Source organism: Mya arenaria, chromosome 2 (genome assembly GCF_026914265.1).
Source record: "Mya arenaria isolate MELC-2E11 chromosome 2, ASM2691426v1".
NCBI lineage: Eukaryota > Metazoa > Mollusca > Bivalvia > Myida > Myidae > Mya > Mya arenaria.
Genome location: NC_069123.1, coordinates 38754725 through 38815672, shown reverse-complemented (window position 1 = coordinate 38815672; position 60948 = coordinate 38754725). Strand labels below are relative to the sequence as shown.

At 34.0% G+C, this 60948-nt stretch overlaps 1 protein-coding gene across 1 annotated transcript; it reads left to right on the top strand.

Moving 5' to 3' along the window:
• The first annotated feature begins 12597 nt into the window (after window positions 1–12597).
• On the top strand, window positions 12598–18251 carry LOC128224103 (kyphoscoliosis peptidase-like). Its single transcript, XM_052933774.1, has 6 exons — window positions 12598–12900; window positions 13100–13246; window positions 13559–13690; window positions 13920–14035; window positions 14361–14480; window positions 16597–18251. Exons 1-6 carry the CDS (start codon window positions 12787–12789, stop codon window positions 17927–17929), a joined length of 1962 nt encoding a protein of 653 aa, XP_052789734.1. The 5' UTR covers window positions 12598–12786; the 3' UTR covers window positions 17930–18251.
• The last annotated feature ends 42697 nt before the right edge of the window (window positions 18252–60948 follow it).

Sequence of the window (60948 nt, the reverse complement as noted above, 5' to 3'; positions counted from 1 at the left end):
CTTGTAAACACTATAGAGATAACATTTTCAGCCCAAATATACTGGAAATTTGCCAGAAAGGTTTCGCTGATTTCTAGCTAGAGTTTTAAAGATGGGTTAACTAGGGTCAAAATCTAGGTCACACAGCCCAGATATGGAAAAACCTTGTTAACACGCTACAGGTAACAGTTTCAGCCTTAATATCCTGTAAATTTGTCAAAGGTTATTTCGATCGTTTCTAGCTCAAGTTTGAATATGGGTCATCTTGGTTCAAAATCTAGGTCACTGAGCCTAAATATGGAAAAACCATGTTAACACTTTACAGGTAACGTTTTCAACCCAAATATTCTGGAAATTTGTCAAAGGTTGTTGCGATGATTTCTAGCTCAATTTCGAATATGGGTCATCTGGGTTCAAAATCTAGGTCACAGAGCCAAAATATGGAAATACCTTGTTAACAATCTAGAGAGTACATTTTCAGCCCAAATATCCTGGAAATTTGTGAGAAAGGTTGATTCGATGGTTTCTAGCTCAAGTTCGAATATGTATCACCTGGGTTCAAAATCTAGGTCACATAGCACAAATATGGGAAAACCTTGTTAACACACTAGAGGTAACATTTTCAACCCGAATATCCTGGAAATTTGTCAGAAAGGTTGATTTGATGATTTCTTGATCAACTTCGAATATTGGTCATCTGAGTTCAAAATCTAGGTCACACAGCCCAAATATGAAAAAACCTTGTAAACACTCTACAGGTAACAATTTCAACCTAAATATTCTGGAAATTTGTTAGAAAGGTTGTTTCAATGATTTCTAGCTCAAGTTCGAATAACACTCTACAGGTAACGTTTTCAACCTAAATATTCTGGAAATTTGTCAGAAAGGTTGTTTCGATGATTTCTAGGATATTTGGGCTATAGGTCATCTGGGTTCAAAATCTAGGTCACAGAGCCCAAATATGGAAATACCTTGTAAACAATCTATAGAGGTAACATTTTCAGCCCAAATATCCTTGAAAATTGCCAGAAAGGTTGTTTTGCTGTTTTCTAGCTCAAGTTTGAATATGGGTTATCTAGGGTACAAAACTAGGTCACTGAGCCCAAATATGGAAAAACATGTAAATACTCTATAGAGGTAACATTTTCAGCCCAAATATCCTGGAAATTTGCCAGAATGGTTGTTTCGCTGATTTCTAGCTGAAGTTTGAATATGGGTTATCTAGGGTAAAAAACTAGGTCACTGAGCTCAAATATGGAAAAACCTTGTTAACACTCTACAGGTAACATTTTCAGCCTTAATATCATGGAAATTTGTCAGAAAGGTTGTTTCAATGATATCTAGCTCAAGTTCGAACATGGGTCATCTGGGTTAAAAATCTAGGTCACAGAGCCCTAATATCAAAAAACCTTGTTAACGATCTAGAGTACATTTTCAACCCAAATATCCTGGACATTTGTGGGAAAGGTTGATTCGATGGTTTCTAGCTCAAGTTCGAATATGTGTCATCTGGGGTCAAAATCTAGGTCACGTACAGAGCCCAAATATTGAAAACCCCTGTTTACAATCTAGAGAGTACATTTTCAATCCAAATATCCTGGAAATTTGTGAGAAATGTTGATTCGATGGTTTCTTACCTTCAGGTGAAAAACGATATGTTGGCGGTGACCTTAAGCTTTAAAATGGTTTCTGCTCAATAACTAAAGAACGCTTGTACCCAGTAAATTTATACTTGGTATGCTAGATTGTCATGACTAGAAGATGACTTCGATTGCTTTTGAGACCAGTAGGTCAACGGTCAAGGTCACCTTGACCTTGATGTGAAGAAACGGCTTCCGCTAAATAACTAAAGATCCTTTGGGTCCAGGAACCTAATACTTGATATGCTAGTTGTTCATGACTAGAAGATGTCTCCTTCTGATCTTGAGATCAGAATGTCAAGGTTACCTTCAGGTGACCTCAAACTTAAAAATGGTTTCTGCTCAATAACTAAAGAACGCTTGTACCCAGGAAATTCATACTTAGTATGCTAGTTGGTCATGACTAGTAGGTGACCCCTATTGATTTTAAGATCAGTAGGTCAAAGGTCAAGGTCGCAGTAGATGTTCATTATTTAATACGGGTTAATAAACCAATCTTCACTGTTGGATCATCTCAAGTCCAAAATTACAAATTTCATGTCAATCATTTATTTTTTTCTCAGTTACGACCACAATACAGGGGAGACGTGCGCTTTAAAAAAATCTCTAGTTGAGCTAGGGTTGACATACTGTGACCAAACTTGATATGTAGGAAGAGTTTATTTAGGACTTCCATGTGATGCTGTTTGGTGCCCCTAGGATCAAGGTCTCTGTTACTAAAAACAGAAGAAAGCAGTTGAAATCTTCTGCCAGTCATTAAAGAAACTGGTTTTGTTACATCGGGGTTTTGAGGAGTAAGGAGGCTTTACTACTCGCCTTGGTGAAAGTTTTAGGGCAAATTGGCATCTTACACACAGTGGTTCAGGACCATCATATTATGAGGTTACATAACTCCATATTATCCTTAAATACAAATTATGGTCTCTTGTTTCAGGGCATATTGCGTATGGTTAAAGTCTAGGATTTTCACTAATTACTTGTTACTTAGTTGTTTACGACCATCACAGAATCAGATAACATAACTCCAGAGTTACCCTGAATACAAATTGAATACTTGATTGACTTTTTATTAACCAGGTGTTCACAAAGTTATTCTAGTTATGAGAATGATGTACGCCGTTGTTCAGGTAGGTGGCATCAAATTTACGTATGGGAATGATCAACATATGTTGACGAGACTTTGTTTATAGGATGCGATTAGGGAGACCTTTCATAGGTTTGCAATTGAGGCACCTAGGGTCAGGGTCACTGTTATTAAAAATAGAAAAAAAACGGTTAAAACTTAATAACTTTACTCCTGGTTGACATTTCTTGGCTCAACTAAGTATTTAGGAAGAGTTTATGGAGAATTTTCTTGGAATTGTATTTGGGACCCCTGGGGTCAAGGTCACTATTACTAAAATTGGAACTTTCGAAACTGAATATCTTAAAGTTGACATATGTTGACTTAACACAGTGTTTAGGAAAAGTTTATAGATACCTTTCATGGGATTGTGTTTGGGGGTCAAGGCCACTGTTGCTAACAAGAGCGGTCACAGACAGCTATATCCCCCGCCTCATGGGGGCATTTTTTGTAACGAAAGCCAATTAATGGTAAGGGTAGTTTCTCAGGCACAAAAGAAATGCGTAAAATTAAGAAAGGGCAATAACTCTTTCAAAAAAGGTCAAATTGCAAAAGCCTGACAATATGCGCTGCGACACTATATAGTCATCAATCTGTAAAAGTTTGGTAGATATTGCATGAAAAACGTAAGAGGAGTTGCGAAGAAACTAATTTTAAATGTAAAAAAGGGCAATAACTCTTTCAAAAATGGCCGTATCGCGAAAGCCCGACAATATGAGCTGCGTCACTATACAGTCATCAATCTGTGAAAGTTTGGTAGAAATCGCATAAAAAAGAGGTGTTGCGAATAAACCAATTTTAATTATATAGGAAGATTTTATGGAGACCTCTCATGGATAGGATTTGGGGTCTGCTCAAGATCATGATCAAGGTCACTGTTACGCAAAGTAGAAGAGTGGTTTGCACTGAATTACGTTGAAGTTGACATATGCAACCAAACTATATAGAGATCTTTCATTTGATTGTATTTCGGGCTCGAGTGTCATGGTCCTGGTCAAGGTCCCTGTTACTAAAAATAGACCAACGTCTGTTGCAACCAAGTTTGGTATGTAGGAAGAGTTTATGGAGACCTCTCATGGGACTGCATTTGGGGCCCGTAGGATATCGGTCACTGTTACTTACAAAAGATAACCGCTTGGTACTGATTAACTTATTAGGGTCGACACATTGTGACCAAACTTAGTATGTAAGTGTTTATAGATGCTTAACATATGGTTGCATTTGGGGCCACTAGGGTGAAGGTCAAGGTCACTGTTAACAAACATGAAAAAAAGTTTAAACTGAATCTCGAAACGAAGACTGAAGTTTTTCTGTCAATTATTGAAAACCTGGTTTGTTTGCATTGTGGCGTTCTTTGTGATTATAATTGATGCTTTTGAAAGGCACATATTTCACCATAATTGTATTTATTTCTAGGACAAAAAGGCAGTAAGTTGAGTCCTACGACAACTTTATTCACATTGTCTTTGTTTAGGAGAAGTGCTGTGCGCAAAAAGGCATCACATTGAGTATATATTTAGAGTTTTTGTCCTTGGATTGTTTTAACCAGGTTTCAACATTGTGAAACCTTATTCTGCCCGCCCGCCCATACAATGACGTATGACATTCTAATAACTTTATTTAGGGTTGACATATCTTAACCACGCTTGGTATATATGACAAGTTAACGGATACCTTTCATGAAATTGCGTTTAGGACCGTTAGTTTGAAGGTCTCTGTTAAAAAAAATAGTGAGTGCTGAATAATTTTAGTTACGGTTAAAATATCTTGACCATAGTGGGGCGGCTAAACATAAAATCATGCACTTTGGGTTAAAAGCATGACACTTTGCACACATATAAAACATCCCCTACTGATTATTTTTAGATATGGACCCAAGCCAGCAGCGCCCCCTGGTGACCGTGGCAACCATTTCTTCAAATGATTTTATCTTTGCAATAATACGTCATAGACTCATGTTCTTGGTGTCCAAATATACATATTTTAGGTCAAGGAAGCCATTGCGAAAACCAAAAAAGGATATATAAAGTATTTGTTTTCTAGAACTAAATCTTATATCATTTAAAATGCTCATTTTCGACAACATCATTGACGAATATTAAACGATCACGATCCTGGTATATAGGAAATCTATAACATATACTGGACCCAAAATTGTATAATATATGTTTTTTGCCAGAAATCTTTCTTACTAAACGATTATCTCCCAATGTGTGACATAAGGCTCCAACGGCATTCCCTCATGGTCCTATTTGAACCATTCCATGTTTCTGTTCTAAAACACTCCATGTCGTATGGCTCTGCCCCCACTGTTTTTTGATATGTTGTTTAACCCTTGACCTTTCTTTGGCCATTCAAATAGTGTCTGTCTCATGATCAGACCAGATCCTGTTGTCACTAAATTCAAAGGACCAGTCAAGCTAGACTCTTATTGCAGCAGTTGCACCATTAAAGGCCAATTTTTGGTTGGAGAAACTATGGGGACTGCTCAGTTAACAGGAGCTGACCAAAGAAGAGTTTGTATCATGGTCTGCATACCATACAACAGGATCAAACAGCTCCTAGTACAGTTGATGCTCTCATGTCCCTGTTCCCGGAATTCGTACATTCGGGTAACAAAGTAACACTCGATGAATGATGTTAAGGCTGCAATAGAATACCTCAACACTGGTCAAAATTCAGTATTAGAAATGGATCAACCAGTGTTTGTAATAGCACAATCAATACAGTGCAACACATGGAGAAGGTGAATATCTTATCATGTTTGGTGGACTACACATTGAGATGACAGCATTCAATGTCGACTATTTTCGTCAGAATTGATGGAAGTGGTTATGCAACTGCCATCTTAATGCCGGGAATGCAGAGTCGATGACTCCCTATTGAAAGCCATACATTTAACCAGGACAAAGCATGCATAACAGATAACGAAATGTACAAAGAAATTATGCAAGCGAGAGATAACTTATTGATTTTCAAAGGCTGGTGTGACAAGATGATAGCAGAGGAATCACAGTTTAAATATTGGTCCATTGTGCTTGAAATGGAACTTTGTATATATCAGATCATCGAATCAATCATGACAGGAAATGTTCTTAGCTACTGCGTGCACTGTTCATCGCATGGGTATTCAGCTTTGACCATATCAATTATGCTAGATGGCTCTAATGCATATCAGAGACATGTACTCTCTGTCAGAAATGCACCCTGTCATCTACGAAGAGCTTGTCACAGGAGAACTAATTGCACACAAAACAAAATGTCCGTTATTTGCCATGGCACTTAATCAAGCACATGCAACCTGTGATATGAAAGGCCATGGCTGGACTGTCGGCTTGACTCACAATCCATTTACACTACAACGCTGGATGGTTGTAGGCCCCGAAACATTAAAAATGGTTTGAAGATGGCACCATTTATGGTCCAACTAAACACTATGAACTACAGCTTTTCAATCTCATTTGCCAGAAATAAAGATATTACCCTTAAAAATAGTGTGTTAAATCTATGAACATTATGTATAAATATGAATCTTTTGAATCGGAAGTACATTGTTATCTCCAAGAGAGGTTGATACTTTTAAAATTGAAGATGCCCATCATTAATCATCCGGAACGTACGTGCATTGTTTACAAATGGTCAGGTGAAAAATCATTCTTCATGTTTGGGCCGTTGTTGTTGTTTTAATTTTATTTCAAACTATAAATTGTTCTTCCAAATACGTCCCCTTTATCGTAATTGATCTTTATGTACTATACCATTGCCTTTCTTGATATATAAATGATATTGAACTAGACCATATCAAACAAACAAAAAAGTTGAGAACTAAAGAAATATTTACCGTCTTGGCTTATAACAAGGGGTGTGTTTTTGAAACCATGATAATAAAAAAACGAATAATCTTAACAATTATATAACTCGTTTTATATACAGATAGAGAGTTAATGGTCCAGAAACAAGAAACAATTAAATGGAAAGTTCCCCTCTATAATTAAGATGTCATTGAGTTTTGGCAACATCTCTACCATTGTCATTGAGCTGTCTGAATTTTCGCTTAAATAAACGACAGTTTGGGTTAACTCATCCCGCATCATAAGGTTACTCGAAATTTTACCATATGAAACTGTTTATTAATGGCTTTTGTCTCAACCTTATCCTTGTATCAACATTCGACTCGTCTCAACCACACGTCAGAAACTCACACATGTCTCATATTTATACATGTCTCAACTTTACACTCCTCTCAATTTTACACTTGCTTTAACCTCTAAACGTGTCAACCCCACGGTGGCATCAACCTCACACTTGTTTAAACTCTCCCTTACCTCAAAAGCGCACTTGTCTCAACCTCACTTTTGCCTCGACCTTTCACTTGTCTCAACCTCATTTTTGCCTCACCCTTTCATCTGTCTCAACCTTACTCTGGTCTCAAACTTTCATTTGTCTCAATCACACACTTGCCTCAACCTCTCACTCGTCTCAACCTCACTCTTGCCTCAACCTTTTACTTGTCTCGACCTTTCACTTGTCTCAATCACACACTTGTCTCAACCTCTCACTTGACTCAATCACACACTTGCCTCAACCTCACGCTCGTCTCAACGTCACTCTTGCCTCGACCTGTCACTCGTCTCAACGTCACTCTTGCCTTAACCTCGATTAATAAATTAGTTTTACACATGTCTCAATCTTAATCGTCACAAACTCACAGTTGTCTCACCCTTACACCTGACTCATTACAACGCATGTCTAAATGAGGTGTTTACTATACTTTCTCAAGTGTAAATTTCCCTAAAGGAACGACAACAGAACATGTTTGATTGTGATTTTTTATTATGATTTTCATATGTTGAAGTTGATATATCATTATTCATTCATTGTCCGTATATCTCTGATTCACTGTAAAATGTCAACTTGTCAAATCATGCCATTTTATTGTTGATGATGCTATGTTATGTGAGTACACTTGTATTGCTGAGCTTCTGTTGTATGCGCGAGGACTGGGGCCTTCAAAAACAATGTCTATTGGATCTAGATGTAAACATTAATCACTAGGCCACACCAAATAAATACAAACCACATTACTTTGTTTAATAACTCACTTAATGAACGCCAAAGGCAAAGCTCGAAAATGCGGACGACAAAACAAACTAGAGCTATCACTGAGTTAATACATCCGGACGCCGTCCACTTAGAAAACATGTAGTATTGCTATCTAAAACTGACAATGTTGTACAATATAGAGTTTTGGTTCTTGTACACTTTTCTTCATCACAATGTGCCTAACTATTGTAGACAAGGTAATTACATTTCATCTAGTAGTTTTTAAGTTATACTATGGACAAAAAAGAAAAAAAGGACAATAACACAATAGTTATAGTTCCTGTACATCTCATTACCTCTTATTGTGCTTTAGTTTATAAACAGTTGTATTAGATTCCATCAAGAATTTAAAGTTAAACACTGGCCAAGATCAAGTAATAAAGGCAAAACTATTGTTAGCAATTGGCTAATGTTTTGATATGGTTCTTATTCACTGCACTTCCACTCTTTGTGCTTGAACGAGGTATAAAGTTGTTATAAATCATATCACGTAGTTTTCAAGTCATGCTGCGGACAAGGAAAATGTAAGGGTAATAACTCTATAATTTACTAAAATAAATAGATGTTTTTTTCTCTTTGTGCTTAACCATTAAATGAAGTTTCAATATATTTCATTATGTTGTTTTCAAGTTACCGACCGACAATCTTCGTTTGTTAGGTGCATAACTCAAAAGTCTGTTGGAATATGACAATTGTGTGTGACGCTCATGGTGGGCATTTGTGCAAGGTTATTAAAAGCAAACAATGCATGGCCATGCAAATGCCCAAATGTCTCGAAACAAAAGAAATTTTACCAATGGCCCTTTGAATGTGACATTGACCTTTGACCTGCAGACTCGATTTTGCACACGGCTTGACGCCTTTTAATCGCAAACAATTGTCAACTTTTGTTTAATAAAACCCATTTTAGGTCAAGTTACAGCCTGGGGAGGCAAATCTAGGAATTTTAACCAAAATGCATATTCATATGTCCTTGACCTTTGATAAGCATACAGTCATCTTAAACGTTCATTGTGAGCATTTGTGCAAAGTGGGTTTACACTGCCACATTGCATAACCTTGTAATAAAACTGAAAACAAAGAAGTCCGCCATTAACATTGACTTAATGACATGGGTCTTGCAAGTAACACGCCGCCTTTTCATGGTGAACATTTGAGCATAGGTTTTTGTGCATTTGTAAAATAACCCCAAAGCACGGTCAAGTAACACGATTTAAAAAGTATACAGCAAGGAATGTAGACCAATGACCATGACAACCCAAAATCGGATGAACATACTGAGCCACGCAACACACCGAATTGTCATTGGAACAACTGTGTCGAGTTCAATGCAAATGCGATCGACAAAAAAGTAAATACAGTATAATCGCTAGCGGCATTCACGACCTCGGCCATTTTGCATAAGAATAAAACTTATAAAAGGATAAGTAACGTAGTTAACATTTCTGAACATAATAAAATACAAACAAATAAAAGATAATCGTACAAGACTTTAAAACATATTGACTCTTTATTCACACTAGCAATGAGCTGATAAACTATCGCACCTGATGACTTTTCTAAAGACGTCAGCATCCACATCCGCTATTTCTACGACGGCGGCTTCCGGGAGTGAGCCACAGAACATGGTGTAGAACACCGGTGAGCGGCTTGCTAGCATGAACCGGTGACACCTCACTTCCTGGTTGTCCTTCCACGTCAGAAATGTGACGTCACATAAAACGTCATCATCTAGCAAATGTACGTTCGTGACAGCGAACAAATAGTCATGTTGCCAGGCGTCAGTCATAATTGGCAGCTCTGATTTCTACAATTAAAGTACAGTACGTTTATAGGTTGTTGCTTCATATTTTGTTTTTAACAAGAACTGTTACGGAGACACTGCGCTCGACTTTTCCACCGCTTTTAAGTTTAAGGATTGCATAGTATTGGTGAAAAATGCTTACTATAAAATTAGATCACATGTTAATAATATGCAATATATGCAATAATAGAATGAACTTACTTGATTGTTTAAGTACGCTGAATGTTTGAGACCTTGTATTAAGTTTCAATGCAATGCATAAAGTACATCCTGATAAATTGACTTATATATGTTTACCTGCATAATTTTAACCAATATTTCTAAGTCAAATAACAAATGGCCGAAATTTATATGATATGCAAAAAAGGGTTATCAAACTTCATCAATCGCGTAGGCTGGATTGTTGGGAGCTCTTAAATAAATTTTCAATGCATTTGTCAAGTAGCTGCTGAGAGATTGACATAGGCACGCTTACATGTAAAACCTAAACTGGAATTTCTATGTCGAATAAGAAAGGGCCATAATTTACATAAACATATATATATATATATATATATATATATATATATATATATATATATATATATATACATATATATATATATATATATATATATATATATATATATATATATATAAATATATATATATACTTATCTTGCTTCAAAATTTAAGTAGGTTGATAGTTGGAAATACCTGTCTAAAGTATCATTGCAATACATGAAGTTTTTGCTGATACATTGACTAAATTTAATTACATCAACGAGACTGTCAAAAATACGATAATGGGCCATTCTTTGCAATATAATAAAAGTACGTTTGTTAGTTGAGTACTTTTGTACAAGTCTAAATGCCATACATCACATAGTTGTTAGGATACTAAACTATACCTGTTTACATGCAAAACCTTAACCATAATTTTTAAGTCGATTGATAATGGGGAATTATTTGCATTTTGTGCCAGGAAGAGTCCCTAACTTAATAAAGTAGCTTGGACAGTTGTGACCAAATGGCTAAAGTTTCGATGTAATACCTTATGTATTTGCTGTAATATGTGGTTACATGCAAAGCCTTAACCAGAATTTCTAATACGAATTATAAAGGCTCATAATTTGCATTACATTAAAAAGAAAGTGAACTTACTTGATTATGTAAGTAGGTTGGTTGATTTAGTACCGTTGTATAAAGTCTCAATGATAAACATATAGCTGTTGTAGTTTAAAGTACAGTTCGTTTTAATGTTGTTGATACTGCAATGTCAAGTCAATGTGAATAATGCACGTGTCAATTGTAACCACGCCCCCCAGGTCCGGGGATTAGCGGGGACGTTGACTTTCGGTCACGCCAACCCCGGCTAAAATCCCCGCCCTGCGGGTACGAGCAGATGGTAAAATCCCCGCCAAATGCCCACACTTCTCAGGAACCACAGTAAAGGCCCTTTCCCCGCTTTATTTAAAGCGAAGACATAACCACGGCATTCAACCGGCACTGCGGGCCACCTAAAAGGTAAAAACACGGCCCATTTCCCCGGCTATCCCCGGTGTACCCCCGGACCGGGCGGGGGCGTGGTTACAATTGACTGGTGCATAAGAGCATCACATTTTTTCGGATATGAGAAACATATATACTTATTTAAAGCGTTTATACAATTTGGAAACATAGCTAACCTTTGCATTGAGCTCGAAATAATTAAGGCAACTTTGATAGTAAGGGAAGTAACTTAAATGATAATTCGATAACAAGGGGGAGCAACTATACAGATCCTACTTTTGATACTGTTAACACTAAAGCTTGTGACAAAATCTTGCTCCAATGATTAAATATATTCACTGTTTAAATAAAGGCTTAATAAACATTATTATAGTGGGATATAATTGTTCGATTTTAAGCAATGTGTATAGTGACCAATCTCTTGCTGCAATGATACATTATCTTCACTTTAAAAAAGCTTAATTCACATACTTATTTAAAGTGGGATATAATTGTTTGATTTTATGCTTACATTTATTACAAGTACTTGTTCTGTGAGGATTGCCACTTCTGTGGCTACAGAAAGCTGACGACTCGGAAATACGTCGTTCCCCATAAAACTCGCGTTTTCTATTAGTGCTGAAAAGCTTATATCTCTTATATACCATCATACAAACCATATCATACGATACAATGTGTTTGTACTGGGCCTTTATCATTTCCGAGCACACCAGTTGTTCATGCAGGTGAAATCATCAATACAAGTCCGAGCAGTAATCGACTTAATTGCGGCTGTAGATGCTAAAGAGGATACAAGCATGATCTGGTGTGTTCTCACTAGGTTGTGACCACAGGTGCTCATCTCATTGCCTGGATACAGTAATATATTTTTTTAATACTTTAAAAATAAAATAAAAATAAAATAAAAAAAATGAATGCACTTGAATCAAGTTATACAGCAATATAGAGAAACGGGGTGGTGAAGAGATGACTATACTATTTTATTGAGAGCATTCGTTCATGCTTTCTCATGTGACTTTATGAGAATAAATGAGATTATGCAATAGAAGATTTTACCATTACCAAATATTTGGGGGCCTTAATTTTAAAGTTAAGATATACATGTATTAAAAAAAACTAAATAAACCAAGACCTTATTGTGCAAATTCCAACAATTAAAAATATTCACCAATGAACAATGGGACATTAAGAACAATCTATGGATCGATGTTACCGACCAGAAAACTTTTGATTCAATATAATACACCGAACTTTTGATTGAATTATAATAATCGTGAATTTCAATATCCTATTGAAAATCGATCACTGATATAGGTTTTATTGTTTTATTATGTAGTTGAACTCGTTTGGGTATTAACTTACTGATTAACAATCAGATAGTGTAAATACTAGTAGTGGAATTAAGCACACATAAACAATTAGGTCTGGCGGGCATGAATGAGTACTAAACACATTTATTCGATCCAAGTTTAGATTAATTCATTAGTGATTATAAAAATAAACCAGTAAATGTTTCTCAAAAACTTTATTTGGAATACATGTTTATATGTATGTATTAGGAATTGATTTACCATTTTTATTAGATTATTTTTGTAATACGGACGATTTGATAACTAAGACGTTAACTGGTCCACGTTTGTTACGCAATGTCTCGGAAAGCTAAGGAGGTAGATGGGGAAAATAGAGCTAAAGCTCTAGCTTACAGAGATGAGGAGGGCAATATCCGGTTGTACGAGCCGGGACAGGAGCCAACAATATGGGTAAGTCTCGTTACACATTATATAAAAAAAGAAATCCACATTTATTTGATTTTATGCATTTGTTGAAATTTGAGTTGAGTAGTATTTTTCAATTCGTGAAGGCAATTCGACTGACAATAAATGAAAATAAACACTCACAGAAACTTATTCTTTCACTGAACAAATCATTTCCGTATGATTTTTTTATTCATTTCTCTAGAAAAAGGTGGAACTTCCAACAACCAGTAATGACTCACTAGATAGACCGTCTTCGTTAGATTCTCAATCAGAACAAGGCTCCAGTTGTACAGAACATGGAGAAACATATACCCCCACAAAACCACGAACAACGTCCACAAACCAGCAGGTTTTGCATAACGAAATATTGCCTTTGTCGCTATGATATAATTAGTTCATAATTTTATATATATTCATTTACAATTACCTGCTTTGCTAGTGGTTATTTATAATACTAATTGTATTAATTTCTTTATAATATTGAAGTCCTCAGATTTTTTCTCCTACGTTTAGATTTTTGGTTTATTGCACATCAAACTCACATCAGCGATGCTACTTTAAATACAGTATGTATTGTTTTATATTTTTTGCGGCATATCAAAACTCGCTTTTCCATTCATTTTACATTGTTTTTGAACACAATGGCTTTTCTATGTTTTAGGGTTTCACTTTCGATGATGATCTGGTACTTCCGGTTTCTCCTGTACCGAAAGTGAAAGCACCCCGGAAACGTAGACATGAGATGATGCCGCATGACATGACTTTCAAAGAAATTGACCAACACGCAATCAGGGTACAATAATAATTAAGAATTCTTATTTCACCTCTTTTGGGTCCTGATGATTTTATTTGGTGGTTTGTATATATACTCTCTTTTATGCATTATCTTTAAATACAATAACGAACGAAACAAAAACGCGTTTATTTTCGGTCAGATAAAAAATACAATGCCTGAAACATACAACCTAGCGTACATATGATAGGGAATATATCAGTTTTTAATTAGACTGTTCCGATTCCAGGCACCTCCCGTAACCAAGGACAATTTGAAGACGCTTGTTGAGTATCTTGTTTCTATGACGACCACGTCCATAGAAAGGGCACGCGCTTTCTACATCTGGATCACTCATAATATCAAGTAAAAAAAATCAATCTTTATGTGTGGCCATTCTTATATTTTTATGTTTCAGTAATTATGCAATGGAGACACAGTGTGAAGACTTTGCAATTCTTCAATAGCACAGCGACCAAAGGCTAGCAGACACTGAATGATTGACCGGCAAACTCACAAGACAAAATAAAAAGATTTTGATAATGTCAAAATATCGTTATAAGTACATGTTTGGGTATTCGCCTTGTGAATGACATTTGCCTTTTATATGAAAAATAGTTTTATCATGAGAGAATGCAGAAAGTTTGAGCTTTATACATAATCTTAATATTATATATGATTCATATTGTAGTTACGACACGTCCGGTTACTTCAACCGCGCGCCACTGAAGCCAACAGATCCGGCGTCCGTGTTAGTCAACCGTCTCACCACCTGTGAAGGCTACTGCCGTCTCTTTGAAGCATTCTGCAGGTTTGTTTCATCTGATATTAAGTAGTATTTGAACAAAGTGCCCCTAACAAATTGCTTTATTCTATTCAATGTGCCCATTACCAATTGCTTTATTCTATTCAATGTGCCCATTACCAATTGCTTTATTTTATTCAATGTGCCCATTACCAATTGCTTTATTCTATTCAATGTACCCATTACCAATTGCTTTATTCTATTCAATGTGCCCATTACCAATTGCTTTATTTTATTCAATGTGCCCATTACCAATTGCTTTATTTTATTCAATGTACCCATTACCAATTGCTTTATTTTATTCAATGTGCCCATTACCAATTGCTTTATTTTATTCAATGTGCCCATTACCAATTGCTTTATTTTATTCAATGTGCTCATTACCAATTGCTTTATTCTATTCAATGTACCCATTACCAATTGCTTTATTCTATTCAATGTACCCATTACCAATTGCTCTATTCTATTAAATGTGCCCATTACAAATGCTCATTTATATTTAATGAGTCCGTAACAAATTGCTCTATTATATTCAAAGTGTCCATTACAATTTGCTCTTTTTTATTCAAAGTGCCCGTTACAATTTGCTCTATTCTATTAAATGTGTCCGTAACAAATTGTTCTATTCTATTTAAAGTGCCCATTACAAATTGCTCTATTCTATTCAGAGTGCCCATTACAAATTGCTCTATTCTATTCAGAGTGCCCATTACAAATTGCTCTATTCTATTCAAAGTACCCATTGAAAATTGTTATATTCTGTTCAAAGTGGCCATTACAAATTGCTCTATTCTATTCAGAGTGCCCATTGCAAATTGTTATATTCTGTTCAAAGTGGCCATTACAAATTGCTCTATTCTATTCAGAGTGCCCATTGCAAATTGCTCTATTCAATTAAAAGTGTCCATTACAAATTGCTCTATTTTATTCAATATTTCCATTACAAATTGCTCTATTCTATTCAATGTGTCCATAACAAACTGTTCTATTCTATTCAAAGTGCCCATTAGAAATTGCTCTTTTCTATTCAAAGTGCCCATTACAAATTTCTCTATTCTTTTCAGAGTGCCCATTACAAATTGCTCTATTCAATTAAAAGTGTCCATTACAAATTGCTCTATTTTATTCAATATTTCCATTACAAATTGCTCTATTCTATTCAATGTGTCCATAACAAACTGTTCTATTCTATTCAAAGTGCCCATTAGAAATTGCTCTTTTCTATTCAAAGTGCCCATTACAAATTTCTCTATTCTTTTCAGAGTGCCCATTACAAATTGCTCTATTCTATTCAATGTGCCCATTACAAACTGGTCTATTCTATTCAAAGTGTCCATTACAAATTGCTCTATTCTATTTAATGTGCTCATTACAAATTTATCTAATATATTCAAAGTGTCCATTACAAATTGCTCTATTCTATGCACTGCCCATAACTAATTGCTCTAGTGTATTATATGTGTCCGTAACAAAATGTTCCATTCTTTTCAAAGTGCCTACTACAAATTGCTCTATTCTATTTAAAGTGTCCATTACAAATTGCTCTATTCTATTGATGTGTCCGTAACAAATTGCTGTATTCTATTCAAAGTTCCCACTTCAAATTGCTCTATTCTATTCGATGTGTCCATTACAAATTGTTCTATTCTATTCAATATGTCCATAACAAATTGCTCTATTCTATTCAAAGTACCCATTACAAACTGGTCTATTCTATTCAAAGTGCCTACTACAGATTGCTCTATTCTGTTCAAAGTGCTCATTACAAATTGCTCTATTATATTTAATGTGTCCGTAACAAATTGCTCTAATCTAATCAATGTGCCCACTAAAAATTGCTCTATTCTATTCAATTTCCCTTTACAAAATGCTCTATTTCGTTTAATGTGCCCATTACAAATCGCTATATTCCATTCAATGTGCTCACTGCAACTTGCTTTATTATATACAAACAAGAACTAAATACATAGACTAAAAGCAATTAATTACAAGTGTGCCTCTTTTGAAAGGTTTGGTCTCTAAATTAACCATGCAGTATTCGAACTGTTTACGTATTTTACATCCTTTTCACGACCGTTCTGACAATAATTTTCCAAATAAAAATCTGTGTTTTCTTTTCCAGCGAAGTTAATATTCCTGTAAAAATCATTTGCGGATATGCAAAGGCTTATGGTTGTCAACCCGGTGAAGACGTCGCACAAAACAGCCATAACGCACATGCATGGAATGCCATATACCTGGATTCCGATTGGTTCCTCGTTGATGTCACGTGGGGAGCTGGCTTTGTGAAGTCGAAAGAGAGGAAGTACATTGCACGATTTAATAATGCATACTTTTTAACTGACCCGGAGGTTTTTGTGACTGACCATTTTCCTTGCGCAGTAACGAGCTATCAAACGTATGAGAGTGGAAATGAATGGCAGCTCTTGGAAAAGGCACTTTCAATGGAGGAATTCTGCAGTCAAGTTAATTTTGACCAACATGGAAAAGAATGGTATATCAGCGCGATGTCACACCAAAGGTGTATAGTTTATAACATTGAGTACGAAATAGACCTGAAGTTCGAAGACACATATGAAGAATTAAGAGACTTCATTGGGTTTCTTTATGAAAATGAGAGAAAAATAGACAACTTCGTTTATACATTTAAGCCAACCGAAAAGCAATTCAATGTTCATGTGTGTATGCCACATGTTGGCGTCTTCAGATTACAACTATATGGCCGCCGCATGAAGGATGGTCCTAACGCGGATTTCCAACCAATTGTGAAATACATTTTGCAATGTACAAAATCATTTGAAGAACCGATACCATATCCAACCCATCATTCCTTATACGGTCCGATGAAGGATTTAGAAAACTATGGTGTTGAGAACGTTGACGACAAAGTTTACCATGAAGCGGAAAATGGAGAGATCATATTTTCCTTAAAACCAGCTCAACTATTTGATATTTTCCCTCGTTTGCATTTTCATGATCACACTATTGATCTAAAAGCATTCTGTTTCGTGGACTATTCAGATTGCGGTCAATTCATAAATGTTATTGTGCGTATGAGATACGAGGGTCATTATAAGTTGATCTTATTTGGAAAGAAAGAGAAATCTTTAAATTATTCACCATTCGCAACCTACTTAATCAAATGCACGAAGGCTTGCAAAGACGGGATATTTCCCGATACCCATGAATATGCTTTGAAGTACAAATGTTGTATTCTTGAGCCTCTAGGCATGCATCTTCCTCCAAAATCTGATGTCTTCTTTTGTATAAAATCATTGTGTTTGAAGTCTGTAAGGTATGGCAAAAATGTTTTTACACAAAGCAATGACGGCAGTTTCGAATTCACAATTCGGACTCCCTCGGAGGATTTGAAAGTTGTTATTGATGGATGTGGCAGTGATGGGGTCTTCCACTCCTTGTATTCATACACAACCGTTATACCCGTTGACTTCTAAAAGAACTTCAACAAGACGTATTATTTCAAAGTAAGAGCATTCCTGTAGTTGAACACATTTTGGTTTGATTTGTGATATGTTAAGGAGAAGCTTAGGTGGGATTTAAAGGAAACCAGTCACAAACTCGTATGCTTAAGCTGTAACCATGTGTGCTTTTGAATTGAGCGGTTTAATTCTTCGCCGAATGTATATAAAGAATTCAATGGGACGACTCAGAAGCCAAACGTTTCAAGAAGACCCTGTATGCAAGAATTAGTCTTACACTTAATTTATAAATGTTTTATTCTGCAAAGAGTAGATGATCATATTTCATGCAGGATAATAAAGTGTGCTCAAATGTTTGGTACTGTCTTGTGCTGCCCTTTATGTATTAAGAATCCGTGTCGTATGTACTATTAGGAACTTGATGTTTACTCAAATCAGTTTATTTTTTTTCTTGAAAATTGGTCCTAGTACATTTTTATGTAATTATTATCATGCAGCATATATATTACGTTTGTTTAGAAAATGATTGTTGTCATACCAAAGTTACCATACCTAAGACTATGGTTTGAATTAATGCAAAGGGAACTACGCCATTCTGATTTGACACGCCTAGCAGTTACAATCTGACTTGTCAAATAACACACATATCAAATATTAAAAAGACATTCTACACAAGTTATACAAGACAGTCAAAACAAATGGGTCACTCTTATCAACGATCGTATCTATTAATCACCTTCTCAGGTCAGTTGCCCTTGTCAGTAACATACACGAACAACTATAACAGTGGGGGACCTTTTCAACAATCCGTTTTTACAATCACATTTTCGACACTGGGTACCATTATTGAAACAGAATCTACGAATAGAGACGTAAGACAGAGAACATTTTGAATTGCATCACATTTTGGATTACCATAGTCACGGGCTAAAATATTGGCTCTAACGATACTGTGTTGGACGTTGGTTGATTAGATGGCCTCAGTATGTTGTGAAATTTGTTCGCCGGTCCCCTGATTAGATGGCTCCAGTAGTTTGTAATAGTTGACCCCCGGTGACTCTGATAAGATGGCCACATTATTTTGTGATATTTGTTCCCCGATACCCTTGATTAGATGGCCTCAGTAGTTTTTGATATTTTCCCCGGTGCACCTGATTAGATGGTCTCAGTAGCTTGTAATTTTTGTTCGCCGGTACCCTGATAAGATGGCCAAAGTAGTTTGCTATATTTATTCCATGTTCTCCTAATTAAATGGCCTCAGTAGTTCGTGATATTTGTTCCCTGGTACCCTGATTAGATGGCCTCTGTAGTTTGTGATATTTGTTTACTCGGTCCCCAGATTAGATGGCCTCAGTAGTTTGTGATATTTGTTTACTCGGTCCCCAGATTAGATGGCCTCAGTAGTTTGCCATATTTATTCACCGGTCCCCTGATTAGATGGCCGCAGTAGTTTGCGATATTTGTTCTCCGGTCCCCTGATTAGATGGCCTCAATAGTTTGTGATATTTGTTCTCTGATCCCGTGATAAGATGGCCTCAGTAGTTTGCGATATTTGTTCTCCGGTCCCCTGATACGATGGCCTCAGTACTTTGTGATATTTGTTTCCGGATCACCTTATAGATGGCCTCAGTAGTTTGATATATTTCGTTCCCGGTCCCCTGATTAGATGGTCTCAATAGTTTTCGATATCTGTTCCCCGGTCCGCTGATAAGATGGCCTCAGTAGTTTGTGATATTTGTTCTCCGGTCCCCTGATTATATGTCGTCCGTAGTGTGTGATATTTGTTCACCGGTCCCCTGATTAGATGGCCTTTGTAGTTTGTTCTATTTTTCCCAGGTCCCCTGATTAGATGTCCTCTGAAGTGTGTGATATTTGTTAACCGGTCCCCTGATTAGATGTCCTTTGTAGTTTGTTCTATTTGTTCCCAGGTCTCCTGATTAGATGTCCTCTGAAGTGTGTGATATTTGTTAACCGTTCCCCTGATTAGATGGCCTTTGTAGTTTGATCTATTTGTTCCCAGGTCTACTGATTATATTTCCTCAGTAGTTTGCGATATTTGTTCTCCGGTCCCCTGATTAGATGGTCTCAATAGTCTGCGATATTTGTTCTCCGGTCCCCTGATTATATGGCCTCATTAGTTTGTGATATCTGTTCCCTGATCCCGTGATAAGATGGCCTCAGTAGTTTGCGATATTTGTTTCGGGATCACCTTATAGATGGCCTCAGTAGTTTGAGATATTTCGTTCCCGGTCCCCTGATTAGATGGCCTCAGTAGTTTTCGATATCTGTTCCCCGGTCCCCTGATACGATGGCCTCAGTAGTTTGTGATATTTGTTCCCCGGTCCCCTGATTAGATGTCCTCTGAAGTGTGTGATATTTGTTAACCGGTCCCCTGATTAGATGGCCTTTGTAGTTTGTTCTATTTGTTCCCAGGTCTCCTGATTATATTTCCGCAGTAGTTTGCGATATTTGTTTTCCGGTCCCCTGATTAGATGGCCTCAATAGTTTGCTATATTTGTTCTCCGGTCCCCTGATTAGATGGCCTCATTAGTTTGTGATATTTGTTCCCTGATCCCGTGGTAAGATTGTCTCAGTAGTTTGCAATATTTGTTCTCCGGTCCCCTGATTAGATGGCCTCAGTAGTTTGTGATATTTGTTAACTCGGTCACCAGATAAGATGGCCTTAGTAGTTTGCCATATTTCTTCACCGGTCCCCTGATTAGATTGCCTCAGTAGTTTGTGATATTTGTTCCCCGGTCCCCTGATTATATGTCCTCTGAAGTGTGTGATATTTGTTCACCGGTCCCCTGATTAGATGGCCTCCGTAGTTTGTAATATTTGTTCACCGGTCCCCTGATTATATGTCCTCTGTAGTTTGTAATATTTGTTCCCCGGTCCCCTGATTATATGTCCTCTGAAGTGTGTGATATTTGTTCACCGGTCCCCTGATTAGATGGCCTACGTAGTTTGTGATATTTGTTCTCCGTTCCCCTGATTAGATGACCTCAATAATTTGCGATATTTGTTCTCCGGTCCCCTGATAAGATGGTCTCATTAGTTTGTGCTATTTGTTCCCGGACCCCCTGATAATATGTCCTCCGTAGTTTGCGATATCTGTTCCGCGGTCCCCTGATCAGATGGCCTCAGTAGTTTGTTATTCTTGTTCTCCGGTTCCCTGATTAGATGGCGTCAGTAATTTGTGATATTTCTTCCCCGGTCCCCTGATTACAAGGCCTCAGATGTCGTTATATTTGTTTCTCGCTCCCCTAAATAGGTGGCCTCAGTAGTTCGTGATATTTTTCCTAAGTCCCCTGATTAGATGGCCTCAGTAGTTAGTGAGATTTGTTCCTCGGTCCCCTGATTACAAGGCCTCAGTGATTCGCGATAATTCTTACCCGGTACCCGGTTCCTCAACGAAGAAAAAGTATTGCAGAATTTACTTTCTGTTCATTGCAATTCAGATGTCGCGTTTACTGTCTGGATTAACGGACATGCTGGCAATGACACTGTTGAACATGTTTTTCGCAAGTCTTTAATTATTGAACGTACGTGGGTCCGCATAAAGCCACTGACCCCAAAGCAACCCATTTCTATACCCAAACTAGAATTTTATAAAAGGCACTTTATGGAGGAAAAGAAGAACAAATTCATACATGACATCTTCTCATTTATATCCGTGAAAAGAGCATAAACATTTCCGTGTAATGTAAACGTTTCATCAAACATCGTACTATGTTAGTCATGAAATCAATTGTCAGTAATAAAACATTTTTAAGACACTGAAATTAGATTATATAAAACCGATTATTACTGTCAACAATAAAGAGACTAAATAACTTACTTCTTTTACATATTATAGTCCATGTCTTTTTGTTGAAGTCTATGATTGATCGTTTATCAAGACCTTTTATTGAAGCAATTTCCACACCTCTATTTAACAGTATTTTTTCTAAAGCAGTGTAACACAAAATTGGGGGGTGGGGGTGACATTTCGGAAAGGAACAGCTACAATGAAATATTAACTGCAGTTGCTATCATTTAGTACCAATCATTAACGATACATGTTAAAAAGTCATTAATATTGTATTGACAATGAGATAGGTAAAATCTTTTATTCCATAACAACAGGTGGATTTAATGGCATTTTGACACGTTATGAAAACCTAGTGCACTCCTTTCTAACAATATGCTGACAAAATTCCATGTAACACATTTCTTGCCTAAACAAAATAATTATATTTACGCTAAATTTATAAACATGTTTGGTTGAGTGCAAATGGTAGACCAAAATGTTTACGATTAAGAATTAGAACTTAAGCAATTATTATGAACATGTTGACTCGATGTAGATATGTAAATTATTATCTTTGAATACCCTTATTTATTATGTTTCATGGCCCATATGTATTTCCAAAATTGCCAATGAAACTTGAAACATTAATATTTTCTAAGAAAAGAGTTACGTTTTTACTGTCTGAAATAGTGATTGCGGTTAAAAATGGGAATCTTTTTTTTTGCTAAATATATTACTTTCTATTTCTACACAAAAAAATATGACATTTCTTTACTACATATAGATGAATAATCGAGTGTCATATATTATTTAAATAATATGATAATGATAAAAGTTGACAGACTTCGTTGCACATGTCATATCCAGTGTCATAACCTTGCCGATGGATTATTTCTATCCTGCTGTGAATACGCCGCGGGGTGGGCCATAAAACCATTACCGTACAGTTGAATACACAATTTTTGAGCATCGATTTTCTACAAATTTTGCATAAATGTTCAAAGAGGACCAAAAGATATTTAAAATCCATTATTTCGAAAAGTGCATTTGAACGAGAAAAAAATTATTCATCCTAATCCGCTGGAAGCTAAGCGATCGGTTGTCTATAATAACTTTAAATAACAAAACAATTTTTATCTCCTTCTTATTTCAATATAACTTTTAATGACCAACTAAACCCTTAAAAAGGACCAAAATGTAAAAATCATACAATTAATACAAAACCATCATCTTGAAGGGCAAGAATCATCCTAACATATAGGTAGGAACTAAGTTGATCTGTTGAAAGACTAAGTCTTGAGAACTGTTTAACCATATTTCCCTATATAACTCTATACGCATTTTCGCTTCAGCGGATTTCTCCAAAGTTGGCAATGATTGAAAATTTTGCGCGGATTAAATCACTCAATCTTTGTAAATCGTGGCAAATTGCCGTCTTTCCATTATTTATGACTATCGTTTCGTTCCGAGTGATTTATTTCCCTTCTTTAAATAATTCGTGGTGTCCGTCTTTATGAAAGAGCTGGAGATAATTTCACACAAGATGCCTTAGAACGCACTTAAAACAAAATACTACATGTATAAAGAGCATAAGGGTGTTATTTCTTTTTCTAAATAGCCCTACCCCAGCTCAGCCCAGCTGATGCACGGTATTTATAACCGCCCCACTATGGCGCGGTATTCATTAGAACATCGCTGTAGCACGATTATCACGAAATTATCGCTGTGTCACGATGTTCATTAGCGTCTCGCTGTGGCTAGGTATTCATGAGAGCATCGCTGTAGCACGATTATCACGAAATTCTCGCTGTGTCACGGTGATCATTAGCGTCTCGCTGCTGAACGATAGTCATAAGCGTCTTGCTGCGTAACGAAAATCAGGAGCGCCTCTCGGTTGCATGATAACCATATACAAGAAATACTTCTTTTCTTTGTCCTGAGTCAAAGTCCTAGTTTCTATATGAATATTCCCGGTATCAGACTAGAAAAGTAAGCGATAGATACACATTAAACTGAATGGCCGGAAGATGGCTTGTCACTATAAAGTCTAAGAATGTCTACAAATGAAAACCATAAAATCTTGCATGACGCTTTTTTAATTCCTTTAGCCACCAAGTTGTCCAAAAGCGGACACAATACATTCATGTATTTTGAATGTATTGATGGGAAAGATAAGGATTTATTTACTTATCTAGAGTGGAAGAATACATTTTCGTTTTTTTTTTAAATCAGGTACATAGTTAGATTATGAAAGAACACCTATGTCCTTGTCTCTGTACTAATGGTAAAAACATTACTTGGCTAATCCTATTTACGATGACACAGTTGGAAATTACAACAATATCAACAGGTTTCAATGAACTTTGTCCATAATACTGGGACGACTGAGAGACTTGTGATGTTCTCGTTATGCAGAAGATAGGCCATCACGTGTTGAAGTGAGGTTTTTGTGACGACACGTACGAGATGGTATTTGGTAATTCATTCACAGATCGAAACTTCGACGCCAACACTTCCGAGGGTTGAGCAGCTGGTACTAGAAAGATGACGGGGATGCACAGATCTGTGGGCAACCTTGCTTAGTCATCCAGTAATATGTCATGGCTGCCTTCAATATCCCTAACGGATCTATTCCTGTCAGATAGCCTTCTATAATAAGTTATTTCTTTGTAATGTTTTGAAAATTTGCCGAAAATTGAATTAAAATATTCTTATAACATGTACACCTACGAATGGAATCTATAAGTTAAAATTGTTTGAGTTGGCTTAAAATGCAACTTGAGATTCAAGTTCGGTCAATCATCGATTTAATATGATCGAAACAGATTCATGATGAAATGGAAGGAAACGTTGCAAACACATAATTTATTTCAATATTGTATAAATTGGCATGCATGGACAACACGTATTTCTAGTGAACTTGACCTTGAAACAACTTACTATTTCTTGGGTTAGTAATTTAGTAAAAATTTCATTTAAAATGCAAACTTTTAGTTCCATTAAAGACGATATCTTGTCACATTTACCGGATAATCGAGTTTCTTAAATAATTATCGCTTACTTACTTACCGATTTTAAAGGCAAACGATGGATATTTTTTCGAAGATTCTCGAACATCGTTTATTTACCACTAGATAGATGAATTTCAATAAAAACCACACCCGCAATACATGTATTCAGGATGGAGGAATACTAACCATCAATCTCGGTTGGCCTGGCGGCTGCACGTACCGGCATGGGTTTGACGATTGTGGACGACTTCATCAGAAACAACTCGCCAAAGGAGGACATGCTGCCATTGCTGGACTGTTCTGTGTGGTCCTTGGTATACTGTTGAACCTAGCGACAATCAGATTCAAAATTAATGAAAGGTTTGGTATTGTCTCAACTCATTATGATAGATTTCTACTGTCATGCTTTCCAAGAACATAAATATTACTATGTGACAAAATGATAAGTATTGTTGAAAGGCTGTATACCGTAGACTTAATTTTTGACATGATATGTTAAACGAATTTATGCGCCAGGGTAACACAATGGGTCTAATGATGTTATCCGGTTTATAATTGTGCGAATTAAAGTACTGCTTTATTTAAAAACGATAATAATACTGCAACGTAAATGTGTTTTGAAAACAAGCCGAATAATTTGAAATAAATTTTGATTAGGAACCTTAGGGAACAGATAAGTATAGATAATAATGCAGAAAGACAAAATGTATTGACTTAACGACATTGTCTTACTTTAACTACTACAAATAATCAAACGTCCCGATAACGGGGTTTTATTTAAATAAATTTACACTTGAAATAAACTTGCGAAATAAAGGCAATTATCATAAATTATTATATTTATTTTTATTATTATTATTATTATTATTATTATTATTATTATTATTATTATTATTATTATAATTATAATTTTTATTATTATTGTTATTATTTTATTATTATTATTATTATTATTATTATTATTATTATTATTATTATTATTATTATTATTATTATTATTATTATTGTTATAAAACTAGTACGTATAGGTTTATCGGTATCTGTTATGAATCTAGCTAAATGTATTTAAACTTATCATAATACATTCCTTTTTCTTAAGTTATGACAGGCACTTTTCGGTTACAGTTTGGCCCCCATTAAAAAGTGGTTGGATTTGTTTTGCCTGTAAGCAAAATTGTTAAACAAGAGGACCAAGATGGCCCTATATCGCTCACCTGATTGGAAAAAGGGTTCTCAATGTATTGACCGGACAGCATACTGGACGCTATCCGTCCGAACGCCGCATGTAAAACTATTATACGTCCCGTTTTTTTAAACAGGCTAATAAAAACATTATCAATATGTATTTGGTTTAAAATGCACAAGAGGTCCATAACTCTTACAGTATTTAAGCTAGAATTATAAAAGCTACACATGAAAGGAGCTCTTTCTTTATGTAAAGCATGAAGTTGATATCTTCAAAAATACATAAAGCATGAAGTTGATATCTTCAACAATAATTGTAAAAACACACACACACACACACAAAAACACACAAAAAATATCTATTAAATTATTATTTTATACGAGGGTCACATAAGGAACATTTTTGTGATAATAATTTGAAATCGGGCCAATGGTTACTGACGAGAAGTTTATCATATAATCATATAGTGAAAAGTAACTTCGACCACTGGCGGCCATTTTTTACGGACAAAGATATGTCATATTTGATAAAGTAGTCACGTAAGGAACATTTCTGATGAAGTTTAAAATCGGGCCAGTTGATTCTGAAGAGAAGATTTTCAAAGGTTTCCATACAGACAAATAGTAAAATGTAGCCCCGCCCTCTGATACAAGGTTACTGAAGGAGAATGTCTGTAAATTTATGTTTAAATTGGGCCGGCGGGATCTGAGAAGATACTTTTCAAAGTGTTTCCTTAAGGTTCCCATACCCATCAGATTTCTGTATGGAAACACTTCAATTGAATGAATCTTGAAGAGGATCACCAAATGAACATTCCTGTCAAGTTTAGCTGTACTTTTCCCAGTGATTTAGGAGGAGAAGCTGTTTGATGGAAAATGTAGACGACGAACGTACGACGACGGACGACGGACGACGGACAATCATGCGCCTTTTGTGCTCATGTGAGCTAAAAAGTGAATTCACGTTTGTCATTGTTTTATTGCCTAAAGGCACATGTATAAAATACAGTAAAGCTACTATTATCACCAAATGAAAAAAGGCCTTTCCTGAAATATGTCAAAGAGGACAGGAATGATATAAACACAGTCAACATGAAGTTGTGTTGCACATGCGTATCATATTGTACTCTTTGCTCTTGTTTTATATGCATGTATATTTTTGTGGATGAGACATAAATAAAGGCATAAATATTCAACTTACCACCCTTTTAAAGTCCTCAAGGTATATATTTTTTACAGAATAATATACACCTTTTACAAGGATCCAAATGTGTAATGAATAATTATATCAAGCGCGTTATTTTCATTTTTCACTTATTTTACTGCCTTAATCCCAATGAGTAAAATAAAGTAAAAAAACACATTTTCATGACAACATTTTTATGGCCAATTTGATTTCATTTCCTGTAAGATGTCTAAGACGACAGAAAGTTTATTAACAGAACAGAATTTATGTTTCCCATCAGACATATCTTTGACTCCATCGTTTTGTGATTCTTGTAACATCACTTACATTATTCAAATAAATAATTCTAAAAATATTTTTTTCCTTTTTTTTGTTTCCAAATGAAGACACACGTACTTACTAATATCACGTGTTATGTGCACGTGTTGCATTACGTTGGCTAGCGACAATCGTGACTTTAGACATTTCACGATGATAAACATTACTTAAAGGAAAAAGGTATATAATGGAGTTTGCAATAAACTTAAGCAGATATCCAAGGCTAAACGACGATGGGAGAGATGATTTCCAGCTCATACAAAATATTTTGTTTACAACTATATAGAGAAAAACAACATTATATTCTGAAGGCCATGACCCATGGTAAAATATAATTATATTGCTTAAAGATTACATACTGTCGTTGACCATAAGTATTTCCATGAAGTGAATTTTCCAGTAGATCCTCTATATTTTCAGGTTTGTTTTTTTAAATATGCTAAGGTTTCTAAATTATGTTCCACAAACACACAAAACTGTATTGGATACTTGCAAAACACCTTTCTTCATAACTATGCCCATTTTTAACAAACACAATGTTAAATAATACCTCTTCCTTCAGCTTTTTTTTCAAAATCAATGCGAATCCTTTGGAGGCATATTACATAGTGGAAACTGTATTAAGTTATGTTTAAGGTGTCCCAAATGGTCAATGAAGTGAACGAAACCTTAAGAAGCGTGAGCAAAAAGCAACCCCTGTCTGAATTTGAAATCGTCTCATCAATCTGAATTATTTTAGTAAACTGTGTGTGATTGTACTAGTCTTTTATACAAACTATCATATGATCGCACTTGATTGACATTTATTTTATTTTCATATTTACATCACTTAATCTTGATAAACAAGCCTTTTCAATCAAATTACTAGAAGTTAATACTTAATCTTCGATAAAATAGTTATTGTCTCTGATTAAGAAAACAAATCTCATTCTCTTACCGATTGCTTTTTTTCTAAATTTATTTTGGTATGATATCGTTCTTTGCTTAAAGTTATATATCATATGTACTTTTGATACTGGAAACTAGTGGAAAGGTCCACAAACTGCAAACATACTGTTTGCACGCAATCAATTGACATAATACTGTATACGCTATGATTTTAAGTATTTATAACCTCCATTATGAATACGTATGTGAAAGGCTACAGAAACAAGCTTAGACACCCAGAAACAGGCATGCTGGTTTTATGTAGATAACAGCTTATAATAACTTAGACATAATTATTAAAAAAATTTTTTGGAATAAAGTGATGATTAATATTATTTTTGATAATAATATTCCTAAAATATACAAATGATAATCGTGTCAAATTCAGACGTTGGTCTAGAACAAAAAGGTTGCTGACTGACTTTCATTCATATTCATGAAAGCCCGAGTTGTTACGATATATAAGCGTTCAAAGCGTTTATTATGTTTTAGAAATATTTCTCTGAAAGGATTAAGGTCAAACACATTGGGACCTGTTAATGTAGGTCATGTAACGTTGCACTTTAAACAAGAACTCTAAATAGATCTTTATTTATACTGATTGCTAAGCTTGCGAATTACTTTTTAAAATTTGAATGCAATTATTTCGAGTTAAAAAAGGTGCTTTAATAGTTTATGACAACGAGAGTCTTATCATTTTTATCAGGTGTCTTTTCATTAAGGTTAAGCACGATAATATAAGGACTTCTTAATTACTCCTAGTGCTCTAGATTGAAAATAAATAGAAAACAAGGTGTTGACAAGTAGCTGGAAAAGGAGTGAGCTGTGGTTCTTAAATGTTAAAACTGCCAAATCCCCCAATAAACACAGTGTTGTGCCATAGTAAGAAAATTAAACTTTAAATAATTACATCGAATTGGTAATTAGCAGCTGTTTTTGTTTAAAATGTATGTAAAAGATACGAACACAGAAAATAATCTTAAAATATCTTTAACACATTGTTAAACCAGAACAAAACTATTAAGCAGTAGAAAATACAGAAAAAGTAATCGGAAAAGAACTATTTTACAAGGAATAAAATTATGTCGGAATTGTTTTTAAATCTGGAATAAAGATGAAACGGGAAATCGTTGACTACGGCGTTGTTTGTTTGTTTGTGGTGGATTTTTTCACATTCTTTGTTTACAACCACATTAATGTATATATGAAGTTTTAGAATGATCATACTAAGCTGTATTTGCTTTTAATTCAATAACTAAAAATTGAGTGAAAAATGTGTATTCATATTGTATTTGTAGAAAATGCTTGACATAAGCTCATACAAATTTACACAGCCGGATCCATATCTTTCAATGTCAATAAAAGACCGGGTGTATTATTTTAAGATACGCCTTATATAACGTCAAATCCTAAATTTAAGCCCGGTTTTATAAAGACATGGTTTAGTATTGTTCAGCAAGTTCCAAAACTGGGGTTTTCTGTTTCATGTTGTCAAACAAACCTTATTGCCCTTGACTTTATGAAACTGGCCTGTAAACTCGTAAGACTACTAGTTATTCCATAACCAGGATTTGACCTAGGATAACAAGTAAGCATATATTGGTTAGCACTGTAAGTTTTTTACCAGGCTCATTTTTTCGGAGCTGGGTACCAACCTAGAATGCTAAACGATATACACATATTAAACTGAAAGGTCGGAAGAGGTTTGTCACAATAGAATCTTAGAAGGCCTGAGTAATGAAGACAATAAAAGCTTGCGTGACGCTTTTAAATTCTTACAGCCTTCAAATGTCCAAAGCAGACAAAATACGATCAACTGTATTCAAGCCTTTCGTATATTCAATGTAGACAAAAAATTCAAATGAATATGCAATAAAAAGGGAGTTCATTCAAATGTACGGGTTAGATTGCAAAACTTCACAGGGAATGCTACTAGCGCTTATTGTTATTTCAAACACAGGCAATCAAAATGTGAAGAAACATTAAATGTAATGACTTGACTTTAAGTATTCTTAAAGTGTCTAGAAAATCTTTTTAAACAGGTCGACTTACAATCCCTGATAAACATACCTATTTTTATATATAGTATATATGCACTGTGCTGTTAGTGGAGTTTTGTGTTGTCGTTTCATGTGCCTTGTTTGTGATTGTTTGTTTTTGTGTTCAATGTCTTTGGCGTCTACCCTGTGCAATTAAACGGGGCTTATGTTTTAATACTACTGAGCTTGTTTCTGTGGTTTTTCACATTTTTTTTTCTTTTGAATTGATGAATGCAAATTAAAATAATCTCGATAAATCTTTATCACCATTTCACTGAGCTGTGTATTGCACTTATGTTGGAACTACTTTTACGTTATTGCCTCAAAAACCTGTATTTAATATTTGTCAACACATTTGACTATTCATTTTTATCATTTGATTTTACGCTTTTAGATTGAACATTATTATGTAGACATAGTTGGACTCAAACATTTAAATTGAAATAACATATATGTCTATCAAAGCTACAGAAATATTATTTCAAAATCAAGCCTAGTGTGCCAAATAAGGCAAATACAGTCCTAAAATCTGCAATTTGTATGTAATAAGGTTCGGTTTCATCGACACTGATCCATCCAAAAAGGCCTGGCGTACTTTTGGTTGTCGTTTGCGTTAGAGCTAGAATGGTTGAAATTGTTGTTGCCTTGAGTTGTCGCAGTGGAGGTGTTGGTTCAATCCCGGCTAGTGACAAAATAAAGTTTTAATTTTAAGTCACAATAGAAAAGTACAGGTCCATATGTTTGAAGATTGTGTTTGGGCTGCCGCTTAGTATCGGTATGAAGAACATTAAAATATTACGAATGTATATCCACATGATGCGATGTACAAAGCGCATGTAATGCAATGACAGGGTCACGAATTGATGTTGAAATATTTGGTATTTTTCGTGTTGGTTCCATGTCTCCTAAATTGCTGAAAGAATGATCATGGAACTCGGTCAGCGTTGTCGCAAGGTCAGTTTTCTATCATTGTTTACGTTAACCCCAATTTTATCTAAGAATGTGAAGTTTTGATTTGTGTAATAATTTTTTTTGTTACTTTTTACAAATAAAAACATAATATTTTGTTTCCAAATCACTCCTTTCTAAATAGATTTCCAGTCCTTTGATGAAAATAGTACGACGGCGTGATCTTCTGAAAATAACCAATCCCATATCGTAAGGAACTATGACAACTCCATTATAAAGCAATCCACAAGCTTCACAATTATTGAAAGTGTCGACCAATTTCTAGATAGTGTTTGCAATTCGTCAGAAAAGGAACTCGCTCGTTTCTGGGATAAACTCTTGCATTAGACATGTTTTTTGTGGCAAAAAAGTTGTTGTATGCTCAGTACGATATTTACCGAAGTTTTCAGTCCTGTGCCGCTCGAGGCCATTGGTTCAATGCGACCGACGAGAATCTGAAAAGTCTACGAAGACATCACTAGTAAATGTTCTATAAAGTATTGTTTCATACTGATTGTTGTCATTTCATATGTTTTTGTCAAATATCATATGCTTAGTCAAGCATTCCAGTATCTTGTTGGCCGTAAAAATAAAAACGAAGCTTTTGTTATGTATTACAATTTATACTTTCCTTATATATTTCCTCATTCATTCTAATCGTTAACTTCCACAATTCATGACAAGAACAAAATAGGAAATGTTACAAAAGGCTTGCGAATTCTTTTCACGGTGGTCTTCTCAGAGTGTTCAAGATAAGTTGACTTCCGGGCATTTTAGTTTTATGTCCTTGTTATTCCAGACACAATGCACGGCATATACTAATGGCAGCTCACTTACTTTGACTTGACAAGCTCGCGTTTTAAAACTCACCAAAACATACATTGTTGTCCCATAGTCTAGTACTTAATAATAATATATGAATGAGTTTTAATATACAGGAAACTATATGTTGTTAATAGACGTTCGTAAAAAAAGGTCAAAGAATTAATAAATAATAATAGTGCTAGACCAATATATGTCGTTAAAAGAAGATGAAGGCCAATAGAAATATTGATTTGGTTACAGGGTCTTTTTGATGTTATTGTATATAACGGATTGCTACATGAATTGTTTATGACACTTATAGATAAACGAACGGATTCATTGGTACATGAATATAATCATCAGGTACAAGCCAGCAGGTAGACGAAATATAAATTTTAAGTATTAATTTTATATTTTTTTTTTTTGCGACTAGTTTTAGTCCTAGCGCATATGGTTGAACAAAGACGTCGTTTTGGAACCAGACAAAACATGTAACGATTTATACACATAAATGTAAATGGTCGAAAATGGCTTGACATCTAAGAAGGCGTTGGTAATGAAGATATTAAAAGCTTGCGTGTCGCTTTTGATTTCTAAAAGCCATCACTTCCAATGGCAAAATACACAATCTCCTGTTTTATAAAACTTTTTCGCAAACTATATTACATATTAAAATGGATATGAAATCAAAAGAAAGGTCATTTTCAATACAAGGGTTACATTGCAAAGCTTAAACAGGCAAGGAAGAAACATGTATTGTATACCAGGGTTATTTTCCAACACATGAAAACAATACAAAGACTTTATATAATGCACGTCTCGATAGTAAATATATTCAATGCTGACAACACATTTTTATAGCTAAATGGCTGTTCATTGCATACAAATGGAATGAATGAGAAACATATACATAAGGAATGTCGATTTTGTGAAGGACACAACCTCTCCAATATTTGAAATATGTATGTACCTTTATAAGCAGAGAAATAAAATCAAGTCAATGAAGTTTAAAATTAGATTCAATCGGTAAGACTATCAGAGTATATTTGCCTCATATGAGAGAAACTAACATTTTTCAAAAATAAAATAAAATATTTTAACTCAGCTATTATCAAATATGATGCAATATGAAACTATTAGGGTAAAAAGAAAAATTGCATAATTCGTTAAAATATCTCGTAGACTAACACGTATTTGGTAAAATTGAAAAAGATTTATGTGACATGTCGAAAAAATCAGAAATTGTTTCGAAGTTGCTCTTCTCCCCAAGTTTATACTATAATTGCAATGGATATAATCTTCTTTAATTCTATAAACCAGGTTAAGGAAAGTGAAGCAAAATTGATCTTAATTATACTTTATAAATGCACCTTTTGCAAAAGCTTGTAAATATAATAATTTGTTTTGAAAGACGAGTGTTTTTATTATTTTATGACATTATGTTTACGTGTAATCGTCTGTTAATGTCCTTCATGGTGTGATATTAGCCTCGTGGGGCTATATCCTATGCGAAACACAATTAAGAGATTCAATGCAATGTATTTGTCATTTGATGTTATAGTCGAAAAAAAAACCACTAACTAATATCTAACAGACATGTTAATGGCGGCCCTTACATCTTTTGTTTATCAATTTATTTATTTGAATACGTGTGGAATTCTTGTTCAAGCGTGCTTATAATCAAAGAAAGTTTTACATGGCCTTGCCATCGTCGTTCAATAAACAATTGTAAGCCTAAGGGGTTTCAGATTGTTTCCTTTTAATAAAATTGATTATCGTGAACTAATTTTGTCACCATTGTTGATATGCTGCGTAAGTTGAAATATTTAGACATAACATGTAATATGAGGATGTACGTGTTATCATCTGGCAACCAAAAGAGAAGAAAACATTTCAGATATAAATAACAAACAATTGAAAAGAAAAACAACAACATGACATTCGTTAGCATCAGAGGACCGTATAAGCATTTTAATCGTAACTTCAAATTTATAAACGTTATAAATGGCAAAACATCGATAGTTTTACTTCAACTTCGTGCTCGTTTTCAATTTTGGCTGAATATCAATTCACACAAATGTGTAGCAAAATAATGTATCTTTGGCATTAAATTCTTTTTCGATTTCTCACAGAAATTGAAACAGACCACAGTACTTCATACCACTAATATATCTGATGAGTATTATAATTTCCTGTTGCGTTGAATAAATAAAGACTTCTCGTATTCGACATGGTTCCGGAAAGGAAATTAAATTTGGTCAAATACAATTATCTGGTCGTTGAGCTATATTTAACCAATGGTAACTGATACAGTTAAACAGTTTCTAGGCAAAAACAAATGAATCTTATTAGTATTTGCACCCTTGAGTTGTTGTACACCATGTAACTGATTTTGTAACAGCTTGTTTAATGGGATAAATTTCAATTTATGACAAAGAGCAAATTTCAGAACGAAAATATACAATCTTATTTTGAACAGTTATATTTTCTTTTGCGAACTGGAAACATCATGCATAAGCATGAGCTATCTTTTCATGCCTGTGAATTATTTTTTCGAAAAGAAGAACGCTCACATAGCACCGTTGCACAAATAGGGAGTTCATGCGCTTACAAGAACGGTCAGAAATCGTTAAAATTTGATTGTATTGAAGCGTATATCGTATGTACTTAAAGTCTAATAATGTAGTCTTGTCGATTAATTTTAAATCAAATTGCCAAGTTATTACACTGTTTGTCGTCAAATGTTACCCATGTGTTCACTAATTAACTTATAATTCTTTGATTTATTGTTTTATTTGTCGCCAAAACAAATTGAACACGTTATTTTTACATCGACTATGTCGATTTTTGTCGATTGAATGCGTAAACAAATAAGACCTTAAGATGAAATGTCATTTTTATTAATATCAGGTTAATTCAATTATTTTCTTTAGATGGGCAAAGTAAGTTGTTCTTCTTTTTCATATTTATTTTACTTTTTACATTAAAAATAAGCAAACATAATCGCGTGATAGACTTTACAGTATTTTGAATAAAAGAACACAACGGGGATTTGCAAGTTAAAATATCGACTATTTTCTAGTTTCGCAATACCATATTGCTTTCCAGAAAACCGTGTCAAACCATCAATACCAACACATGAAACCTCTTTCAATTAAATAATTTGATAAGTGCAATAATTCGTTAATTCGGTAATAAGTTACACTGGGTAACCATCTAGTTTGGAATATTTGATGTCATATGATCCAATAATGGCAATATTTGATAAAAACGTCTTATTTATGTATGTTTATAAGCTTATATTGTAATACCGTTTATATCCAGCTGTGTGACTTTTATCATTTATTACGTTGTCGTACTTTTTGTCTTGTATTTCTTGACAGGTTTTGACAAACAATTTTGCTTTCCCATTTAATTGATGGAAATCTAGACTGTTTTATATTAGTCTACCTTTTGGTGCCGCTTGGTCTGTATAATAATGTCAACAAATTGCATCTCCCGTGGCGGGTCAGACAATTGGTTTGCCAATAATCTTTTCCGAGGATACGATGTCGTATAAATCTTATACACATCATATGATAGTGAAAATTTAATAAAATATCTGGGTCCGGCTAGTATATGCTCAGCTCTTTATCAGTTTTCAAATCAGATGGATTTTGTATTTCCCTTGTCAAATCGCATGAGGCTGATCCTCCGTTTTGGTACGTGATTTCAGAGACTAAATGGAGAACTTGGGACTCAAGAAAATGGTTGGTGGTACACATTTATTTTTACAATTTGGCAATATCATGTGTACCAACCATCAAAATTGTTCATTACGAAGGGAATGGGTAGAACGATTAGGAGTATTTTGTCTAAATCATATATATTTTAAATATTTTTTTTCAAGATATACAAAGTTTAAGCACTTTCTCGTAAGAATTTACTGTTTTAATAATATGTGAGTAATAGACACTTGATATATGTTCGAACAAAATAATCACCACAGAATATTGCGAGGGCAGCTTTTGCAGCTAACTTTTGGATACAATTTTGGTACACAATATTTATGTGAAAAACTACAGAAACACGCACAGTAGCCAAAAATTTAAACATAAATCCCGTTTAAGGCAAACTGCGGTTACAATCACATGCGGTTACACCCTCATTACACGCCGTGAGTATCCCTTGGTGAAATATTTATGTTAAGCACAGATAAACCATGCTAGTTAGCGATCCACACTATAAATTGAAACCAAACTAATACAACCTCAGCGGGCATCACACCATTTCCAACGGGTAAATGAAAAGACGAGCTCGTTTACGTCCATTTTCCACTCATAAGCAGTACATCGGAAGAGGCGTTGTTATTTTCAACGCATATCAACATGTTGCCGTCGTTTACAATTTTTATCATATGTATAATATGTTTCGGATGTTCATTGAAAAAGGCCCCCTACATCCTGTTTTCACAATTTGTTTATTTAAATACGTGCGGAATTCTTGTTCAAGTGAGCTTATAAACAAAACAAGTTTTGTAAGGCTTTAAGCGTTTCCATATACGATGTTTATCATTGGGTATTTTAAGGTTAGTTTCATTTCATGATTTTGATCGTCGTGAGTAAATAGAGACGATAGTTGATGTCTGCGTAATTGGAAACATTTAGACCGGATACTAGATTATAAGGAAATACGTGTCCTCCTTTAACGACAAAAACAGAAAATCATTTAAGATTTTGCAAAGAGAATATATAAAAAGAATAATAGGATGGCATGAGGGGCCGGCTTAAAAAAGGATTTATGTCGTAACTTAAATTATCATAAAAACGTTATCAATGGCAATACCTCGATTATTTTACCTGAACACCGTGTCCTGCTTCAATGTTGGCTTAAATTCATGCAACTATGTACCAAATATTGATTTTAATCATTTTAATTTGCACCAGCTAGCTTTTGCATGTCTGTGAATTGACGTTGGCAAATATCAGTTAATACAGACCACGTTCACGCTCACATTGCAATGTGACATCGATGGCGAGGTCATGTTATATTGCGCAAACGAAACTGTACGAACTTGTTAAAACTGACCAGAAGGTAAGCATATCAGTGAGCTTGACAAGTTATAACACTGAACATGTTGACCTACTGTTATTTCGTTCGAACAAAATGAGCATGTTAGGTCGACTTAGCTTCGATTTTTGTGGATTTGGCGCGTTAAACAAAGACGTCTTTACGATGAAATTTCAAAAACATTTTTTTATAGATCTTTTTATATGGTGAAATTTAATTATCTTCATTAGATAAGCAAAGTAAGATATTCGAACATCCTTTCATATATATTTTCTATTGAAAAACAAACAGACAACAACAACAACACATTATCACATGATTGGCTTTATTATTCTGAAACATAGCATACTACAAGGACAATCACATTAAAATATATATCATTATTTCTAGATATTCAATACCATACTGCTGGCCATTAGACCTCGTCATAACTACCAAAATCAAAACAGGACAGCACATTCACTTAAGTACATGTCTTTGTTACAAGTGCAATATATTTTTTTATCAATTCTAGGATATCTTGAGAAAGCAGCTAATTTGAGAGCGCTCTTTTTATGTTTGTTAAAATAATATTGTAATACCGTTTTCCATTCAGCTGTGAGACCTTTGGTATTAATTACTTAGTAATACTTCTTATCTTGAGATGTTTTGCAAAATAGTTTGGCTTTTCCTATGCGTTTGATGAACATCTAGTCTGTGTTAAATTAATAGATCTTTTGGTGCCGCTTGGTCGGTAAAATAATGTCAATAGATTTCATTTCTTGTGGTGGGTCAGACGATTGGGTTTTCATCAATATTCTCAAAGCATACGATTCCGTGTATATAATGCTTGATATTAAATATCTTGCTGCGGCATGCCCTGCTTCGATTTTTAACTTTGAAATGGGGTGCATTTTTTTTCCTTTGTCCAACTGCATGTGGCCGATCCCTTCTCGATACTTGATATTTAGGGGCTCTTTTAAGTCTTTATGGTCTACCATAGAGGCTACTGACTAGTGCAGTACGTTTAGTTATGGTGTACTGTGACCATAACTGATTTGTACTGTACATAAAGTATGTGTCATTGTAATAAAAAAATAAAAAAATAGGAGACCGCACTTAGGTTTTATGTCGGAGCAGACGTTGCCGTTATAATGGCAATTAACTTTTGCTACATGTACTGCCGCGTTTATTTTAGAATATCTAAACAGAAACGGGCACAATCACAGAATAACGTGACTGTATTTTTCAAAAAACAACTCTCTTGTGCATTCTAAATGAGGGTTGTAGTAATTCACCATTAGCTTCCTCTACTGTAATGTAAGGGTCTTTTTTATCACTAAGATAAGATTTTTTAAATCACAAATTCTTCTCATGGGTGAACGTAAAACTATGGCGAATACTGTAAATTTTGCTTGGACAAGGGGCCATGGCCCCCAAAAGCTATTGGAATTAAGCTTTCTCTTACACATTTTAATGCCTTTCCTTAAAAAAGCACGATAATTTAAAAAAAACAAAACTTGGTGGACATTCTATGCTCCGGCAGGTTTGAAAAAATCCACAAAACATCAGCAAATACAAGTATCGGGAGACACACAAATTAGACACTTTGTTCACATTTTTTGTCCAGAAAGTATAACAATTATGTTCAATTTCATTAACAGAATACTTTCTTCGTTACAGTAAATAAACTTTGTAAGCATGTCCAACCGTTTTAATATACACCTGACAACTACTGTCATCTCCATTAATATATATATAATATCTTCCTATCTCTTTTATCCATGAATATATTATAGCTATTCAAGAGCATTTAATGAAAAGAAAAAAGAAAATCAGCATGTTTGACATTTTTTGATACTTGAGTCATCAAATTAAATACTAGTATAGTTTTGGCTAGTTGTCTTGACATTATTAAAATGAAATATAAATCAATGAAAACATAACATTTAATAATCATCTAGCCTTTCGAATGCTTCTTCAAGACAAGGGTTGCACGTAGCTGTAAGCAAGCTTTAGGTAGGAGTTTTGACAATATTTGATCATAAAATGTTTATATAGAGCTAATTTGTTATCATTTAAAGAAATCAGCATCACATGTTTTTAGTAATTATAAATGGTTTCAAGATGCAAAGAAGAAAATTTCTAGACAAACTACAAACGAAATCGTTCAAACAACTATACAAAGTAATACCAGAGGGGAAAATGAGCTAGTATAAAAGGAAATAATGAAAACTAGAGATTGTTGTATTATTATTTTTTTCATTGAAATACGCATAAACAAGTTCGTCCAGGCGCTATAGATTTTACATTTACACATTATAGCACGTTGGTTGTTTAGACAGTTTGGATACTGTGTTTATAAACAAAGATATATAGTCTTACCCTGTGGTCTACAAAACATTTCTGTTCCAAAATGAACTTTGTAATAAAAACATATTGCCTTTCATACATATAGTACAATAACTTGTATACTAACAAATTACTTTTACCAGCTGATCAAGGAGGGGTGTGCACCTAAAATCGTCCAAGTTTACTTTTTATTTGAATCTAGAAAAGAAAGTAATAAAATACACCCAAAATGCACCATTTCGACTAAAAATGTTTGTCTTCTATTTAGGGGCTTACTCTCCGAAATGGTCACTTGCGGATGACACACGTCTAGATTCCTGATTGTGACCTTAATGGTTTCGTTTGTCGAACGTTTATAAAAAAAACAAGGTACAAACATGTCCGTTTTAGTATTTTATCGGAACAGAAGCCAATTACTTTACTTTCGGTGTCATTCAAAAGACATTCGAAAGCATATCGTCGAGATATTTATTATTTATTTAATGCTGTTTTTAGAAGATTTACATGATTGTTATGATGATGGCGGCATAACGAAAGACTAACTGCCACGTGGTTTTGTTTGTGAACTATCATATAAATCAATGTTTGATTTTTTTTTCTTCCTTGTGTGTCCCTTTTTCCTTACAAGGGTTATTTACAAAGTGTTTCGATTGGAAGGATTTTCAACAATTTCAGTCCTTTATCACGGGACATATGAGGCAAATCACGTGGTATTCATCTCCGAAATACGAACAATGAAGAGGAGAAAGTTCCCATTTTAAACAAAATAATATTGAATTTTATATTATAAGTAAACAGGACGTTACAAATATATACTATACAAGTCTTCCTGCTTAACACAAAGGGAAATATTAAACACACTTACACGTATAAGTTTTCCCTGGAATGAAGGCCAGAAGAAGCGTTAAAAACAAGATAAAGTGGGTCAAAACACGTCATTGTTTTGATTTTTGTCAAAGAAAACGGAATTTTATTCTAAATATTGAGATAGAATTGTCTAGAGAATAAGGTTTTATAACAATCCAAAGAAACTGTGACAATCTTAACAATCATAAAAAAGAATTCAATTAAAAAGCAACAATGTATCTTAAATGTAAATCAATTTCTATAAATCTTGTTAAATGTTACCGAGCAAAAATCCTCAATCCCCAAGGGTTTTGTCTTGGTTCTAGAAAACATCATGCAAACATTAGGAAGGCTTCAGTATTGTGGTATAAAGACCATTGTATTAAGATATTCTAAGAAGCCATGATAGTTTCAAAGACTTCTTTCATTTCTAATTCCACGTGATGGCAAATGTTTCTCTGTGACCGCGATACAGCCGCAGGAAACACACGGTATACTGATTCATTTATCAGTTGGTACTGCAGTTTTGCTCGTCTATTTTTTAAGAAAAGACGTCGACGTTTTGTCGTAGCCGCGGTGTCGTCGGCTTAACATATTTCAACCTCGGTGATTGGGCAAACTCGTTGAACATGTTTATTTTCAAAATTGCACATTTACATTATTATCCAAGGGTATTATTATTATTATCATTACAAGGATTTCGTCGAAGGTCTACAACAATTATTTTTGCAGTCGAAATTTGTTATTGAGAGGGCAAAAATTCGATCCGTTCTTATATACCTTATTTATAATAATTTATATTTAGAATTATATTCTTGAACAATTTTAACATTGTTCTACTTTCTTAAGTATCACTTCAGGGTGAAAAAACAAACATAAATACATACTCATGTTCATAACCTTTTCAGAGATACTATAGTTTTATTTTTCTAATTTAGTAAATATTTATTTTCTTGAAAATGCATTGAAATAAGACATATAATGCTATCGTAAAGATTGAGGTTTTGCTAATGTCGATACTTCTTTCCTTTTCTAACAATCTGCAATAAGTATTAATAATGACAGGAAATTAATAAATAACACATATTTTTGCATTGTTTCGCGCAACATTGCTCCAGAATGCACTTTGGCATTTAAGAGCGTCAAAATGTTGGAACTGATTTATTATTGAATATGTTGGTGCATGCAATTAATAACATACGCTGTGGTCGATTGAAAAAAATAAATAAAAAGATAATGAATTTTGACCAATTTTGGGTAAACTTGAAACTTTTTATACATTTAGATTCAGGTGTGGTACGTCAAAATCTTTGGTAGTTTCGCTATACAAACTCAAATGACAACAATGATTTTAAAGGGCATAGCTTGAGTAATTTAATATCATCCCGTGAAATGGTGTGTGGATGATATTTTTATACATAGAACCAGTTACTGAATATGTTTTCAAATTATTCGTCCCCCAGTGTAATACGACAACTACTTAAGTTTATACATTGCTAAACAACTTACCCTGATTTTGTATATATGTACTATGGAGACAGTATTTTAATTAAACATGGTTGGGTTAGTTTGTGGAAAAAAGTTGGAAACACGTCTTTGAAAATGTTAAAAAAGGAACGAAAACGTGTCTAAATGAAACATCATTTTAATGTGAATTATCTCTGATCAGGATAAGACCTTCCAAAAAGCAAAATTATAGTCTGATTTTCTTCATCAATCGCTACAGAAGATACTAAACGTTTGGGCACGGTTAAAATAGATACTGGTGACACTCATCAGACTAGCGAATCTACATGCAATAAGGCTTAGACAAGATGTTCATATATAAACAATCATAACGCATCAACACACTTGTCAAATAATAATCTTAAAGTATTTAAGAGAAATAGTAATTCGAAAACAGCAACGAGTTACATAAAACAAATCAAATTAATTGATTAATTAACATTATCTTACTAATTTTCTTGAAAAACAACAACAACAAAACACAAACAATCTAAACGGGAGCCAACCGGTTAGCCTGCATTTTTTTATCTTCTATGTATATGTTTTATAGGAATGACTAACGGTTTCATTGATGACTCAGGCCTTTAAGTGGTGACGTATGGCTCTGGAGAACAAACCAAATTAAAACAACTATTTACTGAATAATTATTACACGTAACCAGACGCATTTAAATTGAAATCAAGAAATGAGTTAGCTTCGCAAACAATGAAAACACATATGGCGGAATTGACGACACCAAATATCATTCATTGATGACAACTTTGTTAAGGAAGATTGGCTAGACAATTATGTTCTTTTCTTTTGAATACCAATTAATTTTCACCAGTTGATCGAGAATGTGTACAGAATCGGCACTCCAATCTGCTTTCCAATCAGTTTCGAGATATTTATATTTACTCTTTTGACGTTATTCATGCCAGAATACTATTGCTTAGCAATGATATCACAATATTTCAATATAAAGCTGAATATGTGCGTGCAGACAAAAAGTATGTCATCGAGACGGCATTTGCAATAAATGAATTACATTGCACTTCCAATAAAACGTCAAAACACACAATTAATTAAGAACTTGACGAAAATAAATGACTTATATTTTGCAAATATGTAAATTGGAATTAAGGGATACTAATAAGGGTCTCAACAGTCGCTTTTCCCCTTGTTGTTTGTAAAAGTGCACACGCTATTTAACATTCAAAGCGTTACGATATTAACATTAATATGATTGTCATCAAACAAGTTATTTTGAAGTAAAAGACGGGATCACAAATGATAGGTACACAGCCGGAAGAGTGTTTGTCTGTAAACAATTTACAAACGGCTTCATGACAGGGTTTGCATGAAGCTTCGATATGTAAAGGAAGGATCATTAAACAATATTATGGTTTGCAGTATTGTCATTTTACTTACTGTAAGTGGACAACATTTGCAATCAATAACCAAAGGTAAGATCGTTTATGAGCAGCGGGATGTCCGATAATATAACGTTTTCATTACATAAGTATGTCAGCCCTTTTAACATGGGTCAGAGGAAATCAGACTAAGAAGTCCAAAACCTGTTAGACACTGATGGGATGTATTTTCAGAAATATTCATTAAATTTAAATATAAGCAATAAACGAATGCATATATTATTTTCATATTTCAGGAAATACAACCGTTAAAATATATTGACAAATTCATTACATACACTTCCCTTTACAAACATACACTTAGTTGTTGAAAATAAATATACACTGCGCACATCCCATTCGCTGGCCACAATTTTTCGAAACTTCTTAAGCCTCTTATAACAGGATTTTACTTAAGCTCACTATTTTAGTTTTTCAACAATTTGTGTTATATTTACTTTTTTCAGAGTTTTAATACTTAAGGTAGGACTTATCTTTATGATTGTCATTTTAAACCAATTTTTGTTTATCAAAATTTAATTAAAGCATGTATTTGTCTCATTGAAAAAAAGTACCTAAGCCTGTTAAGAAGTTTCGAGGACTTGGGACCAGAGCATATCGAGTATTAAAGTGAAATCAGTTCTATTTGCTTCAATATGAATGCCCCTGCTTCGTGTTTGCAGGCAAACAACAATATTGAAAGTATGCAAGAGATAAACAAATTCATGTAAAAATTCCGAAAATGCGCTCGATGCCTTCCATGTCTAATAACATTGAAATAATTGCGTTGACGAGACATGCATTTCCGTTTTGAAATGCTATTCTCAGAAAATATACATACTTTGATATGTTTCGTTTTTATAATGGTAGACAGGTTTCGCTCTAGAACATTTTATACATTTAGGCTGAACATGCGACATTTATTTCATGTACAAACTGAATTCTCGGAAAGCTTCTCATTCAATGATTCAAACACTAGCTTGTATATTACAACTTTAGTATATCCAACATCGGCATCGAATCAGGAAAATAACGGAACAAAGATTCTTTTCAAATATGATTTAAAACTTTGCCATTAGTAAACATCGTTCTAATCATTCACATGAAGCAAAGTACATAATTTGTATAACCAGTGGTTGAATGCTTGTCATGAGCAAGAATCATAAAGTTTTCTTTCAAAATAGTTCAAAAAGAGTTATCCTTGTAAATTGATTTTTTTTTTATATCATAAGATCTAATATCTTTCAAAATTTAATAAGGTGGCATCCCAGCTGATGTTTAGCTTTCGACAAAGACTCATGAATGCCGACCATCAATCCTAAACATCTAAAGGTGTATGTTAGAGTTCGATTTTGAACACTTTACAGAAAATAGATCGGGTGTAGCCCCCCCTTCAAGCAACTGGTTTTCATGAACGTGTTGATCAATACATACCCCATACATATCATATTCAAATCTTATGTTTATCTCATACAGAGTATGCTATTAATTGCATTCGTGATTATATTACTAGTACATTTCTAACAATATATGTACGTGTACATATGTCTTTAACAAAATGTTAATGTAGAAATATTTTTATCTCTTTTTTCGTAAAACAACTACTATCAGTGTGACAGCTTTATGGCAACATATTGGACACTCAGTCCTTATATTGTTTTATCTTAACACTAAGACGGTTTTAATACCTTAAAATAAGACGAAGCGTTCTTCTTAAAATATGATCCAAAAATGTAAGGTACTGTGACACACGGAACAAAAAGGGACACACAAGCCTCGCGTATTGAAAGGGTCGTGTATTGCTAATATTAACTGCATTGAACCAAAAGAAAACGAACCGACGAGAAAAAATCTATTATATATTTAAGTTGTGTCTGTTTTCGCAAAATGGAACCTTAAAATGTACATAATGTATATGAATAATAGACAAACGATTTATTTCATTGCTAAATTAATATTAAATACAGGGATAAACCTAGTGTTGAAACAACACATTAAATGCACTAGGATCAAATCCTATTAGACACTCAACGATGTATAATCGGCGCAACAAAAGTTTGTGACTTGTCTTTTTTTAAATATAACAACGAATAACTAAAAAGATACATCCCTGTCCGACGTGTTTTATATATTAATCTGACATTGTTCTAAAATCGCGGTTATGCTAGATAGTGTATTTGTAATATATGGTATGTGTTTACTTAATTGACGAATTCAGCTATTCCCTGTTGTATGGAATTTTGTATAGCATGATACTATCTGCATCTGATAATGAAGTAACCTCTGGATTTGCTTGACATTTGATTTAGTGAAAATAGACTGTACAGATTTGTTTCAAGTGTTAAAGTTAAACTTTCAGCAAATATTGTGATTTGTATCGCATGTTTTACATAAACTCGGTTCATTTTACCAAACCAAGGGGACTTCACATTGTTTAAATGCGTGGAATATTCCGGAACTCATATAGACTAAAACAAGAGCAAATCGTCATCCAAACCTCAACGGCATGTATAAAATCTATCTCGTTCGGCTTCATAAAGAAGCGGGCGCACTAATTAATATGCGTCCAATCTAACTTTAAATCATGGAACCACGCCTGATGTATACAAATACGTTTAGTGTTTCTTGCCAAAATTAAGAAGTTTTAAACAAAATACATTGTCATTGACTGTGAAAACTGAGCTGCAAAATTCAATGTTGCAATTAACGATTGCAGTAATTTCACAGGTAAGCATATATTGATAAGTATTAGATGTTGATTCCGTTTAATATTTGTCATAATAATTCCTTACTAATTACGCCATTCGTCAGGCGAAAGTGAGGACATCCCGTTTCCTATGCATACCCTTAAGTTATATTTTTGCGACTGGATAAAAGTCATAGCAACTATGTTTGATAGAAATACATTGATTTGGTACCAGACAAAACATTTGATGATGTTAGTTCGTACCACTAAATGGCCAGACGAGGGCTTGTCATCTAAGAAGGCCTTGGTATTGAAGACATTTGGCAATAAACACAATTTTAGGTATTTATAAAACCTTCAAAATTTCCATGAACTAGACGAAATATTGAAACGGATATTAGATTAAATAGAAGCTTATTTAACATACAAGGGTTGAATTACAAAAATGGTGACAAAACACTTAATTATAGTTTATGGCTGTTGATCGAATGCTACCAAACGGTAAGCATAATACAAACCAGGTTAAGGAAAGTTGAGCAATCGACTGTAAAGATCGCTTTACTGGAAGGGTTATGTTAGATCTACAGAAAGCTTTTAACACAGCTGATCACAATATACTGTTAGAAATAAAGGAAGTTTCGGTTGTATTCTGTTTCGTGGTTAACATCTTTGGAGTCAAAGTCAAATCTTGGAAGTCAAGGTATCGGAAGTATAATGAAGAGATTTTTATGCCTGTTTTGTTTTGTTTAATAACTTTCGCTTTCAAGTTTAACTTATCCTTGTTTTGTTTTATAAATTTGCCTTAAGCTAAAGCATGTTAATGTTAAAAATGTATTTTTGTTTTCAAAATACGATATCTAATGCGTCGTGCAATCATCTGTTAATAGTTTTGTTGGTGTTGTAAAGGGCTGGTGAAGCAATTATCAATATAATACGCGATTAAATGTTTTTTGTCATTTGATTTAATTGCCCATTAATACAACCAGCTTTTACTCCGTAGAGTTCAATCAATCTGTCATGTTTATTGAAAAGGTCCCCTACATTTTGTTTTTCCCAATTTGTTTATTTGAATACGTGCGGAATTCTTGTTCACGAGTGTTAATAATCAAAGCTAGTTTTATGAGGCTTTTCAATCGTCTTTTTAAATGCACTTGTTATTTTAGCTTCGTTTAATTTCACATAGTTTCCTTGTCAGTATGATGATTGTCGTGAAATATTTCAGTCACAATTGTTGATCGTCTGCGTGATCAGAAACATTTGAACAGTGCACGTGATCAGAGGATGTACGTGTACTCATTTGTCAACAAAAGACAGGAAAAAGCATTTGTTTTGGAAAGATTATAATGATGGGCGTTCAATAATGGACTTTAGTCGTAACCTTTGTCTTAAGTCTGTCAATAAAGTCACAAATGGCATATTTACCTCAACTTTGTGCTAATTTTCAACGTTTGCTAAAGTTCAATTTTCAAAATTCTGTAAGAAAAAAAATGAAACCATGGCACTAGGTTAATTGCAATTTACGGCTAAAAGCGATATCTATTCATAAAAGATATTTATTGAAACGGTCCCGAGGACTTTATACCATAAATATGTCTGTAACGCATCGTCACCTCCTCTTTGACATCGTACTGGAAAGGAAATCAAATTTTGTCAAATGAATGTGGTCGTTTAAGCCACTGCACTTTATTTTACACATGGGGATTGAGGCAGTAAAACAATTAAGAGATAAAAACAAACATGTCTGATGTTATTAGCTTTGTACCCTGGGACTGATGTACAAGATGTTACTGATTTCGTAAAATCTTGTTAAATGTGACTACTTTAAAATGGTGATTGATAGCATGTTTCAAGTCAAAAGTACACAATTTGATATAAAGAGGTTTTAAAGGAATTGTTACAACTTTTGAACGACGGTGCATGAGCATAAGCTATTTTTTTTCATGCCGACGAACATTAGATGAAACAAAGCAAATACACATTGTGATATAACACCTATGGCGAGGTCAGCACTTTCTAGAGGTCAAAATTAAACAAAAATAAGTGTGTGATAGCTTTTTCATTCTTACTCATGGGACATTACAGGGACGACTACATTAACAAATATCTACTCATTTTCATTTTAGCAATACCTTATTCCTTGCAAGAGGACCTCGTCATTAACAAGACCAACAATGACACCACATTCACTACAGCATATAATTATTCGCCCATCAAGTGACACCGAAATACATGTTTTCATTTACCTGTGCAATAACTTCTTTATAAATACTTGAATATACTCGGTAACTATCTAATAAGGAACGATTGCTGTAATTTGATAATTGTTTTCAACACTTAATAAAAAATATCCTATTTAAGAACGTTAACATAATTCATTTTCCCATTCAGATGTGTGACTTTTATTAGTATTTACGTTATTATTTCTGTCAACGTGTATGTCTTAAGAGGTTTTGCGAAATATTTTGTATTCCGATTGGTCTGATGGATATCTGGACTGTTTAATTATTGTTTTTGCCGCTTGGTCTGTATAATAACGTCAACAAATTATATCTTCCGTAGTGTGTCAGACGATGGGTTTGCCATTAATATTGCCAGAGCAGACATGTCTTATAAATGATGTGAAACGGTTGAGAACATTCTATAAAATAACTGGCTCCGGCTAGCACATGCACTCTTTTTTATAAACTTTCAAATGAGGAAGGTTTCTATTTCCCTTGTCCAATCGTATGAGGCTGATTACCCCTTTTGGTACGTGATATTCAGGGGCTATTTATGGAGAAAACAGAACTCAAGAAGGTAGTACGCTTTACACACCAACTAACAGTTTGGCATGATGTGCTATACAGACTCACGAAACTGTTTAATATTATGTGTAACGCAGGATTTGGTAGAAAACTAAGGAGTACATGGTTTAAGCCATATTTATTTCAATAACACATTTTTTCACAATATAGAGAGTTTAAGTTTATGCAAAGGATTTACTGCTGTAACAATACATGAACAATAGAGAAGTGATATACACAAGCAAAATAGTCACGACATAATTGAGAAGTAAGCTTCGTAGCTTAAACTATGTCACGCTTCAGGAGTATTTGGTACAAAATAGAGAATACGGTCACACTCTCATGCGGCTACTCCCTCATGCGGCGACTCCCTTATTGCATCCATTGGATTGCCGCAGGTAAACCGTGCTAGTTAGGATACCCCTGGCTACCTATATATGATGTACAATGGTGGTAAGTAACTAGTACAGTTCTCAAAGTTATGGTTACCAGTGGAGGTAAGTGACAAGTACAGTACTAAATGATACGATCTATAGTGGATGTAACTGAAAAGTACAGTATTAAAAGAAAAGGTCTACAGTGGAGGTAACTGACAAGTACAGCGTTCAAAGTTATGATCTACAGTGGAGGTAACTGACAAGTACAGTAATCAAAATGATGATTTACAGTGGAGGTATCTGACAAGTACAGGTCTAATTGTTATGATCTACATTGGAGGTTTCTGACAAGTACGGGTCTAAATGTTATGATCTAGAGTTAAGGTAACTGACAAGTACAGTACTAATTGATATGATCTTCAGTGGAGGTTTCTGACAAGTACAGTACTAAATGTTATGATCTACAGTGGAGGTTTCTGACAAGTACATTACTAAATGTTATAATCTACAGTGTAAGTAACTGACAAGTACAGTATTCAAAGTTCTGATCTACAAAGGGGGTTACTGACAAGTACAGTACTCTTACGACAATAGCTACCAGAGATTGCAAATCATATTTAAAGGGCAAACACTTTTAAATATAAGTGTAAAACCTAGTATGAAAAAGATCTGATTCAAAGACAAAATCAAAGTGAAATCCATTTCACACGATTGAGTTAGTTTATTTTTTGACCAAAAAGACCCGCAATTACACCTTGTGTTAAAACAAATCAAGGAAAAGTATTACGTTCCTCGTCGGTGGTAACTAAACTAGAACATAAAAGTAAGTGCCCGGAAGTTGGCCTGTCTTAACAAACTGTGAGTAGGCCTTGGTAATGGACTTTTGAAATAATTGCGTGACCTTTTCTGTTATGTCTCGTAAATGGCAGTCTAGAAAGAACTACAAAATGTAACATGAAAATATAAATCCTAATCGGGCTAGTTAAATTTGTTCCTTTTTATTATTTCCCAAGCATTTTTTATTTGTCCTTAGTTGTCTGGCATACATCTCAAAGCTATGTTGCTGGTTTATGCAAATTAATTATTGGATTTAAAATGATATTAAATGGATAAATGTAAACACTTAAAATCAATTGGCGATTGTTTTAATATTTGCTAGTGTTTTCCTTTCACAAAAGACAGCCGTGTATAATTGAGACTATGAAGTGGAAGAGGGACAGGACTGTGCAATGGAGAATAACAGATTAAAGCCGTGGATAAGCATAAGATATTAGTCGAATCCGATAAAAGCCAGGTTAAATGATTCCAACCACGGCACTCTAATCGGATTTCCAATCCGTATCGGAAGCACATGATATGTTCTTGCATATCAGTATTTATTTGTTTCTAATAATTACGTATGCGCGATGTGCTTATGGAAGTTAAAACGCGAACTAACATTTTTAATAAAATTGGGCGATAATGCACGTTACTCATCTGGCATGGAAGACGCCAGAAATAATTTCCAGTACGAGTCAACTCAACGGAAGTTCTTGTCCGATATGAAAGCGACCTTTTGCGGTATGCAAGCGAAGGTTTTTTTTAAGTTGCCGTCACACTTGTTTTGTTAACGTGATGCTTTTATATATTGTTCATGACATAATCATCGAGTAAATCGATAAAACACAATTTTACTTTATTATCTATTATATCAAAAGAATTCAGAGGAAATATCAGACTTTATTCTTTCAACATAATTACACCAATATTATATCAAACGTACGTAATAAACGTATGTATAAAACAGGAAATAAAGAATCGCAGTTATGAAGCATTTTGTGTAACCAAAACAAACACAATGTTTAACTCGATTACTTGAGATTTTAGTTCAATGTTAATACATTGCGCTACGAGAAAAAGTACCTGTCTAAGTATTTCATCCATGCAAATATTACAGCTACATGTATTAAAGACTGTTAAAAAAATTGAAACATACAAAATCCTTTATATGAAATCATTTAACCTTTGATGGTTATCTAACTTTTGATGGTCATCTAACCTTTGATGGTCACCTAACCCTTGAAAGCTTAATCAAGATTAGGATTACAGGTAGCTGTAAGCACTTTTCCATATTTACGACACTTTTTGTCATTAAAGGTTTTTATATAATTAGTTATTCTTTGAAGAAAAGAAAAGATAAGCTTCACTGTTTTCTCAGAAGACACCGTTAGTTTAACAATCTTAGAAATTCTAATCACAATTACAAATGAATAGGTTTAAACAACTATACAAAATAATATATGGAGGGATCATCAGACAAATATAAATGGAAAAAAAAATAGACAACTCATTTCAGTTTTAGTTTATTTTTAATTGTAAACATTTTATTACATATGGATCGATGTCATTTATTGTCCCTTTAACCTAAACTATTGTTTACAAAGACTTAAAATTAATAGGAGTTTCCCACGTTTCAGTTATTTATCAAAGAACAAATTAAGGCGAATATCCCGACATTTATCTAAAATATCTTATTTTGATGGGGTTTAAAGTTCAATCTTTGAATAAACTTATATAAATCAATACAAAACAGTGAACATGAAATCATTACTTTGAACAGCATGTAGGCTTTTTTGTTTGACAAAAATGAACTTAATGTACAGAAGGCCAGAACAGGCGCTTAGAAAACGAAATAAAATAGGTCAGAATATGCCATTGTTATGTTTCTGGTTGAAGAGAAAGCTGTTATAATTGATAGAATTGTCTAGAGAATAAGGTCTTACAACAAACTGAATAACAGCGTATCTAAAATATAAACCAATTTATACTAATCTTGTCCACAGTAACTCAGCAACTTATCTGCGCATCAAAATATTTTGTCTTGTTTCTAGGAAACATTAAGCATTACGAAGACTTTCATACCATTAAATTGTGGTATACATACCATTGTATTAAGATATTCTATGCAATATATTTATCAAATACTTCATTTCTAATCCCTTTTACATGCCAATGTTTCAATGTGACCGCCATACAGCCTTAGAAAAAGAGATTATTCATTTATAATTTGTAACTGATGATTTACGTGTCTATCTCTTAAGAATTGAAGTTGATGTATTGTCGTAGCTGCGATTTCGTCGGCTTTGTCATGTATATTTCTGGTGATTAGTGAAAATTGTATAAATATTTACATGAAATTGGTACATAAATAACAAGTTACAGTACAACTTCGGTTTTAGCATGCATGCCGGTAAAGAATAAGATTGTATTACGCATATGGAAATGAATAATATTTTCGTTTGATACTGTTTTGTTCTTTCTTACAAACAATTAACTGTTATCATCTATAAGGCGTAATAAAATACGTGACGCAATTCTATAGAATTTTCATAAACGAGGTCTACTCTAACTTTCTTAAGACAAGACAGGTTCCGGCCACTTAGTTTTATTTCATTTTGCCTGTGCTCATGTCCGTTTCATTATGTCAATATTCTGAGAAAAACGGCCGAGATTTTCAATTCGCTTGTGTTGCTGCTAATTCAATCATAAATGCACTATTTTTATATTCAGTAACAAATGCATCCAAGGCTGGTAGTTTCTATAATGGTATCAGACAAACAGCTTCTTTTTAAGTATACATGCCGGTAATAAATAAGTTTGTTTTACGAACATGGTAATGAATTATATTTTATTTTCAAATTGTGTAGTTCTTTTTTACCAACAATCTATTCTTATCATCTATAAGACGTAATTAAACACGTCACGCGATTCTAGCATCGTCGTTACCGAGGTCTACCATGTTTTACTTAAGAGAAGACAGCTTCTGGCCACTTAGTTTTATTTTGTTGTTCAGAATGGAGCATTAAAGGAACGATATGTAAGCTGTCGTCGACAAATTTTAAGAGCGTGCTACACTTTTATGTTAAAGTGAAAGGCATTCCTACACACATTTTGGAACTAATAACCGTTGAATTGCATATTTATATGAAAGTATTTAAATTGAATATTTCGACCAAATGTTACTAGAAGAAAATGATTTAGTTTTCTTTCCATTACTTTGTCAAAAGTCAACCTGAAGAACATTTTGTGTTTGACAGATTCTAACCAAAGAAATTGTAGCGAGATGGCGAAACATAGATACATATTTAAGTCTGTTATATACTGTAACGCTCATTATCTTGCGACTATTTTCCGTGAAACGATTAAATAGTTTATGACCTGCCCGTAAAAAAAGGTTTATGCTACATTTAGAGCTAAACTAGCACACAGCAATACACGTGTCCAAACAATTATTAATACTTGTACACTAAGAGAACTAGCACAATTGAAGCCAGGATCAATTTGCGACGAGTAAAATCAAACAAAGCATATTAAGTGATCAATTACCATTGACTAACTAACTTTCTTTAACAACACACACACACATCTAAACGGGAGAAAAACGATATTTTTTGCAAAAATGCAAAACTGTTTGGAACGATTCGGTTATGTTTATTTGTAAGGCGTAACTGGCTTTTTATTGTTAACTTGTAGTCTTTAAGTGTTGCAACATGCTTTTTGAGATCAAACCAGAATATAAACAACTATTTATCGAATAATTATAATTTAAACACAAATTACGAGAAACATGTAAATTGAAATCAATTAATCATGTAGTATCGCTAACAGAGACAACGCATATAACGTCATTGACGACACATTCTTTCACAGCATTTATTTAACACAACTTCGTTTTAAAGGAATTGCAAAGACTAGACAATCATGTTCTTATCTCTGGAATAGCACTAAATCCTCACCAGTCGTTCAGGAATGTGTACATTGTCTGCCTTTCATTTCCATTTTCGAGATATTTATAAATTTTTTTTTTTCTTAATTGAAATGCAAAATAGTATTGCTTCGCTATGATATTTCAATTAAAAGCTGAATATTTGCATGCAGACAATAGGTATTTCACCGTCACCGTGATGGTAGTTGCAATAAATAAATTACATTGTACTTTCAATAAAACGTCCAGTCACACTATTAAAGTACTTGACAAAAATAAATGAGGAATAGTTAAATTATTCAGATATGTAAATTGAAAATGATCGGTTTTGTTGGTGTCTTGGCAACCGCTTTACCTTGATGTGTCTGTATAATCGCACGACTCTTAAATATTCAAAGCGTTACAATATTAATACGAAAACCATTGAACAAGAGTTGGTCGGAAGAGAGCTTGTCTGTGGGTAATTTACAAAAGGTTTCAGAACAGAATTTGCATGAAGCTTTTTCATCGATTTGACCTCTGCTTATAACTAAAATATTGCCTCGCAGCATTGTCATTGTACTTACTGTAAGAGGACAACATTTGCAACCAATAGCCAAAGTTAAATAGTTGATTAGCAGCTTGAATGTTTTGAAATGTTAATTTTCAAATATATTAATGGTACAGGTTCAGAATGAAAAAAAGCACATTAATTATTTTAGCCTTGATTACATACGGTTCAGAAAATATAATTTTGAACCCCAGTATCTGTCAAATATTGGTTTGATAAAAGGCCAGCATTATTCCATTTAATTTAGATGTAGACAGTAAACTATTGTTTTTTTTGTCTCTTACCTTCTAAATGTCGGTGAATGCAACTGCGAAAGGACATAAAGTTAAAATATGAAAACAAAATGACCATTACAAAGTTACAATTCGTTGTTGAAAACATGCGTAAACTGCACACAGCCAATTCCTAAGAGCATATCGAGTGTTAACGTGAAATGGGTTCTTTTGCTTCCATTTTACTGTGCGTTTCCTACTGTTTCGCGTCCATCTCTCTGTCTTAAAAGCATACAACAAATGGGCGTGTGAATAATCTTGAATCGAGCCTGATACATCCCATGTTACGTGACATTGTCAACAATTACTTGACGCGACATTCATTTCCGTTTGCAAGTGCTGTTCTCTCTGAAAATCTACAAACTTTGATATGTTGGTTCATGTGCTAGTAGACAGCAATAAACTATCCTATACATCTATTCATCTCTTATTTTACCTATGTGTTCTTGTGTAACCTAAACCATAAAGAAACCAGCATTAACGAAATGCCTAAGAGAAATGAGTAGCCATCGCTTCCCGTCTGGAGCAGTAAACACATTTAGGCCAGAAATGAGACATTTATCCCATTTACAAACTGGATTCTTTGAAAATTTCGCATTCGATCGCAAGCTTATATGTTGACATAATGTATATCAATGTATGATGCAAACTTATGAAGTGAAATCATTTAATTGCTGCGCTTTATTCGGGTGAACTTAAGAGTCTAAATAATGGAAAAAATCATAATACATTAGGTGCTCTGTTCTGTTGTAATGCAAATGGATTTAATCACAAAGCGTAACAAAGTTGGACATACCCGAATTATAATTCTTGGCAATTTTAAAATAAATACGTACCTCAATGCTTTTAATGAAAACATGGAAGGGAACCTTTCATTTTCCGATGACGTAATTGAAACATGGAATACAAATGATACACTTTTTCAGTACAGGCCAATGGCAAAAACATGTAAAGGATGATCAAAACGTAATTCTGGTAATGCCAATAGAAATAACATGCTATGTGAATGTTGACATAATCTCTAGAACCAGAGTTTGAGAAAATATTCAAATCATATGCCGCGTAGAATATTTAGAAGAAATATCTTTTACTTTGCTTGATTTATGATCCAAACTATTCATCAGACACAATATGATATATGTGATTTGTTGACTCAATTGCATGATCCACCCTGTTGAGAATATGTTCCTGACTTGATGCATTTGGAAGATCAGTTCATAAATATTTATGAAATTCCACCAAATGATCATTACTGCAATTCATGAAATATTCATGAACAGCATATTAGGAAACGTTAATAGTTTTTGTAACAATTCGAAGATGTCATTGATGCATCAAACAATTCCCACATGCATGAACCCTTAAAAATTGTTATGCACTTTAACTGTTTTTTTATTAATAATCCAGGTGCGTTTCATTATAATTATCCCTGAAAAACTCAGTTCAACAAATTAGAACACTTCTAGAACTGAACTAGATCATTATAGAACAGTTTTCTAATTATTCACTTTGGTGTTCAAGACTTTATCTATTACATCAATCTGTAATAAAAATAGAAAATTTGTAGAACACAAATTTGTTCAAAATGAATTTTCAAAATGTTTTGAAACAAAAATAAATTCTACAAATGTTCAGAAAATGTTCTTAATTGGAATTTTGGAACATTTGAAGAGATTTTTAAGTAAAACTTTTAAATTCTGGAGCAGTCATAGAATACTTGCAGTTTTACAAATGTTCTGAAAATTTTCTGGATCATTTGTAGAACTCTTAAATTTTTTAAAATAATACTTTAAATTATCCCCACTCTTAGGGAAATTAGAACACTTTAGCATACAAAAATAAATAAAAGTAATTTTGTAGCCATCTGGATGTTCTGGCTCTTTAAAATAGTGGTCTTTAACCTGTCATAATAAGTTGTGAACATGGCATTGTTTTGAGAAGGTGATATATGGCAGACAACTTTGTTTGTATTGATTTAATACTAATTTGTTTACAAGGTGTGATAGATATGTAGTTAGTGCTGAAATTTCCATTTGGTCTAATAAGTTATATTGGAAGAGTAGTTTACCCTTTCGCTATAGTTTGTAGTTTTTCCCATATTTACGTGGTTCTTGTAAATGCTAGCTCAAAATAGCAAGGTTGAATCAAACCCTATAATTCCCTTACCTTTTGCATGCTCTTGCAATTAATTTCATATACAGTTTATCGCCTTACTGACATCACGATGGATTGAGCGGTGAGACCGGACATGAGTGCGAAAGCATTAGGTTTCATAGACCCTTAAGTGTTAAACAGTCGGATTAATAATTCGGAAAAAGTGGCCTTGACGGAGATGAAGGTCTTCATCGCTGTAGTAATTGCCATGTGACTTATTTACAAGTCTGGCATTGAAGATTACTAGACAACCGACTACGTCACTGGGTCTCGATTCTTTTCCAGAGCTATGTCAAGGGGCCATCTTATTGTCCATCATCTGCTGACATTAAAAGCCTTGTTTCGTTGCATTACCGTGCTTTTAGTAATATGTTTTTTTACATGTTTATGAAACTATAATTGAATTCTTGAACATTTTAATGTATTCATAAACTTTGTGTGGTAAGTGTGTGGTTCATGTGTTTGTTTCATGCATTTTTCGTTGTCGTCTTGATCTATATGTTCCTTAACTCTGACTAATTCATGAGCTGTTATTTCATGTAATCTTTCATGAATGAGAAACAGTATCATTTATATGTTAATGCATAATTCAAATATTGTTTATGAACTATCCATTAACTTATTTATGAACAATTCATGAATAAATCATGATATTTATCCTAAACAAAGCTGCGATATTACACCGAGAGATATTTACAATGCTCTATCGATTCGTTACGAACATAAAGGTTTCTATTTATAGGTCGAGGGATTCACTTGCAAACGGAAAATAACCTATTTGAGTCACTATATTGACAGACAATTAGCAAACGAAATATGCTAAAAACTTATGTTAATTTGTTTATGATACATTGTTAACACAATGTTTAATGTTGTATGTTTATTGAATCAGTTGCAGAGTTTAGTAAGTAGACTCAGAAAATCAAATTTAACAACTATAACAGAAAACCTAAAGCCAATTATTATACTTTGAACTTGCTTGATACGATAAATTTACAAACATGGAAAACAAGGGATGGACCAGAGGATCCGGAGTTTTATTAAACATTATAAACCTGAGTGTTTCTCATACAGATACATTCTGTACCAAACTTCTACAAAACATACTAATAACACATGCTATACTGCGAGAGAAAGGAGAAAAAAACAATATTGAAACAGTACGCATCTATTAACGTTTTGCCCAATGAGGATTGGAGAAGGTTACAGGACAAGGATGTAGGTGACTTCAGACGGACCCCGTCTCGGGAAATATACTTCGCCTGATTATGACCCAAAGGTTTTGACGCCTGGAGCAAATCCTTTAATAAAATGAAAATAAATACGGCTATATCGGTGGCATTTAGATCAGAATACTTTCAATTTGTCTTTACCCCCCATATAAACCACCATCCAAAACATCAGTTAAAACTTTGACCGAGAGACCCCCACGGTGCAAACGACAATAAAAGAGAACAAATGTATTCACAAATCTTCATCATGAAATGTCGGGGTGTCCACTTTGGAACGATCAGCTAAACATAAGTTCACTGGTGGTTAAAACCTGTTTGTGGGAACCCCAAATGAACATGTAAAAATATGAGAAATAGTCAATATGTTCAGTATCATTAAGATTGCCCTTTCAACAAAGAGACAAAGCGACCAATGGACCTAAGAATACCACTGAACTCTCGCAAAACTTTCGACAATGTGTTCACAAGTTGCATTCCAATTTGCTTTGAGATATTTCATTTCTATTTAAGCTCATTTATTTTTCCGTAAATTCGGATTTAGCATATTTTTTGTTGTCGTCTCAACAGGATTACCGAACTCGCATTGATACGAAAAGCTATGAACAAGGGCGTTAGACGATATTGGGTCAGTCGCGAACACAAAACGAAAACTATACATTTTAATATAATGCGCGGAAGTGAGCTTGTTTGGCAAAATCGAACTGTGATTTGTTTATGGTACCGATCAAGGGTTGCGTGATAACTTTTCCTAAAAAATGAAAACATTAAATATTTAATGGTATGATGTAGATAGCTATTTGTTCAGTGTATTTTTTAAGAGAACCAAATGTTTACTATTGAAATGACCAACCAAAAGAAAAACATGCCTGAAGCTCATGTGCTGGAGAAATGCCCATTAAACAGCAAAATGTAATTTAGGAAGACTTTCAGTAGAAAAAGGTACCCACCGGACCGACGGTATTAAGCAATATTTACAATTTCCACTCAACAACATCCATATATTCCATCAATAGACAATATATTGAATGGGTTATCAGATAAAAAAGAAGCTCATTTAAAATACTAGGGTTCAATTATGATAAATGTTGAAAAAATACTTTTATAGTTTAATGGCTGTTGATTTAATACTATCAAACGGTAAGTATAATATAAAGTTGGTTTAGGAAAGTTGAGCAACCTGTCTTAAGGACCACTTTACTGGAATGGTTATATGTTAGATTTCCAAAATGCTTTCGACACAATGATTACAATATACTGTGTAAGACATAAAGAAAGTCTCGGGTAAATTTGGTTGCGCTTTTAATATCTTAAAGACAAATTGTTGATGTCCAACTATCCGATGTACACAATTAAGAGAGTTTTCATGCCTGTCGAGTTTTCGATTTCATAAGTTAAATTTATCCTTTTTATGTTTTTTTAAAAAAAACCTTAAGCTAAAGCATGTATATGTTAAAAATGTATTTTGTTTTCAAAAAAATATCGTTTATGTTATTTAATGTGTTGTGCAATCATCTGTAAATAGCTTTTTTAGTGCACGCCTGGCTGGGCTATTATCAATATAATACTTGTCATTTGATTTCATTGTCAAATAAAACAACCAGGTTTTACTCAATAGAGTTAAAACAATCTGAGATATTCATTGAAAAAGGCCTCCTTCATCTTGTTTTTCACCAACTGTTCATTTGAATACGAGCGGAATTCTTGTAAAGTGCTTATATTCAATATTTATGTAAAAAGCTACAAAAATGAGCTCAGTAGCCAAAGGTTATAGACATAAAACACAAAAAAACAAACAAGAAAAAACACAAACAAGAAACAAAACAAGTTTATAAGGCATTTCCATCGTAGCTTCAATATACATTAATTTTGTAAGCTTCGGTCAATTTGACATTGATTCCTTGTCAGTAGGATGATCGTCGTGAACTATTTTAGTAACAAGTGTTGATTGTCTGCGTGATTGGAAACATTTGAACAATACATGTGATCAGACGATGTACGTGTACTCATTTGGCAACAAAAACAGGAAGAAAGGCATTTAAGATTTTGAACATTTGTTGTAGAAAGATTTTAATGATGGTATCAGTGGGCGTTCAATAATGGACTATAGGCGTAACCTTTATCTAAAGTCTGTCAATCAACGTAACAAATGGCAAAACATCGAGTTTTACCTCAACGTCGTGTTCTTTTTCAATGCTGGCTGAAGTTCAGATCTGACAATTATGTAGCAAAGTAATAAACTTATGGCACTGGGTTAATTGCAATTTACGACTAAAAGCGATATCTATTCATATTTTTTTATTGAAACAGTCCCCAAGACTTTTGCCATAAACCTGTCTGAAGGGCATCATAACTTCCTATTGTGTTCATAAAGAGTTCTCTTCTTCGACATCGTTCTGGAAAGGAAATCAAATTTGGTCACATTAATGTGGTCGTTTAAGCAATTGAACTTTATTTTACACTTGGGGATTGACGCAGTAAAACAATTACGAGATAAAAACAAACGTGTCTGATGTACTTAGCTTTTGTACCCTGGGACTGATGTACAAGATGTTACTTATTTCGTAAAAGCTTGTTAAATGTGATTACTTTATAATGGTGATTGATAGCATGTTTCAAGACCAAAGTTCAAACTTTGGTTTTTAGCGGGTTAAAAGAACTGTTGCAACATTTGAACGGCCATGCATTAGCATAAGCTAGTTTTTTTTCAAGTCGTCAGATGACACACAGCACGTGCACATTTTAATATAGCACCTATGGCGAGGTCTTGTTATACATACAGCGCTTACTAGAAATCAAAATTGATAAACAAACATCAGCAGGGTTGCCAGCACTTTGGTGAAATAAAATTCCCTGACTTTTCCCTGACTTTTCACTGACCAATTCATGTTTTTCACTGACCAA

Coding starts and splice junctions, on each gene's coding strand:
- LOC128224103 (XM_052933774.1), top strand. CDS start 12,787: ATGTCTCGGAAAGCTAAGGAGGTAGATGGGGAAAATAGAGCTAAAGCT. Junction 12,901..13,099: donor GACAGGAGCCAACAATATGG/GTAAGTCTCGTT, acceptor TCATTTCTCTAG/AAAAAGGTGGAACTTCCAAC. Junction 14,481..16,596: donor CTCTTTGAAGCATTCTGCAG/GTTTGTTTCATC, acceptor TTTCTTTTCCAG/CGAAGTTAATATTCCTGTAA.